The 53,003-nt window shown below is 37.3% G+C and overlaps 3 protein-coding genes across 9 annotated transcripts; 1 reads left to right on the forward strand and 2 right to left on the reverse strand.

Annotated features, from left to right (window-relative positions):
* Positions 1 to 2,450: 2,450 nt before the first annotated feature.
* fgf18b (fibroblast growth factor 18b) lies at positions 2,451 to 8,422 on the forward strand. The gene is made up of 5 exons (XM_077242832.1): positions 2,451 to 2,910; positions 4,789 to 4,828; positions 4,932 to 5,109; positions 6,521 to 6,631; positions 6,838 to 8,422. Exons 1-5 carry the CDS (start codon positions 2,879 to 2,881, stop codon positions 7,116 to 7,118), a joined length of 642 nt encoding a protein of 213 aa, XP_077098947.1. The 5' UTR covers positions 2,451 to 2,878; the 3' UTR covers positions 7,119 to 8,422.
* A 4,370-nt stretch (positions 8,423 to 12,792) lies between these two features.
* fbxw11b (F-box and WD repeat domain containing 11b) lies at positions 12,793 to 33,693 on the reverse strand. 2 transcript variants are annotated; one of them, XM_077242890.1, is made up of 13 exons: positions 33,590 to 33,693; positions 29,354 to 29,413; positions 27,399 to 27,618; positions 25,276 to 25,462; positions 24,966 to 25,056; positions 23,694 to 23,831; positions 22,127 to 22,245; positions 21,731 to 21,980; positions 18,359 to 18,477; positions 17,946 to 18,056; positions 17,244 to 17,322; positions 13,717 to 13,881; positions 12,793 to 13,629 (listed from the first exon to the last, which is right to left on the reverse strand). In XM_077242890.1, exons 1-12 carry the CDS (start codon positions 33,626 to 33,628, stop codon positions 13,720 to 13,722), a joined length of 1,575 nt encoding a protein of 524 aa, XP_077099005.1. In that variant the 5' UTR covers positions 33,629 to 33,693; the 3' UTR covers positions 12,793 to 13,629; positions 13,717 to 13,719. The 2 variants fall into 2 exon arrangements, with proteins under 2 accessions (XP_077099005.1, XP_077099004.1); XM_077242889.1 differs by having other exon boundaries at positions 27,399 to 27,639.
* A 430-nt stretch (positions 33,694 to 34,123) lies between these two features.
* On the reverse strand, positions 34,124 to 51,204 carry etf1b (eukaryotic translation termination factor 1b). 6 transcript variants are annotated; one of them, XM_077242891.1, is made up of 11 exons: positions 50,823 to 51,204; positions 50,393 to 50,501; positions 46,118 to 46,293; positions 45,742 to 45,881; positions 45,518 to 45,656; positions 44,014 to 44,204; positions 43,800 to 43,929; positions 43,483 to 43,653; positions 43,321 to 43,385; positions 35,649 to 35,796; positions 34,124 to 35,568 (listed from the first exon to the last, which is right to left on the reverse strand). In XM_077242891.1, the coding sequence occupies exons 2-11, from the start codon at positions 50,476 to 50,478 to the stop codon at positions 35,486 to 35,488; spliced, it is 1,329 nt and encodes a 442-aa protein (XP_077099006.1). In that variant the 5' UTR covers positions 50,479 to 50,501; positions 50,823 to 51,204; the 3' UTR covers positions 34,124 to 35,485. The 6 variants fall into 6 exon arrangements, with proteins under 6 accessions (XP_077099006.1, XP_077099007.1, XP_077099009.1 ...); XM_077242892.1 differs by having other exon boundaries at positions 50,393 to 50,498; positions 50,823 to 50,981; XM_077242894.1 differs by having other exon boundaries at positions 50,393 to 50,498; positions 50,610 to 50,837.
* Positions 51,205 to 53,003: the final 1,799 nt, after the last annotated feature.

A 53,003-nucleotide genomic window follows, 5' to 3' on the forward strand; every position in this document is an offset into this window, starting at 1 on the left:
CCCTCCTTTCCTAAAAAAATCAAAAACAAATCTGGGTTGAAACAATAACTTTTTTATGAGCTTTCATATTATTTGAATGAAAATGTACAATTTGTCCAAAAAAAAAAGTATTCATGAAGGTCCACCCCTTATGTGTATCATCAGTTGGGTGTAGTAGATTGTATGAATGAGATTGTACTAATTCATACGAATTTGCCAAAATTTAAAATAGTTATGAATTGCCATGAGAGTGTGGGCTAATTCATAAATGTTAAACTACTCACTGTTTCAATAGTATAGTCACCATTTGTGTGTTAATATAATAATATTAATACAATATTTAAATGGATAGGTCACTCAAAAATGAACATTCTGTCATCATTTACTCACCTTCAAGTTGTTCCAAAACCTGTATGAGTTTTATTCACAGAAGATATTTTAAAGAATATTGGTAAACAGACAGTTGATGGCAGTCATTGACTTCCATTGTATTTATTTTTCCTACTTTGGAAGTCAATGGCTACCGTCACCTGTCTGGTTACCAACATTCTTCAAAATATGTTAGGCAGAAGAAAGAAACTCATACAGGTTTGGAGGTGAGTAAATGATGGAAAATTTTTCATCTTTTGGGTGAAGTTAACTATCATTTTAAACTGTTCTTTGTAAAGTAAGTTATATATGCCTCTTTAGTTTTACAACTTTATAGCAATGACAATGCAACACCATAAACCACAAACCTTAAAACAAAAATGATTAAATAATTAGCTTTAAAGATCAAATAATGCACAATATTTAAAGAAAAAAAAAAACATCAATTGTATGTGCCTCTGAAAATAACTAAATAAGGCATATTTTTGAAGGATTTAGAACACTGTAACCTCAAATTTTCTTCAAAACAACAACAGATGAGTTATTTTGTGTGTGCGTCTGTGTGGCAATCAACAAAAATGTTCCTTTAAGAAAACCAAAACAGATTATTCTGAAATTCAAAGAACTCTGAGAGAAAGTGCATTTGATACCTTTCACATGAAGATCTCTGGACTTCATCTAAAAATTCAATCTGGGTGGAGGGCCTGAAGTCCAGACACTGAAAGACAAAGAGCAGAGAAATGCTGGAACAAAAGGGTTATACAATCACAAGTTCACAACGGTGAGTGTGATCCAGTCAACCAGGCTTCCTAATTCAGTCTAATATGGCTGTTCACACACCCGGGTGTGTATATGTTGAATATCAGGTCATTATGACCTGCTAATTGTTCAGTGGAGCTAAAATATCAAATCATTTCACTAATCAAAAATGTTTGTTTTCTCTGGAAATTATGGGATTTTTAAAGTGAGAGGAAATTGGTTATTGTATTTTGGAAATGTGACACGGCTCATTTAGGATGTTCAAAAAACTCCAAGCGGCCCATGATCTCTCTAGTTACCCGCTAATTTACATCTCTCTCCTTCGCTTGCACACGTCTGCTCCTCACGGATAGGGGCACAGGGGTGCTGGGGCGAGAAAAGGGGGGTTGAGGAACATGCAGCGCTGGTGCTTGTTGGCTGACCCTGGTGTCTGCGGTTCTGTCGTGGTCAGAGGAGGGGGGTGGGGGGGTCTGTGTTTCTGAAATCCCTGTGAAATGTTAATTTTGGAACGACTTGTTGCTTACATACCTCTCTCACACCCTCTCTTCTATTTTGAAGTGTTCAAATATGGCCTAATATTGCTCTGTAGGCTACTCCTTTTCGGCTGTACAGAAATCACATTTGTTAAGGATGCAAGTAAGTGTTTGTTTAGGTTTAGCTGCATTTGCCCCAACATTGTTTCTGGAATCTATAATTACTGACACCTGTTGGTGTGGATGCATGAGGTTTGTTTGGTAACGGCTGTTGCTTGTTTGTGTTTTTTTTTTTATCGTTACGTTCTTGCTCACTTATTTTCTCTCTATTTTACACTACACATGTCTATATAGTGGACATTAGATTTAATCACAACAGATTTTCATGATTGTATTTGCGGGCAATAGCCTAGAGTTGGTTTGTGCAGCATGACACGGCAATGTGATGTCAACATGGCCGCGACCATGAGGGGGCGCCCCGCTCCATGTATAATAAAAAAAAAAAAATTTCCCACATGACTGATAGGACTGGAGACTCTTTCACACATGATATTTCTCAAAACAAATTTAATTTCGTTTGATTAGCAAATAAATGACTGAATGCACATTTAAACGGGACGTCCATACTTTCACAAACATTTTCCGTTTAAGATTACTCTTAAAAGGTCATTTGGTTTATGTAAGCAGTTTTAGAGTTCTGAAAGTGTTCAGTTAGGTTATTACTGGACGGTCAAACCGCTTCTCTTGCATCGCCCCACCTTGGTGATGATAAGTGAGCTAGAAACATCGTCCCATCACCATCCCTGCCCCTGCGCGCCGCGCACCCCGCCCATCTCCGTTCCACTTCAGCTGCGCTTCCTTCTCATTCAGCAAACGCACTGTCCTGTGGCGAGAGAGGGGTCCTTTCCACCCCACAGCCAAACAAAAGAAGCCTGGAAAAGGAGAAAATCTAGCAAAGACTTCTTAAAGGGCAGGAGGACCCCTGAATTCTGCGTTTTTGTGTGAAGACAGCAGCGTTCTTAAGGATACTGCAAGAAGGAACACTAAGAAGCTTTTTAATATCCATCTATTGTAAGTGTGTCATGTGGAGTGTGGGGTCACACAGGAGGATGACCTGGTTTTCACCTGTCGTTCTCCAGTGTCCATCTGTACAGGTTTGCTCGCGAGAAGACTCTCTTTGAACAACCCACCAACGCGCGCTCAGATGCTCACCTGGGTCTGTGTCCGGTTTTGGCTCCAGTTTTTAAAACCATCGCCTCAAAGATCTCACTGTCCGGGGTGATTGAAGCGCTGGAGCGATGCAGTCCACCCTGTCCGCTGCTGTCCTGCTGTAAGTTTCACGTGTAAGATCATTTATTAGCCTATGAGTTGAAGGCTTTTTCTGGTTATCTTCATCTACTGATAGGTCCAGCCAGAGCATTTGTGTTACTCATCTCTGGCTCAGACGACATAGACTCAGCAGTTACTGTGTTCTCATAATAACACATCCCACCCAGTCTCCTCAGATAACAGCAAAGATGATGATGATGATGATGATGATGATACTTTCTATGTCTGAATCCTGCTTTCCCTGTTCTATAAAAGTCATGTGTCAGTCAGTTACAAATAAGGATGTCTTAAATTAATATATAACAAATGGAGAATTAATTATTGTACAACTTGCTACAAAATACTAACATTTTACATATATTATTTTTAAAGTAAAAAATAAATTAAAAAATAGTTATGAATATCACAAATATTGCTTACTACATTTGACCTGGAAAAAAAATGTCTTAAAATGTCAAAATAGATTTTTTTTAAAATGTAAAACAAATGTTAATCGTGGCACAGCATAAAGGGGTCTCTTCTGTTTTATGTTTTTCTTGACACATTGCAAAAAAATGTCTTCCTGCATGTCACAACAGTGACTTTAATTAAGTGGCCAATTTTCTTTTCAATATTTCAATAACAATTTAAAATAATTACTTTGGTATAAGATGATTTTTTTTAAAAGCAGCAAAATTCAAGTAAAAATACTTCAAAAAAATTTTCAAGTATTTCAGCTTTTTAAATCTCCAGTTACACCACTTAGACATTTACTGTAGGCGCCTATTTTCCATCATAGATTAGGTGTATTCAAGCCATTGCATATATGATTAGCTGTTATTTATTTTGCAATGCTCATATACTGTAAAAATGATTGCTGTGATTATATATCACAACTTAAAATTCAACATTAGAATAAGAAATAATGTGTTGTTTCAACTTAAAAAAATGTGTTTGTGCTTAACTTAAAATATTAAGTTTAGTTAACTTTAGTTAAGTTGGATATCTAAGTTATCTCAACAAATTTTTAGTTGTTATAACTAATTGCAGATTTTTTTGTATGTTTTTTGTTTACAGTGTAATAGATCCACACAAAAGTATCACATTTACCCATATATTCAAATCAGTAATAACACTTTGTTGAATAAGTGTTCATAAAATAGGAGAGACCTGAATTGGTTGGATCAGGGTTCATTGATGGGTCAATGAATTGATGTCACAAAATTGTGACCTTTGAGTGTTTAATCTACATTATAGATTACAAATTGTGAAGGTGAGGTCTTTTTAATGTCAACACAAAAAGCCTTTAACCCCATTCAGCTAAAACAAGGATTTAAAATAATTAGAGGAAGATAAAATATATGAATGTTGGCTAATAAAGATTGGAAGCAATTATATAGTATAAAATTTGAAGGCCTGTGATACATTATGATGCCTGGCTGACATCATTTAAGAAAAGAGAGGGAGTGAGCTTGGTTGGCATATGTACAAAGTATTATTAACAATTCATAGCAGACCTGAACATTGATCTTTAAATACACGCAGACACTCACATGTGGTGTTAGTTTGGGTTAAAATAAACATTTTTTACTTGTTGCCTCCCTCTTAAAACTGTAGTTTTTTAACACTGTGCTAACCAACCCTACAATAAAGTCATAGATTTATAAAAAGGGGGAAATATTTTGTTATACTAAATGTATAGATTATTTTTTACCTCAGGACTTAACCCTATAGATGCAAATGAAAGCTTATCTTAATGTTTGATTCACCAGAAATATTCAACAAAGAATGAAAAGTGTGCTAACCAAACTTATTCTCCCCTAAATAGGTTAGAAAAGCAACTCAAATGAATGCAAATGTCACACAATCACATGTGTCTTTTCTATTTCTCTTCGGCCAGATGCTTCCAGGTCGTGTTACTGTTCTACAGCCCATTACAGGTGCGTATAGTCTGCAATGTGTTACCGATAATAAAACCATATATCAATTGATAGTTCTTAAATCAATAAAAGTGATTTGTGGCCGACTCCTGTGTTTGTGCAGGTGTTAGCAGTGGAAAATGTTAACTTTGGAGTTCACGTAGAGAATCAGACAGGGGTGCGGGATGGCCTGAGCCGGAAGCACAATCGGGTTTACCAACTATACAGCCGGACCAGCGGGAAACACATCCAGGTGCTCGGCAAGAAAATCACTGCCATGGGAGAGGATGGGGACAAATATGGTAAGAAACAATCTGAATGTGTCAGCCTGTACATTTAGGAAGACATTAGATTAACACTCCTTAAATAACTGACACATTTTATTTTTAAATTATACATACACACGCACACACACGCACACACATACATATACAGTATATATATATATATATATATATATATATATATATATATATACAGACACACACACATATATATATATATATATATATATATATATACACACACACACATATATGCCTGTGTGTGATGCATATTATAATTATAATGTACATAATTAAATATATTTAATAATATTCTGAATTTATATAAAATGTTATTTATTTTTCTGTATATACTACTGTTCAAAAGTTTTAGATTGGTAAGATTTGTTTATGCTTTTAAAAGAAGTCTCTTCTGCTCACCAAGGCTGCATTCATTTGATCCAAAATACAGCAAAAACAGAATTATTGTGAAATATTTTTTACAATTTAAAGTGACTGTTTTCTATGTGAATATATTTTAAGATTTATTCCTAAGATCAAAGCTGAATTTTCAGCATCATTACTCCAGTCTTCAATCTCACATGAATCTTCAGAATTCATTCTGTAATATGATTTGCTGCTCAAGAAACATTTATTATTAAAAATTTAAACACAGTTGTGCTGCTTAATATTCCTTAAAGGATTCTTTGATGAAGTTCATTATCAATGTTGAAATGAAATGTTCAAAAGAACAGCATTTATCTGAAATAGAAAGCTTTTGCAACATTATACACTACAGTTCACAAGTTGAGTCAGTACGATTTTTTTTGTTTGGAAAGAAATTAATACTTTTATTCAGCAAGGATGCATTAAATTGATCAAAAGTGACAGTAAAGACACTTATAATGTTACAAAAATTATATTCCAGATAAATGCTGTTCTTTTGAACTCTATTCATCAACTGTTTTCTTGAGCAGCAAATCCACATATTAGACTTCTGAAGGATCATGTGACACTGAAGACTGGAGTAATGATACTGAAAATTCAGCTTTGCATCACAGGAATAAATTACATTTAAAAATAACTACAAATAGAAAACACATTTTAAAATTGTAAAAATATTTCACAATATTATTTTTGCTGTATTTTGGATCAAATAAATGCAGCCTTGGTCAGCAGAAGAGACTTTTAAAAACATTTTTAAAAAATCATACGAATTTAATAAACATGAATAAATGTATATTGAATAAATCTATAAACATAGTAAATGTTATACCATTATATCCACAACAATTAACACCTTTGTACTCGACCTGACAAAAAAAAATTCTCTGCCAGTTACAGCTGCCTTGCTAAACTCAGTTTTTAAGACAATACATCTATTGCTTGTAAATATAATTTACGTCTTGTTTATATTCCTGTCCGTCTGTCTTTTGTGTTTCTTCACAAGCCCAGCTCGTGGTGGAGGCCGACACCTTTGGTAGTCAAGTGAGGATACGAGGGAAAGAGACCAACTACTACTTGTGCATGAACCGTAAGGGGAAGCTTGTGGGGAAGGCAAGTCACTGAAAAATTACTGTACTTAATATTCTATCACCTAAATCCTATAAATCATTCCCATTCTGAAAAGGGTTCAGACTGAGTGATTTGAAACATTAACCAGAAGTAACTTATCAATGTGAAAGCCCAATGTGAAATCTGTTGTTGAAAAAGAAACAAGATAATTTCACAATGATTCCAGTGAGATTTTTCTTCCATTTCAGAAAGACAGCAGCGTAAACGGAGGCTGCGCTTTCATCGAGATAATGCTTGAGAATAACTACACTGCTTGGATGTCGGCGCGCTATGTGGGCTGGTACGTGGGCTTCACCAAAAAGGGCCGACCGCGCAGGGGCCCGAACACGTTACCCAACCAGCGAGACGTGCATTTCATGAAACGCTTCCCTCCAGGAGAGCAGCCCGACCTGCAGCCCTGCAGCTTTACAACGGTCAGCAAGAGAAGCAAGAGAGTCCAGCAGACCTCCACCGTTCCTCCACCACTCCCATAATACAACAAACACTTGTGCGCAAAGATCCCTTCTTAAAGAGGATCTAGAGACGCTCTTCTTTGAAACGCAAGTAGGTTAGACTTTTGGGCCGACCTCTTCACAGTCTCAGTCAAACGGGGTTTCTTAAACACTGTGTAATCATGCAAACATAACCAAAGACTTCTGGGCAAGTGTCCAGTCTCTAAACCCTGTCAATAAGGGGACCAAGCACTTCAGAGGCCAAAGAATTCCCCTCTAATGTCCTGTGCCACAGATTTGTCCCACCATGAAAGAGCAAAGCACTCTACTTGCGTGAAGTTGTACGGCTGGAAAACCGACAAGTGCACTTCATGATACGCATCAGCTGAGACTTGCCGACTTGGATGGTCATGACCAAAAGGACAGTTAAAGGACCTGCTGTGTACTCATCAAAATGTCAGCTTTGGGCCTGTAAGAGTTACGAGACTGTAACCAAGAACCAAAGTCTATCACAGTCAGGAAAAACTTGTTAGAGCCTCCTTTGGTTTCGCCTCAGATACCTTGCCTTTCACGTTTTACCAGGAGCATAGAGGGTCGTGCATCAGCGTTGAAGGAACCAGCAACCAACGAAATAAAGTGTAATTTAAAGAAAGCGAAATACACTTCCATTCAAAAGTTTGGGGTCAAGTTTGAGCGGCCATTCACACAACGCAGTTTTCAACTAAAAACATTTAGTGTTTTGGCCGTTCATTTACACGGCAACGGCATTCTGAAAACGCTAACTTTTGAAAACGATACCATTATAGTCTGTGTCAACTACAAAGTAGAGTAAAAACTGACGTCATGCACATTACGTGTTTAGTCTGCAGATCTTATTCAGAGCAGCGGCATTATATGTATGAAAGCGAGGCTGTGAGGGATAGAGTTAACATATTTTCAATGGCATCCGCTGTAAAAAGCTCCTAGATCACATTTAATTTTCTACAGCTCATATTGTCTGGGATTTTGCGTCTACTGAAGTTTGACAGAGGTATTTTTGCAGTGTTTCATCAGCAGAACAATCCAAAACGGATTAAATAACAGTAGAACCCACTGAAGAGATGCATGTCTATCCCTCACAGCCTCGCTTTCATCAATAATCCAAGCTGCTGTGAAGAAGGTATATTAACACCTAGTGTTTCTTTACACATTAACATCGATTCGCCAACTACTGGGCTGGCATAAATACAGCGTTTTTAGTCGTTTTCGCGGGTCCGTGTGAATGGGGATTGTTTTGACAATATTGTCGTCTGTGCACGAAAAGCAAAAAGAAAAAACGTTTCTGTTTTTAGTACATCGTTGTCGTTTAAACACACCTTGAAAGAAAACTAAATATAAATAAAAACTGTCATTCTGTTATAATGTAAGATATTACAAAATATTAAAATACTTTTCACAACTCAGAATAACCACTTACTATTTTAAAATGTAATGTAATCAAGCAAAGCTGACTTTTCAGCATCATTACTCCAGTCTTCAGTGTCACGATCCTTCAGAAATCATTCTAATATGCAAGAAAAATGTTAAACACAGCTGTGCTGCTTGATAATTTTTTTAGAAAACTGTGAATTTTTTTTTTCAGGATTCTTAGATGAAGTTCAAAAGAACAGCTTTTTATTTGAAATAGAAATATTTTGTTATATTAAAAATGTTATCGTCACGTTTGATCACTTCAATGCTTAATGGCTAAATGAAAGTTTAATATACAGTATATGTACATATATATACACAGGTGCATTTGATATAATTAGAATATCATCAAAAAGTTGATTTATTTCAGTAATTCCATTCAAAATGTGAAATTTGGATATTATATTAATTCATTACACACAAACTGATATATTTCAAATGTTTATTTCATTTAATGGTGATGATTAAAACTGACAACTAATGAAAATCCCAAATTCAGTATCTCCGAAAATTAGAATATTACTTAATACCAATACAAAAAAAAGTATTTTTAGAAATGTTGGCCAACTGAAAAGTATGAAGATGAAAAGTATGAGCATGTACAGCACTCAATACTTAGTTGGGGCTCCTTTTGCCTGAATTACTGCAGCAATGCGGCGTGGCATGGAGTCGATCAGTCTGTGGCACTGCTCAGGTGTTATGATAGCCCAGTTGCTCTGATAGTGGCCTTCAGCTCTTCTGCATTGTTGGGTCTGGCATATCACATCTTCCTCTTCACAATACTCCACAGATTTTCTATAGGGTTAAGGTCAGCGAGTTTGCTAGCCAATTAATAACAGGGATACCATGGTCCTTAAACCAGGTACTGGTAGCTTTGGCACTGTGTGCAGATGCCAAGTCCTGTTGGAAAATGAAATCTGCATCTCCATAAAGTTGGTCAGCAGCAGGAAGCTAGCCTAGAAATCTAGACGCACCCTAGCGGCAGCAAAAAATATTTTGCAGCCAGTGTGGCCTAGCAACTCTCCGTTGGCATTCAAGCTGGAAAAAACAAACTCTGGTCAGGCCAATCACATTGTGTGTAGAGTTGGTGGGCGGGCTTAACATAATGACGGCAGAGTTGTGACGGTTCCGCGTGATTTCCATAGGTGATCTGTTACTTGAAAACAAAGATACTGCTGGCGAACAGCGGTCTTTCGAATCGGCTTTGGCCGCGACTCTGGATGACTTGGAGTTAAGAGAACGTCACATAAGTCATTCTTAAAAAAAGGAAGATGTGTTCGGAGTTTTGACGACCGGATACGGCAAAAGTTTAATATTAGGCCTATCAACTAGCGCCGCTGGTGGGAAAACGCATGGGACTCACTCAGCCACAGCCGTCCGTTGCTCTGGTATGTTGTGGCGCTGTCCTATTGCGTGCAGAGGGAATTTGAAAGACAACCGTTTATCCCGCCCCTCGGATTGAGGTATGCATATTATGAGTTCCCAGACCTAACATCTTGATAGGTCTGGCTTGCCAGGCAAGCAGGAAGCATAAAGTGCTCTATAACTTCCTAGTAGATGGCTGCGTTGACCTTGGACCTCAGAAAACACAGTGAACCAACACAAGTAGATGACATGGCACCCCAAACCATCACTGACTGTGGAAACTTTACACTGGACTTCAAGCAACGTGGATTCTGTGCCTCTCCTCTCTTCCTCCAGACTCTGGGTTCTTGATTTTCAAAGGAAATGCAAAATTTACTTTCATCAGAGAACATAACTTTGGACCACTCAGCAGCAGTCCAGTCCTTTTGTCTTTAGCCCAGGCGAGACGCTTCTGACGCTGTGTCTTGTTCAAGAGTGGCTTGACACAAGGAATGCGACAGCTGAAACCCATGTCTTGCACACGTCTGTAGGTGGTGGCTCTTGAAGAACTGACTCCAGCTGCAGTCCACTCTTTGTGAATCTCCCCCACATTTTTGAATGAGTTTTGTTTCACAATCCTATCCATGGTGCGGTTATCCCTATTGCTTGTACACTTTTTTTCCACCACATATTTTCCTTCCCTTCACCTCTCTATTAATGTGCTTGGTAGTGATGTGTCCTCCCGTATCGAGACTTCGAAGTGTGTGTCGAGTAATCCGGGATGATTTCTGTGAAGCGCATATCGAGGCTTGTGTCTGTGACGAATGTGGTGACGTTTGAAGCCTCGCGAGCCGCCTGTACCACGTGACTGCTTCAGGAAGTGGTTCGCGGTTTGGCGGTCTATTTGAAATATAAGGGCCAGCAAAATGCAATGGATTCCCCCTCACATTTTGCGGACTTGGGACTTTGCGAGTTTGTTAGCGATCTATTCAAGCTTCTTTTTTTTGCGATGGAACCATGCGATGTCATTATAATCACACTGCACGTTTTACATTTATTGTCCACTTGATGGCACAATAGAGCAAATGAAGCACCATGAAGCTTCAGCACATGAGTGAACCAATTGGATGGAACGCTTCCCTGCTTTATGAAGCTTCATCTCGCCATCACTAGTGCTTGGACACAGAGCTCTGTGAACAGCCACCCTCTTTAGCAATGACCTTTTGTGTCTTGCCCTCCTTGTTCAAGATGTCAGTGGTCGTCTTTTGGACAGCTGTCAAGTCAGCAGTCTTCCCCATGATTGTGTAGCCTACAGAACTAGACTGAGGGACCATTTAATGGCCTTTGCAGGTGTTTTGAGTTAATTAGCTGATTAGAGTGTGACACCAGGTGTCTTCAATATTGAACCTTTTCACAATATTCTAATTTTCGGAGATACTTATTTTGAGGTTTTCATTAGTTGTCAATTATAATCATCCAAATTAAAAGGAATGAACACTTGAAATATATCATTATGTGTGTAATTAATGAACATATCCAAATTTCACTTTTTGAATGGAATTACTGAAATAAACTTTTTGATGATATTCTTATTATATGACCAGCACCAGTGTATGTATGCATGTATATATATATATATATATATATATATATATATATATATATATATATATACACACTCACACATATATGACCCCAAACTTTTGAACTGTAGTGTATTAGCAGCACAGAATGACAAATTAAATATTTTGACTACTAAAAAAAAAAAAAAAAAAAAAAAGAGTATAATATCCATTTGAGCTAAACGTATTGAAAGACAGCCTATAGATTTCATATTTGACCAATCGTTGATCTACACTGACACTCCTGGCTTTTTCAAAACAAAATATCCAATACAGGCCACAACGAGAGTTGATTTTCACTCTAGCTAGTTAAATATATCAGAGTTATTCAAACTGACCTCGGAGCTTCCAGCCCTGCAAGTGTTGTAATGCAAAACGTTGCTGTAACTGTTGCAAATTACTCTGTCCCTAAACCACTTGGGGCTGGTGAAATCTTTAGATATTTTGATACTATTCATGTTATTAAAATATTTATTTTGTGGATGCATTGATCAACGGGTGTTATCTTTTCATGACACGTTCACCACACCTTGTATTTTGGGGTCAAAACTCACTGCATCTCCAACACTGTTTTATTGCCACCTGGTGGACCCAGAAGGTATAAACTACAGCCCTAAAACTCACACACTAGCTTTGCATAGAAACGGACTATGCAAACCATCTCGTATACAAGAGCTAGGTTAACTAGTCATAAGAAAGCTGAACTCTCAACAGCAGAACTAAGTTAGTCAGAAGTTTCCTCAGTGAGCACGAGGGTTTGTCTGTCATCTAGCCGTCTGCTACATTCTTGATCACCCATATTGGGCAGCAGTCATCTCTCTCTCCCCCTCTGCAGAATGACTTGGATGGAGACATTATAAAGAGGGAGGACCAGTCTCACGTCCACCCTTGCGTCTCACACTCTGACAGTAGCCTGCCATCATTCATACTAATGCCTTATTACAATGGAATTCCATTCTGCAGTTAGCACAGGACAGAATGCAGCGATTCTTGAGATTTAAGACTTAAATATTGCTCTACACTCAAACATTTTTAAATCGGTACAGTGCTGAAATTATGTATTGTGGCTGTTGCCATGGTGGCGATCATAAGACGAAAATGACAGTACTGCCAATTTCCACATATTCCGAGCAGGAGGTAAACTTAAATATTTGAACAGCGGCCCTAAGCTTTTGGAAGGTCTTGGCAGCCATCAAGGCAGGTCACTGAAATTTGGGCCTGTTGGAAAGCCTTCCTCTCAAAGGGGCGAATCATGTGTACGAACACGCACACTAAAAACACGACGCGCTTGTGCAAGATTCTTAACACTCCTTCACAGTCAAGTACTTTATTCTTATTAATAACGCTTTTTTCTTTAAAAAAATCTTTTCAATATACAACACCATTTTAGACAAGACATTTCTGTTTACAACTAAATTCAGATCAGTTATGAGTCATTCAGAACCTAGACAAGCAGACAATGAAAAGGGGAACGAGACGGACAGCGCTAAAACGAGAAATGGAAGGACATATCAGAAGTCAAAAACTACAATTATTCATACGATTTCACAAGAAAAAAAATATATGAAGTCAATTTCCCAACTTAAAAAAAGGAAAAGCATTAAAAAAAAAAAAATAATTCAGAAACCGAGGAGTTGACCAGCACACATTATACGTCCCAACGCTCGCTCATTCATGCAGAACAGTCCTGAGGGAAGGAAGGCACTCAGACCTTGCCTTCTCCCTTTAGTTTTTCTTTTTTTAAATCAAAAACAAAAGATAGATACAGAGTTCATGGGCCCAGGGGGCGGAGCTGGGGCAGCCATCACCCTGTACGCAGTGGCGGGGGTGAGAGGGGGGCTCCACGCCCACCCTCAGGTTCTCTGCTTAATGGCATTGCTCTCTCCACTGTTTCTCCACCTCCTCCTCCGCAGAGAGGGAGAAAGAGAACTGACGCAGTTTGTGTTTTGTGGGGCGGCCCTCAGTATGACTGAAGAGGGGGAGAAATAAAACGGACAGATGGAGAGAGGAGGGTGAAGGGGAGGGGGGTGGTGGTGGCGTTCCTCGACCTTTGATCCTGGCACACTTCCATAGAGACTGGGTCACCCGAACAGTCCCCACACACACTCGCACACACTCCGCACGCCACCAGAGCTTCCCTGTCAAGAGATCACATGCATGCAAGTTAGCTTTAATTTTGACGTGTGTGAATTTGAACGAAATCGCACAAGTCAAATATGCGTTACCTGCTATCTGGATATGTAGGTATACGTGCGGGACGGCGATCGTCCTTCCGTCTGTCCGTTGGTTGAAACGTTGAGGAAGTCCCAGATAAGGATAGTGTCATCGTGAGAGCTGCTGATGATCTGGAACTCATCGAATTGGAGCCGGAACACTCGGCCAGAATGTTCCTATACGCAGACAGACTATTATTGAAGCGACATTGCTGCTGTGGATCAAAATCAGGCATAGACTGGGAGTGATGTGAAGCAGATCAGACCATCTATGGTGTTATAAATGCATCACCATGCAGAGGGACGGGACTACACATGACAGGGATGGGGATGAGTGACAGATCAGAGATTGTTAGGAATCAATAACAGAGTAGAGCAGGTAGTATAGGGCTGGGTGATATGGCCAATATAGTATCTCTTTATTTTTGGCTGAATGACAATATAGGGTATAGGTCCTTCTCAAATTAGCATATTGTGATAAAGTTCATTATTTTCCATAATGTAATGATAAAAAATTAAACTTTCATATATTTTAGATTCATTGCACACCAACTGAAATATTTCAGGTCTTTTATTGTTTTAATACTGATGATTTTGGCATACAGCTCATGAAATTCCTATCTCAAAAAATTAGCATATTTCATCCGACCATTAAAAGAAGTGTTTTTAATACAAAAAAAGTCAACCTTCAAATAATTATGTTCAGTTATGCACTCAATACTTGATCGGGAATCCTTTTGCAGAAATGACTGCTTCAATGCGGCGTGGCATGGAGGCAATCAGCCTGTGGCACTGCTGAGGTGTTATGGAGGCCCAGGATGCTTCGATAGCGGCCTTAAGCTCATCCAGAGTGTTGGGTCTTGCGTCTCTCTACTTTCTCTTCACAATATCCCACAGATTCTCTATGGGGTTCAGGTCAGGAGAGTTGGCAGGCCAATTGAGCACAGTAATACCATGGTCAGTAAACCATTTACCAGTGGTTTTGGCACTGTGAGCAGGTGCCAGGTTGTGCTGAAAAATGAAATCTTCATCTCCATAAAGCTTTTCAGCAGATGGAAGCATGAAGTGCTCCAAAATCTCCTGATAGCTAGCTGCATTGACCCTGCCCTTGATAAAACACAGTGGACCAACACCAGCAGCTGACTGTGGGTACTTGACACTTGACTTTAGGCATTTTGGAATTTCCTTCTCCCCAGTCTTCCTCCAGACTCTGGCACCTTGATTTCCGAATGACATGCAAAATTTGCTTTCATCCGAAAAAAATACTTTGGACCACTGAGCAACAGTCCAGTGCTGCTTCTCTGTAGCCCAGGTCAGGCGCTTCTGCCTCTGTTTCTGGTTCAAAAGTGGCTTGACCTGGGGAATGCGGCACCTCTAGCCCATTTCCTGCACACGCCTGTGTACGGTGGCTCTGGATGTTTCTACTCCAGACTCAGTCCACTGCTTCCGCAGGTCCCCCAAGGTCTGGAATCGGTCCTTCTCCACAATCTTCCTCAGGGTCCGGTCACCTCTTCTCGTTGTGCAGCGTTTTTTGCCACACTTTTTCCTTTCCACAGACTTCCCACTGAGGTGCCTTGATACAGCACTCTGGGAACAGCCTATTTGTACAGAAATTTCTTACCCTCTTGTTTGAGGGTGTCAATGATGGCCTTCTGGACAGCAGTCAGGTCGGCAGTCTTACCCATGATTGTGGTTTTGAGTAATGAAACAGGCTGGGAGTTTTTAAAAGCCTCAGGAATCTTTTGCAGGTGTTTAGAGTTAATTAGTTGATTCAGATGATTAGGTTAATAGCTCGCTTAGAGACCCTTTTCATGATATGCTAATTTTTTGAGATAGGAATTTTGGGTTTTCATGAGCTGTATGCCAAAATCACAGTATTAAAACAATAAAAGACCTGAAATATTTCAGTTGGTGTGCAATGAATCTAAAATATATGAAAGTTTAATTTTTACCATTACATTATGGAAAATAATGAACTTTTTCACAATAAGCTAATTCTTTGAGAAGGACCTGTACATCTCTGCATTTTCAACTTTTTTTCTATTTGGATTTTTTTTTTAAACTGCATTCAAAAAAAGGGATTCCTGCCCGATGTTGTACTACAAACAATGCTCATATTGAAGGCTATGAAAACAAATATAACCATGTTATACATTGGGCAAAAAAATTGTTAAAAATCACATTACATTCTAACACTAAAAGGGATAATTTTTGTTTTTAGATTTTGTTAAAGCAGAAGTTAGATTAAAAATGATATGAAAAGCACAGACTAAATGTTAATTGCTAAGAGGAACACATTGAGTCATCTGAGCTTTATCAAAGGTAGGCTAACTTAATTACCTAATTAACTTTACAGTTACCTCCATCATAAAAACACTTACATGTAGGTTTAAAATTCGACATATACATTTTGATAAAATATGTGTTGGACTTAAATCTGCCATATTTTTGTCAGAATTACTGTGCTCCTATTCTATTGCGCTTCATCTGTTCAATGAAGTCTGAAGTTTAGCAGAGGCTCGCTTGCATAATGTTCGTCCAGTCATGACAGCAAATAGAAACATTTCCAAGACTAGCATTTACAGAAGTAGAACATGCCTATAAAATGTAAGTAATGCCTGGAGGAAAACACCACGTCTCAAACGCATTAAACAGCACACGCATCTGTCAGAGCAGCTGACAGGGAAAGCTCCTTTAAATTATATGCACTAACAATATCTTACAAGTTATTTTGAAGCCCTTAATATAAAGCATGTCTCATGTGTAGGACAAATTGATAAACTCGATATACCAACATTCCATAGCACCAATTAATCAGATGATATTTGAGCATTTTGAGATTATCAGTGACAGTGTTATAGTGTGAACTTGGAATGGATGAAAAACAGCGCTGTGTGCATATTTAAAGACACAAAATATTTAAAAGATAAAAAATTGAGAACTTGAAAACACGGAAGGGCTTTGCATCAAAATGTTACACACTTTAGTCATGCAGTGTTTTAGATTCCGCGTGTTAATTTTGGTAAATTTGAAGATCACTGAAACAATGGAAAATATTTTACCAAGCTTTTAAAATTAAGTAAATATTTTCATAAGACAAGCGTTTATTCAACTTTAAGGTTTTGTTTTTTACATTTATTATAAAAAAATACTATATACACACACACTACTGTTTAAAAGTTTGGGGTCAATAAGTTTATTCCTCTTTTTTACTCTCTTATGCCTCTTTTTTACTCTCTTATGCCAACCAGATTACAATTTAAAATAAATGACGTTTTAAAATCTTTTTAAAAAGTTAACTATGGATTAAACTATGGAAAAAATAAATAAAAATAAATAATTCAGGATTCTTTGATGAAGAGAAAAATCAATGCTGAATATCAATTAAAATACAATATTAATTACTGACCTCTAACATATTGTGCGGAATTTACAGAGCACCCATTTCGCAGTTTTGTTTCGAGATAATGAATTGAGCCCATGTATGTTCTGAAGTGTTTTGTGTCAGGTGGCTGGGTTATGAGGGGCTGGGAACTCACCACTAGTGTACGTAGACACAGAGTGCTGGCTGGGGCTCGTGGATCGAGAGCAGCTTGTAGGTCCCATACTTTAATTTTACTGCGCACACACACACACACAAACATATTAAAGCACATTAGATAATGGACAAAAATATTACAATTATAAATCCACAATACATTGGTTAAAATATCCCTCATTCTTCTGTTGTAAAGCAGCTCCACAGACGCATTTCACACATAATCTACAGATAATCTGTGATTCAATTGTGGGCATTCTAGGATTAAAAGTGACTGCTCCCTCGGCTGTGTGGGTATAATGTACTGCTCGAGTATCAGATTAATGACTGGAGCACAGGGAGCAGACAAATGCAACTCCGCAATTAAAGATGTGAGAATAAAGATTATTCACATTAAAGCCAGAAATAAACCAGACATAATCCAGCCAAAAAAAAAAATCTGGCCGAAGTTAATCCTCCAGACTAGAGAGCATTTCAGCAAAAGCATCTTAATGTATCAAGGGTTCAATCTCCAACGCTACACATTTTGAAATACTGTTGTTTTTTTATTAACTTTTTACAGGAACTTTGTCTTTTTTGGCTGTTAGCAAACAGTTGCAAATAGTTTTTACACATTCTCTTATTCTTCAATGCACCAATGCAATGCAAAAAAAAAAGCCAATAAAACTCCTTTCAACTTTGAATAAATCAGACTTGGGCATACCCGTCATACGCTCCACTCACAATCCGCTTGTTATCAAACCGAATACAGCGAACAAGCTCCTCATGCCCTTCCAAAACCCGCAAACAGGCTCCACACTCAATATCCCATAGCCTGGAGAAAGATTAAAAAGATTTCAAGAGAAAATAAATCAAAATGCAAGAAATACTAACTGGGTGAACCCAGGTCACATTATACCCAAAAAAGAATTATACCAACAAGGAAAAGAAGAATTAAGAAAATAAAGTTTAATAACAAAACCCGTAACATTTTTTGGTAAAAAAATAAAAATAATTATTATTCACTTCAATTGTCCTAGGGTGAAATGTGACCTGGACATATTTATTTCCAAGTTTCTTGAGATTCACCCAATTATTTTTATATGTAAACTCAATTTATGATGTTTTGCCACAGACCTGATGGTGTTGTCTGAGGAGCCACTGACCACGAGTCTGTCTCTGTACTGTAGGCAGGCGATTCCTCGCTTATGACCGTTTAGTGTCCGAACAAACTCACAGGTGCTTGTACTCCACACCTGCAAAAAATTACATTAAACACTTTAAAACTTTGTGATCTAAATGTGTAATGTTTAAACCTTGTATGTATATTTTCTAACCAGTGCCATTTTTCCCTAAGAATAATCCATTGGCGTATTTAATAAAGCACCAGTACATTCAAACTCTGGAAGTTGTGTGTGCACATGTAAAAACACCCCTAGAAAACCCACACACACCAGCCCATACTGCCCTGCCTCATTATTTGGGGAATGTTTTCAGAGGGTGGGGGCTGCAGAATGACTTGGCACCCCTCCCAGAGCGATGGGTGTGCTGGCTCAGGGCTGTCTGTTCCTGGAATCCCGATTGCCCCGATTCCAGCATCTAGGAGAGAGCGGCTGGATAATACGAGTGCTGACGAAGTCTACAGAGAATTGAGAAGCCATTACACTACTGCCCTCTACTGGGTATTTCTGGCTTTGGACAGATCAAGCGGACACCTGAATAGTCCAAGCCTGGCTGCACGACAAATTAGTCTAGTCCATTGCAGCACTAAACCATTGAACTTTTATTTTGGAAGACCACTTCCCTGCAGAGTTTAGTTGCAAATCTAACCAAACACACCTGAACAAGCTAGTCGAGGTCTTCGAGTTACTAGAACACTGCAGGTAGGCGAGTTTGATCATAGTTTGAGCTAAACTCTATAGGACAGTGGCACTCCAGGGCTGGATTTGATTAACCCTGCCTTATCGCTTCTCTTTGTTGACAACAGATTTATAAACCATTCTCATGCGGATGTTGCACTCCCAAATGCAAATTATGAGTGACTCAAAACACACAGCACTTGCAGAGTAGAATTAACTGTGAAACGAAACTGAAAACAAAGTGCTGTTACAGTACTCTGAAATATGCAGCACGTCAGACTCAGGGTTTCCATTGGCCGGGAAAAAAAATGAAATGTCCGACAAAATTAAATCTCTCCAGTAAAATTGTCCGATTAAAATTGCCTAATAGTCCCACCCCCCTAACACAATTTGAATATGAGAATAAGCCTAAAATGTATAAAGGAAAAATACACCAACCTTTTGCTATGTTATAAAGGAACAGGCTCTACTGTTTGAAAGTTATTAAACATCGCATGCTGCATTTCAAATAAAGCGCACGCCTAAAACGGCTGTAATATAGACATAAACAATGAACGATTGAGTGAGACGTTTCAAATATGGCCAGGCCCAGGCAGACTAGCCTTAAAAGCATTTTTCAGAGGCCAGACGCGACGGACGATGGCGAATCAGGAACGCCTGAAGCCTCAGATGTCCAGAGCCAGACAGCTTCACCACCGCCGGACGTTCATGTTTTTTTCCGTCTATTTGAAAGTTCTAGTGGCAGCTCGTAAATAGAGGGCGCTGGGGCGCCGCCGTCCCTGATCACTGCGTCCCTGGCGAATCAGAATTTAATACATGTTATTTTATCCAATCTGATTGGTTCTCGTCACCTGTCATTCAACTTTACGCTCTTGGCCACTACTGCGAGTGCGCAGGCGACTTCGACAAAACCTTGCTAGGCTGATCACTTCCGTAGAGATAATGGCAGCAGTTAAACCAAATTTAACCTGTCACTGATTTACAAAAAAAAAACCTTTCACAAGGCGTTCACTGGAAGAAAAAAAAAAAAAAAGGATAAAGGATCTCGGACCGGACCAACCCGATTTACAAATCCGGCAGCAGCCAGTGACAGAGGACGAGCTTCACCTGGAGCTTGTCATAAGACACGTGTCGGCACTGAAGTTTTGTGGACAATAAAGGTCCCAAAAAAAAAATTATCACCAGCCGCCACTATAAACATGTTGCATTCTATATGGCCTGATTATGTCATTTTTTAAGTTACATAGCCTGCCTCCAGTTTTCATCAACTTGACTAATTAAGAGGCGATCTTTGACCGGCATATCAAAATGTCTGTAAAAAGAAACCTCTGCACTTTGACCGGCACCATTTTTTTCTAGCGGAAACTCTGGTCAGACTATATTTTTATAGAATTACATCACAACCACTGCAATCTGATGATCGCACTAAGACATATTGAATTCTCACAACCATGCATTGTCAAATCATAAGAAAGTTACCGGGCAACTGCCTATTGAGTTTCAACGTTGATTTTTACTTGCATTTGGCGCTTTGAACCCTGGCTAACATACTAATAGTGTCCTGCAGACGGCGGCGTGAGCTTGTGCAGTAGTTAAAAGCAATCTGAAATGTTTTCTAAAACCTTTATTTAATGCACAATGTTTTTAGGCCATTTCAAATCATCATACAGTAACACTAAGGTTGTCAAATTAAAAATCGAATACTCGCCAAAATTAAAAAAAAAAAATTTAAATATCTGCATTTGAATTTTAGGTATGCAAAAGGTAGTGGCGTACGGAATGTGATGATATCGTTGTTGCGTTTTAATGTTTTTGTTAGCCTATACAGTTGAACCCACTAGTTTCGGTGCTAGATGCAAAACATTGCAGAAATAGAGAAGCTCAATGCGGAGATCTTGGCTACGTCAAAACTGTAACAAAGTCGTTCACACAGAGAACACCTTCTGCATTTTTTCGTTTTTTCCATTGTTTTCCATGTAAACATGTGCTAGACAGACATCTGACCAGTGCACTCGTGTCTCGCACAAGAGAGCCGCATGTTTAGAAAGCCATGTAAAGGTAAAAAAAAAAAAAAAAAAATTAAAAAATATGTCTTGAGACTTTATGGGGGGGTTTTCCATTCCACTGCATGTCATGTTTTTAAACGCAAAAAAAGTACTGTGTGATTGGAGCTTCAAAGCTTTGCATTAAACTATGCATAAATACATGATGCTGTTATGTACATAATTGTTATGCAATTTAGGAAATAATATTTGATTTATAAATGGTAGTTTGAACTTTATGCACTACAAACTAATGTTATTTAATTGCCTTGAATAAACAATTTAATGCAGTGCATTAATATAGCACCCTCTTGTGGCATGAGACAGGCAAAAAGCTCTAACTGAAATTATGCCTTTTAAATTCAAATATTAGTAATAGGCAAGTATAAAATTCAAATTTAGTTTGAGCCATTTTGACAGCCCTAACCAGCACACCACCCAAAAACCATTTCATGGTCATACTTTTCAGGCCGTAACAGAAAAAAAAATTACTCCCATGTGATATGTATTGGGTGCAGATATATTTGAAATCAGATACAACTCTAAGAGCATTGTTTTGTGTTTTGATTGACAGCTGATAACAGTCATTCAGAGAGAAGAGCACTGACCTTTATGGTCCGATCACCAGAGGCAGAGACAATGTACTTGTCGTCAAAATCGACCACATTGACGGCGGCCCTGTGTCCGACGAGAACTCGGCGGAGACTGATGTCTGTGGGAGAGGCCATGTCCCACACGGCGATGGAGCGATCCTTTGAGCAGGTGACCATCAACCCGTTACAGAATCGCAGGTGGAGCACGGCCTCGTTGTGATGGATCAGAGTGTTCAAAACCTCCCCCGAGTTCACATCCCAAACTCTGGGTAAAAAGAGAAGGCAAAAGAAGTCAGCGCCGATATCATCAGTCCCTTACTCATTCCAGCTGAGCAGACATGTGGAGTGATGGGGGGGATGGAGAAATGAACAGAGGACTTATAGAAAGCGAGAGAACGATAGAAATCTGACCTGACAGTGGAATCAGAAGAGCCAGTAACAATGACTCTCTCATCATATTGCAGACACAGCACAGAGCCTGTGTGCCCTGTCAGGATCTTCAAACACTCCAGAGTCTGTTTATCCCATATCTGAATAAAAACACACATACATCTTTTCACATTTGCAAACACCATGCATTTCACAATCTCAAAAATACACTTTAAATGTGAACAGACTCAGTATTGGACAGTAATTTAAATTTTGCAAACATTTCACATTGCTAGTTGAGATACGCCAATATTTTGGCCAATGTTGTTTTCAGACAATAATTATTCATATTATGGCCAATATCAATTAGAATTTTTGATCTAATATATTTAATTAAATAAAAACTTAAAATACACTACTGTTCCACAGTTTGAGGTTGGTAAGATGTTTTAATGTTTAAAAAGCTCTTAAGCTCACAAAGGGCCAAGGCTGTATTTAATAAAAACAGAGTATAAACAGTAATACTGTGAAATATTACAATTTAAATGACCCGTTTTATATCTTAAATGCATTTTGAAATGTAACTCCAGTGAAGGAAAAGCTGAATTTTCAGCATCATTACTCCAGTCTTCAGTGCCACATGATCCTTCAGAAATCATTCTAATATGCTGATTTGATGTTCGAGAAACATTTATCAATGTTGAACACTGTATGCTTTTCTTATGAATTTTATCAGTTTAAGCAAAAATATACTTTTTAAATATAAATCTTCTCTAACATAAATGTCATTACTGCCACTTTTGATCAACTTAACACATCTTTGCTGAAAAGTATTAACCCCCCCCTCCCCCAAAAATGCTATTATACAATTATTATTCTATAATTAAAACCTGTTTAACTACAACAACCTTTTTAAAATACAATAACATTCATCATTAGTGCTATAGTCACCAATGACACATCCCTAGAGATACACAAGCTGAATTTCAACAACAAGATGAGTAAATCGGATGTAAGAGTGTATTTAAACAAACCCCTAACACTACATATGAGCAATATACAGCAGTCAACATTTGAAGTGGATCAAAAAAAGTTCAAAGTTGTCCTAAGACAAGAACGGGTATTGTTCAAAATTCATGTATAACTTTGATGAAAGGTTTTGATCCACTTCAAAGGTTGACTACTGCAATTAGTCATTCTTGCCTTAGATCCGAGTCACTTGAATCATCTTACTGGTTTCAATACACTCACTAGTTTTAGCACTATAATATATAAGGGGAGAGTTTCAATTGTGTAAATCTAAAACTCGGGTCGTGTTTCTGTTTTAAGAGTTTTAAAAGCATCCTCCATCTGAATGCAGACATCTTGCACCCCTTTGTTCGAGTAACATCAGTTCAGCAAACAATCACAAAATTGTGCATTTGCAAAATGTGATTAAACGTGACATCAGCATAATTCACGAGAACACGCTTGATGTCAAAAGTGGTTAGCATCTTTAAATGGCACCTGCCTAAGGAAGGATGCAGCCAGACTGTGGTTTTTACCAGTGATGACTACAGTAAACCCACACGAGGTTCAGGAGAAATACACAGGCAGAGCATGCTCACACCTTGATGGAGTTATCTCGTAGACCGCTGATGATCTTTTCATCGTCATACTGGAGGCAGTAAACACCTTTGCTGTTTTCCGACCTACACTGGATCCTTTGCAAGTTATGTCGGCCACACCTCCAGTTCGCCTCGATGGTCTGGTAACAGGAACAGAATTATTTTACTCGATTTGATCAAAATGATTACGCACTGACATCAGATAAAAAAAAAGCGGACCATTTGAAAATGTAATATTTACAGTGCCTAGCATAAGTGAACACACCCATGCTTAAGTTGACTAAAAAGAGGAATAAAAAAAATCTTTTGGAAATTGATCTTAATGCCTTAATTTAAAAAATGAGGAAAAATACAACCTTTAAGGACACCCATTTTCTTTGTGAATGAATAATGTATCATAAATAAATAAATGTTCTTCCTTAAAATACAGGTTGCATAAGTCAGGACACCCCTATGTTAAATTCCCAGAGAGGCAGGCAGATTTTTATTTTTAAAGGCCAGTTGTTTTATGGATCCAGGATACTATGCATCCTGATAAAGTTCCCTTGGCCGTTGGAATTAAAATATTCCCACATCATCACATTCCCTTCACCATACCTAGAGATTGGCATGGGGCACTTTCCAAAAGATCATCTCTCAATGCAAATCATACCAGCTATTAGCCTGACTGAAATAAAATTGTTATTATAGTGAAGGGTATGTGATGATGTGGGGATATTTTAATTCCAAAGGCCAAGGGAACTTTATCAGGATGCATAGTATCCTGGATCCATAATATAACTGGCCTTTAAAAAAAAAAAAATATCTGCCTGCCTCTTTTGGAATTTAACATAGGGGTGTCCTGACTTATGCAACCTGTATTCTAAGGAGGAACATTTATTTATTAATGATACATTATTAAATTGGTGTCCTTAAAGGTTGGATTTTTCACCAATTAAGGCATTAAGATCAATTTCCAAAAGAAGATTTTTTTTTAATTCCTTTTTTTAGTCAACTTTAGCATGGGTGTGTTCACTTATGCTAGGCACTGTAAATAGTTGATAGCTGCACAATCTGATTACTATGAAAAAGACAGAGCTAGGCTGCATGAGGCCTGCCGCCCACCCCTGAGGTTAAATCACTGCTTCTGCTTGCTCAAATGAACAAACAAACGCTCAGAGTTAGTACCTCCCTTTCCTTAAAAAACATTGGCTCGTTTCTGGCATGAGCAGACAAGAGCTAATCTCATATTACACCCATAAAAGATAGAAAGAAACAATGACTGATTTGCCCACCTCAATGTCCTGAATGATTTTCGGATAAAGAGAACGGTAGTATGAGTTTGGAGGAACTTCTGTTGTGCGGTTCTTGAACAGGTATTTTTCCCTGTGAATCAAACAGCAATAAACATCCCTGATAAGCTGACATAAACAAGCCTCTTTATAATTTAAGGCCAAATAAGACGTACAAGACTAAATGGAGGTTCCTAGCATGTCTGGTGGAGAATTACACCACTGAGAGATAATGACGAGGTGGTTGTTAAACCTCATGTATAAATGAGGGGGTTTGAGGGATGTAAACAGTCATATCAGCACCATGACTCACCACTGGTGTCTCTCTGAAAGGCCTTTCCACAGCGGGTCTGTCCGAACCATCCTCTCGATCAGCTTCTTCCACAACATGCCTTCAGAAATCACACGCTGCCACTCCTTACACACCAGCTCGGCCGAACACAGCGAGCGTGCGTCCAGGAAGGACAAGATATTCTCCGCTATATGATCCAGACCCTGAGCTGGATCACAAAAAGAACATTTTTGTTTTATTTAAAGGATGCAAGAGTTAAAAGCTATAAAAGCAGGATAAAGAATATTTAAGAACACCTTCAAAAGAATATTTGTTTAACGAAAAAAAAAAAAATTAACATTCACAACACATTTGACTTTTACAATCTGATGCATTTTCTAAAAGAAACAGGATAGGTAAAAAAAAAGAAAAGTGTAAAGATGCAAGATTTTAAATTTTTTTAATCAAGTTGTTTTTTAAAAGAAGTCTTTAATGCTTATTAAGACTGCCATTATTTGATCAAATGCAGATATATTGTGACAAATTACATTTTAAAATTACTTTTCTATTTCAAAACATGGTAATTTACATGTACATTCAGGGCTCCAGACTAACTTTTCCACTGGTTGCACTGGTGCTACCAACTTTCTCAGTTGGTCGCACCAGCATATGATTTGGCCGCACCTTTTTTTCTTTTTTTTTGCTACATGCCATAGGATTAATCAATGCATGCTGATGAATAGTGGTTTTGATGGACCAAGGCTAGCAAAGGCTTTCTGGGTTGCAGCAGAAATACCTGTAATATATTAATTATCATTGCCAAATTTCAGGATTTTCATGGATTTTGGACAGTAATTTTAATCTGTAATTTTAAGCATTTTACATTTGAATTATATAAAATCTATCTATTTACATCTGAATCATATTCTATCTATCCATCTATCTGTCTATTATCATCTTTCTATCTTTTAAAAATCATTAAACATTCAAATGTATGCATTACATTTTAAAAGATTAGCGTATTATAATAAACTGATACAGATTTTTCATTATCAAAGTTTATAGTTGTAACAAAAAGCAGAAATCTCACACTCCTTTCCTTCTGCATTTTATAATAATTTCCTTTTCCTCTGTCGAGCGATCATGAGAGTAATTGCTCGACAGAGGAAAATATAACCGCTGAAAAGATGTAGGACGTCTGTGTTTCGTGAGATTTTTATATGCCTTAATTCGTGAATTCGTAATTGGCGCGTTCTACCATCAGTGTGCAATGCGCATGACGTCTACGTTCGTCAATAATTAACTGCACGTGTCTTGCGGAAGAACATTGTAGACGGAACTTCTCTCCGTTAATGTCTATGGCGAGTCACGCAGGCACTGGGCTACTCCGCAGCCGAGACGACCCGGGATAAAATAGTCCGAATATAAACACTTCTTATAGGCGTACCGTAGTGATTCAGAATAAGTCAAAAACACGGTTTGGAAAATGGATTCATTATGTAGCCTACTCGTTCATTTTGAACATAAGTTACGGACTGCAGCAGCTGATACAATGGCGTTCTGTTGCTCAAGCGTCCACTCGCACAAATGCAACCACATAACATTTTAACTCGCACATTCTCAAAAAATGGTCGCAGTCTGGAACCCTGACATTCTTGAAATAGCAGAGCTGTATTTTCAGCATCATTAGTCCAGTCTTCAGTCACATGATCCTTCAGAAATCAGTCTAATATGCTGATTTGGTGCTAAAGAAATATTTCTTAATATTAGGTTGCGTACATTTTTTTTTTTTGAAATTATTTTTGGAATTATTTAATGTAAAAAAAAAAGGTCTAAAGTATTTAATTGATATTTATTTTTGGTGTAAATTTTTAAGTGTCTTTACATTTTAGTGTCACTTTTGATCAATTTAAAGCATCATTGCTGAAAAAAGTATTAATTTCTTAATAATCTTTGAATAACATGCAATGATGAATTATGAACAATAATACCAGGAACATGTCTGATTAATTTGATTGAAATTAAACTTTGATTTATATATAATATTAGAGATATACTAAAATAGGCTTATACAAACATGGTCCATCTTTAATATTAAGGCTAAATTTAATGCATGGACCCGCCATCAAAAACAGCACTTTCAGAATAAGGATTATATGTAATACCTGGCAGTGCCGTAATGAAGTCCCTTTGGAGCATGGGTTTGAGGTAGGAGTTTATGTGGCCGTGTTGGTAATGGCACATGCGTGAGATCAGGTGTTCCACAAACTCCACCTGGTCCGCTTCAGACCACTGATCAAAGAGTTGGATACACACATCCTTCTCCTTCTCGTAATTTCCTTCCGATGGCCGCTTTCTAGAGCCCGTCAAAGGTCCATTAGTCACCTGAGGACAGATAAAGATAGGCTGGGAGAATCGTACAAGGAAAAACAAATAAATAGATATGTTAGATGAGACCAAAACAAATCTGTATTGGAAAGGATTGGGCTGATAGAGAATGAAATCTATCATAGCATTTCAAAGCAGATGCATTTACTCAGAAAAGTGTTAAAGGGGAACTTGGCAACTATTTTAACTTAACAAAACCGTTTAGAAATCATTTGGATGGTTTAATAACCTGTTCCAGTGAAAATGGTGACTTTCCCCCAAGTTCCCCTTTAAACCATTAACTCATTAAGTACTGAAGGCATTTTTCGAGTGACAAATGTAAAAACTCATTTCACGTACAAAAACTTGCTCAAGTTTAGTCAAAGCCCAAAACAATAATGTTTGTTGTTTTCTACTCCGTGCATTACACTGTACTACTTAGGAGATAATCAATTTGGCTACATGCATTGTAAAGTTGAGACTAAGCTTTCAAATGCCACCCATTTTGTGTTGATCAAGCCAGTAGTTTTGAAAAATATGATTTTGTCGCTAAGTGGCGGCCGGCGGCGGTACAGTACGGTTTAGGGACAACTCAGCACTTGTAAGAGTTGATCAAAATGGTTACATGCATTAAAAATCTGAGTTTCTAAGCTTTAAAATTATACATAGTGTCATTCCATTCATTGGTTGTTTAGTAATTTGGTTAATTTTTTTCATTTGGGGTGTACCACCAGCAGAACACTTAGGGTTAAAAAAACAACTAAGGGGTTAAAAGAGCTGCATTCAGTTACTGACTTAAGATACAATGATAGTTTTAACATTACATTCTCCTGCTTTTAATCAAAAACAACATTTATGCCTAGTTTCCACCAAGCAGGGTTTCCCGTCCCGCATTTTACTGTACCGAGCCATTTAAAATGTCTCAGATAAGTGAAGTTGAGTGAGAAAAAGGTCTAGCATATGTTGGCAGATGCCACTTGTTTAAATATCAAATTCAGATAGTTTGTACTGTATTGTAATTTGCATCACCGTGCAAGTTTTTTTTTTTTTTTTAAGAAATTAATACTTTTATTCATTTATTTTATTCAATTAATACTATGCATTAAGGGTGCATTAAATTGATCAAAGCTTACAAAAGATTTCTGAATAAAAATGTTTCACGGTTTCCATTAAACACGAAGCATCACTGATTATAATTGATAAGAAATGTGCCTTGAGCACCAAATAAGCAAATTAGAATGATTTCGGATAGATCATAAGACACTAAAAACTGATGCTGAAAACTCAGCTTTGCCAGGAATACTTGCATCTTAATATAGATCCAAAATAGTCATTTTAAAATGTAATAATATTTCACAGGATTAGCCTACAGCTTTTACTGTATTTTCGATCAAATAAATGCAGTCTTGGTGAGAATAAGAGATTTTTATCTAAAACATTACAAAACCTTACGATAGTATAAGTGTCCAGATCATTTTGGGCACACTGGTACTACCCAGAACATCTCAAAAATGCAAGAGAGGACACATTGATCCTAAATACGGGTGCAATAAAGGCTTGCGGAAATGGACACAGAGGTTTTCCAGACACAGATTAGGCACTGCCCTACAACAAAACCCAAAGTCAACAGTACTTCAATATGGAAAATCCTTCATAGTCCAGGGAGAGGCTACTCAACTGGTCCTTATTGTAGTATACGTTTATTATTTTTTCTGGCTTTGACAAACACGGAGGTATGGCACATCCACCTCACCTTAAAAATTGTGATCTTTGGGGAGCGGTCTGCAGTCTGCGAGTCCATGACAGAGGTGTTCTGCAGGAGGAGGAAAAAAAAAAAACACCATTATTTCACATTGTCGTCTTTACATCAAATCGAACCAAAAATGCAAAAAGAGGACCACAATATAAACCGGAACCACTCCTATACGAGACCTATTGTCGCTGTCGGGCGGAAACCTTGTATCTCCATATTTCGTCTATTTTTTTTCTTCATAAATTATTACTATTGTTCAACCTTTACATCTATATGTGGGTTTTGCAAATATTAAACCAATGAAAATTATTAAAAAGCGCTTGTGACTGAAACTTGATCCTCAAACTGTCTTTAAAACATCATAACTCCACGTGGCTCTATCGTGAAATAAGTGCCGCACACAGTTTGGACCGTCTCTGCTTGTTTGCAATGCAAGGGTAAGTAAAGTACTATTAAAGGGACATTGTGTAGGAATTTCTCCCATCTAGCGGTGAAATTGTATTTTGCATTCAAACGAATTGTGCTCTCCAGCGACTCGCTTTTTCCAATGCGTGTTCCTAGGCCTGTCGCGATAATCAATAAATCAATCGCACGATAAAAAAATGAGCTCGATCATTTTTCCGGCTGCGATAATTTCCATTTGCATTCTCTCTCTCTCTCTCTCTCTCTCTCTCTCTCATTCACGCACACATACATGAAACACTTGTCTTGCATACACATATATTAACTAGTCAAACATACATGTACACAGCTGAATGCTCAAACAAATACATATGAAATGCACAACGACACACCTAAAGTCGCTCACGCACATACACGCAAACTCTACACACACGAGAACAAGATGCGCGCTCACACACACTCTCCACGCACATCATATGAGACACGCGTGCGCACAAAAACTCTCCACGCACATATTAGACGTGCGCACACATAGACATCATATGATGTCTATGCGCGCACACACACAAACTCGCGCACACTCATATGAGACGCGAGCGCGCACACACACACACACACACACACACACACACACACACAAACTCGCGCACAAACTCAATGAGACTGAGCACACACACACAAACTCTCCGCGCACATACTCATTTGAGACCCAAGCACACACACACAAACTAGTGCACATACTCATATGAGATGCATGCTCACACAGTAGGTACATGATGCACATGATTCTCAGTGTGAACGGAAGTCACACATTGGTAAGTGCATTTTTTTTAAACAGAGACAAAGTCCATTGCTTTTATTGTTTTTGGTTGTTTTGCTCATTTAAATAGTCTTTAGAAATAAAAGTTTATTGATCTTTGAAAAGGTGTACCTGCATTATTATGCCATTATCATTATTTTAGATGAAAATGGTCTCAGAACGACAATATTATCGTTTATTATCAATATCATCGTTTATCGCAATAATTTCTTGGACAATTTATCGTCCAGCAAAATTTGTTATCGTGACAGGCCTACGTGTTCCATCTACGGTAGCTGTTATGTACCAAAAAGCTATGACAGGATGTCTTCTAATAGCACTTCGTCGAGTTTTCCTTCGGGTGAACAGGTTTGTTATTTCAAACAAACTTCAACTTGACAAGGAACACACGAATGTTACAGTATGAATAATAACAGTGCAATGCAGCCTTTTAAACTTGCCGGGGCAGTGACAAGCGCCTCTCACTGCTCTGCTCCTCCGTTTCTGCTGCTTTCAGATATACGTGACGCTGGCTCTGACCCTCTCTGCTATTATAGTTTTTCAAGATGGCGGAACGACGTGGAAGCCTCCTTGGACCTACCAGTCACATGTATATAAAGATAATAAATTCTTCGTTTACGAGGATAAATCAGATAATTGGCAGAGGTACTTGTACACCATTGAGGACATATTTATGAATACAAATATTGATTTTAAATAATAAAATACCTAAAAAACTACACATAGTCCCTTTAAGTTCTATTAAAAAGTAGCATTTTCTTTACTATATATAAAAATGGTGGAGAAAAGTGTCTTAGTCTAGCATTTGTCATCGAGTCATAGCCAATACGGACTTAAAAAGCCAGTGCATAGCACTTCATCTTTCATAATATGAGATTTCGGCCAAAAGACAGAAAGAAGTCAGCTCAGCCGCCCACATAGCTACAGTAAACTTCATAACCTGCAAGTAGACAAACACGTAATGCGATGCACTTATTTGTGCTCTAATGATGGACAAAACAAGAAATTCTCCAATCAAAAACCTTGTAACTCAATTGAGCTTGATTTTGGTAAAATGTTAATAATATAATGACACATGCATTGCAAGCGTATCAACACAATATCAACTTTGACAACGCAGTGTAGTGTTTGTTTTCCATTTCCTGAAAAGCAGTTTTTGGAGACACAAAGTTTCCGCTTGACATCGACGCTAAACGTCACCCTTTCATCATCTGCTCGCATGCATTCATAATTCCATCGTATTGTTTGTTGGAAAGCAGATGAAAGGACTGAGCACCAGCCTACGATCTCTGTGTGCTGAATAATTGGACAGATTCTCCATCAGCATGCTGTTAAGATGTGGGATGGGGCAGGGTGTGTAGGCGTTTGGGTATCCTGTCAACAGCTGTCCCCTAGCCAAGGCCACCACAAGGATATGCTTACAACCCAAACACAGGCAACACAGAGATGATGCCCTTAATATACACGACTCAGCACCTGCTTTAATCTATAATCACCATTTGAATATCCCGGGAATATCTTTATAAACTTGGGCAAAAGCTCTCTGGACTGAAAGGGGTGTTATATCAAAGCTAGACACCAGTGTTGTTTTACCATCACTGAGATTTTAGTATTATAGTTTTATAAATATATTAAATTAGTCTGTTTTTATGGTTCCATTTTAATTTTAGTATTTTGCGTTTTTGACATTTGCATGATTTTGTTTCATTATGAGTCCTGTGCTGTCTATACACAAATGCACATGGCTTGTTATCTTCAACCAAAAACCATCTTAATTTCTCAAGCTTCACAATACAAAGTGGAAACTCAAGAGCATTCACTCCTTCCATTACAGTGTATCCATAGCAACAAGCATCAAGTCCAATCTGTAAAACTGATTCTATAATGATATTGTATTGGCAAGATTATATTGATTCAGAGACAGCCTAATTAATAAAGGACATATTTAAATAAGTCAATAAACTTAAAGGCACTATGAAAATGTTTTAGATTAACAGAAATGGTTTATTTAATTAAAATTGATAATGAGTCAACACAGATTTAAATCATGTAAAATGTGATGTTTAACTAGTGAAGGACAAACTTGGAGGAATTCAGTTTATTTTTATTGTGAGTCTTATAAAATTTCTATTCATAAAAGTCTAAAACAAAAATCAATGAGTTTAATGAGAAAATATCCTAATTAGTTGGCGTAGGCTAATGGTTTGATGCGGTTAGCCACCTAGCCGCTTGCTATTACTTCCTTCACATCAACAATGAAGATTTGCATTTCCCCAAAAAGATGCGTGGATAGCAAAACACGACTATTCTTTCACATTAAACCATGATTCTAGTAAAAGTTACAATATTTGTATATTTTCTCATTGTTTGGCTCAAAAATGTCATTTGCAATTGACAGCACGGTTACTTCCTATTACGCAGCTTTAAACTCCAGTTAAAATATGTCGTGTCACGTATATTAGACGTTTTTGTGCTAGAGAAATTGTTGTTTTAAAAACTTTAATACATAGTGAAGGATTCTAAGACTCCATATGAACCACAACTCGTCTATACTAGCAGATTATAGGCGGGAGTGAGTGGCGCAGAGGCGCCGCAGTGAAGCTCAAGTCGCCGGCTAAAGTCGACGAGCCTCGGACTCACCACGATGCCGCGGCAGCTATCCTCCCTCCATATTCGCCACTAGCTCAAATATCCTCAACCACCACCAATGACACCTGCTGGTCTTGTCTACTAACGTATCACCTTTTGTATAAAATGGAAAACAAGGGGGAGAGACGTGAAAACCACCAAGTGAGACAGCGATACATAGCAGGGCCCTCCCTGTCAGCCGAGCCAGCCATTTCTCACTCTCGCTCCTCACCCCTCCTTCCCCCTAAACTCAACCGATCCCTACCCACTCCACAAGCTGGTTATGTTCAACCAGGCTGTGTTTGTAACCGGTAATATGAATGTATAAACGCGAAAGTCTTTAGAACATACCAAAAATCTTTCTCGAAGCACAACCGAGTACTCACCATTAGCTCTAAGGTTTTGTCCTCCATCTCCGGCTCCATGTTTGTTCCCCGAAACTCGCAGTGAAAATGGAAACCCCGCCCTGCGACACAAGAACGTCACGAAAAGGAGGCGGAGATAGAATTCTTGATTCGAACTCTCCGATTGGCTGTCAAATAACCAACGCTGACCAAATGGGCGTTGTCTGCGTCGTGATTGGATAATTCCTGCTGCTAAGGTACAAAGCGGTACAGACGGACTACGTCATGATCATAATCTACCAACATTCGTGGTTGGTCGCCGATTGACAAAAGGGTTTTGTCCGTTTTGTAAAATGTATAGCTATTGGCTACCTACCGTCTGGTACTAGGTTAAAAAATGGGGTTATCCCCAATGATTCACATATTATTAAGAATATTGCTGATTGTATGCTGGTGACAACTATGCCAGAAGCATCAAGTAGATCTAAACAATTTTTAATTGAAAAATTATCAGAAAAATATCTACCTTCAATTAAGATAAAATAGCTTTGCAAAATAAACAAACTTTAAGTGCAATTTGCAAACAATGAGAACGTTTAATGTCTGTGTCCAGATGTAACAAATGATTTATACAAAATAGTGACGATTCAAAGAAAATGAGAAAATGTACAACATAATATTTGCTAAAATATTTTGGGCCCGTTATTTGGATATTTATCTCCTTTTTCAATATTGGGTTATCTGTTCGTTTTAGTAGGCTTCAGAACACCAACCATGCCATAATTGTTAAAGGTCCAAAATATCACTGATTTGCAGATTGTCTTTCTAAAAAACAATCTGCTAATAAAATATGACAGGACAAAATGGATAGGAATTAGAGGCTTGTAGTCTGTGGCAGGTCTTTTAAAAGGGAATGAAACAGCCAAACTGACATATACCCACTCACACATCACAGTTAACACAGTAACCCCCCACCCCCACCCCATAATCGGTCCCAAAGGACATTCCCAGGCATGTGTTCTGCCGGTAAAGCCGTCATATACCAATGAGTGCTGAAGGCTCGAGCTAAGATTTTTTTTGTTCAGAAACAGCAGGAGGCTGAAGTTACGGTCCAGACGCTGGTACACTGTGCTCACATCTCACAAACTGCAAAATTCAGGCACTCATATAGTTTATTTCGAGAAGTAGGATCTCCTGGGGGCTGAGGAAAACAAGCGAGGGAAATGTTCTGTAAAAGACGGTTCTCGGTCTTCATGGAGGGATGGGTCCAGTTACTAATATGGTCCATTTGAGAGCACGACACACCTCAAAGTGGGCACAATGCGTTGGGAGGAGTAGGGTGTACCGCTGGCTCAGAGTGCACCACCACCACACTGGTTTACAGCAGAAACAAGGCAACAAATCAAGTCTGGACTAACCAGGAAATTAAAACGCAGGCCTGGCAATGGGCTTGAGGTGTCTGGGTAAGCAGCACTGGTCTAATAGTTTGCTACTACTTTCTTCATACACTGAATAAGAGAAAATATAATACATTTGAATAAAATACAACAGCAGCAGATGCCATCATAAAATGAGAGGCAAAAGTAAGAAAGGAATGAGATTAAAAGGGAAGAAAAAGTAGATCTGAAAGCCTAGAGTGTTTTGTGTAGAGCTGAGGCAGGACAGGCAGACGGGCCACGGCCATGTTGTGATGACCTGCTAATTAGTGGAGGAGAAAACTCCACTTCTTCCAGTCCTGAGATGGAGTCACTTTATTCTAAAGCCAGGGACACGCAGACCATCCGCCGCCATCTCAAATTCTTATGCTCCCTCCTGCTGATTCCATCTCCTTCGTTCCCCTGCTGTTTGCGGGGTAGGTGAAGGGGGGGGGGGGGGGGGGGGTGGGGTGGTACGACAGGGGGAGATCTTGTATTTGAATTTTATGTCAGTCCCGACTACCTAGTAGTCATCTAAATCAAAGAACTCGTCATCATCTCCCTGGTACTCCATGCCTTGGAAATCCACCCGGTACCTCAAGATTCCTGGGGAAGGGGGGGGAGTTTATATTGATAAAACAATATTTTTCCATTTTCTAACAAATCAAAATCTGTGGAGTACTTACCACCGATGCCTCCGAAGCCTTTCACAAACTGCGAGCCCTCCTGACTTTTGTCTGTAACTATTTCCAGCGTGGCCCCAAACTTCTTATAGTTATTGGCGAACCACTCAAGCAGTGGCATGCTCTCGATCAGCTCATGCTCCTGACCCGTCTATAACAAACATGTATGGTACCGTTAACATTATACATCGTTTAGGGCTGGGTATTGTTCAAAATCTTTCGATCCGGTGCCAATTTCGATACCTCAGTTTCGATACCGGTTCCTAACGATTCTTTTTCCGATACCAATTTTATAAAATCCATTTGAACAAGATTACATAACACATTACCTCAGAAAAACAAATAAAGAGCTCATGCTCACCAAAGCTGATTTTTTTTTAAAATAAAAAATACAGTAAAACTTGTAATATTGTAAAATAGTATTACAATTTAAAATCTTATTTGAATATATTTTAAAATGTAATTTATTGAAATGAATTGAATTCAAAGCTGAATTTTCAAAATCATTACTTCAGTGTCACATGACCCTTCAGAAATATGAAAACAGTTTGCTGCTTAATATTTTGGAAACTATGATACATTTTTCAGGATTCTTTGATGAATAAAAGATTCAAAAGAACAGCATTTATTTAAAAAACGAAATATTTTTCGAACATTACACATGTTTTAATGTCACCTTTGATAACTTTAATGCATCCTATTCCTAACTGAAATAAATAATCTGACTAACACATTTTTGAACGGCAGTGTACATTCAGTAGGTTATTATGTCTGTCAGAGTGATCAACAAGGTATCTCTTTTTTTACCAGTCGAAGACGGAGCAACTTTTATGTTTACTCCGTGCACTGTCAAGGTCTTCATCATAATGTCGTGGTACCGGTCTTTGGAGCAATTATTTTACCACAAATACTGCATCGCGCACTGTTGGCATCGAGCCTGGAGAAATGTACCCACACTTTTGATCGACTTTTCCACATCTTTAAGGTATTATGTGTGTGTGCTCGCGTCTCATATGAATATGCGCGCGGAGAGTTTGTGTGTGTCTGTGTGTGTGTCTGTGTGTGTGTCTGTGTGTGTGTCTGTGTGTGTGTCTGTGTGTGTGTCTGTGTGTGTGTCTGTGTGTGTGTCTGTGTGTGTGTCTGTGTGTGTGTCTGTGTGTGTGTCTGTGTGTGTGTCTGTGTGTGTGTCTGTGTGTGTGTCTGTGTGTGTGTCTGTGTGTGTGTCTGTGTGTGTGTCTGTGTGTGTGTCTGTGTGTGTGTCTGTGTGTGTGTCTGTGTGTGTGTCTGTGTGTGTGTCTGTGTGTGTGCGCGCTCGCGTGTCATAAGAATGAGCGTGGAGAGTTTGTGCGTGCACGCGCGAGTCTCATATGAGTTTGTGCGCAACGTCTTGTGTGTAGAGTTTGTGTGTATGTGCATTTCATATGTATTTGTTTGAGCACTGACGTTGAAGAGTTAACTCCTTAGGTATCGAAATCTGGAACCGAACAACATGTCATTTTTCGATACTCGATAGTATCGAGGCAATTTGGTCGGTACCTAAAAAGTATCGAACTCTGTACCCAGCCCTAACATCGGCACGCATTGGTTCTAGTGCAAAGCAAATATTACTCGATAAGGATAAGCAATCAGTGCAGCCAAGTGTGCATGTGGTGATGGCATGGATCCAATACTGATACACGTTATCTTTCTCAGCTGTTTACATATACTTAAGACATAACCGACCAAAGGGTTACTTCACACAAAAATGGAAAATTCTGTCATTAATTTCTCCTCGTGTCGTTCCAAACCACTAAGACTTTTGTTTATCTTCGGAACAAAAATGAAGATCTTTTTAAAGAAATCTGAGAGCTTTCTGTCCCTCCATAGATAGCTAAGCAAATGAAATTTTAATGCTTCAAAACGTTTATAAAGAGATCATAAAACTAATCCATATGAATTAAGCGGATGAGTCAAAACTCGATCGCTTTATATGATGAACAGATTGAATTTAGGCTTTTATTCATATATAAACATTGATCAGCAAACATAAACAGAAGCTCAACCGTACCTGCTTGACGCACAAGAAAAAACCTCTTGCTTAAACTTGTATGTGTTGCGAAAAACCGCAATACACCACCCAAGGTACATATCACGGTACTCTCATGGCGTACAGAACGCTGCCCGGCCCGGCCCATTTTTGAGGTTGACCACATTACCTTGTCACAAAACAAATTTTTCTTCCTTGACATTTAATTTATTTTCGTGTCTTGTGTACAAGACGAATACAAGACCAACCGCCCAATAACCACCAATAATCGCAATAAGCTAATAATAATCACTAACTTATTAACAACACCTAATTTCACAGGGAAAAATGTCAATATTCTATTCTTATAAAAGGAGTGCTCTTTACTTGCTTTCTGTGCGATTCAGTCACAATTTGACGAAAAGTTTTTTGTTTTCATGAGACTTTGTTGACTTTTCCATATATTAGGGAGTGGAAATGAAAATAGTCATTGAGTGCTCCTCTGCTGCCATCTACTGGTTATAGTGGTATTTTCATGTTTTTTTTTAAATAAAAGTGTTTGTTTGCAACAAAGTGTTAGTTCTCCATCTTTAAACTTCTAGTTTTACAAATCATCACATTAAAAAACATTAAAATTGATTATTATTTAGAGCCTTAGTGCTGGAAAAAATGTAAAGCACTTGAAAGTCAATAAAAATGGCTTGAATTTCACTCTCAAAAGGTTGTACGAAGCCTGAGATGAATAATGTAAAAACATTTGACTATTTCTGCCACAATACCATAGTTACAGTTAGTGTTACAACATTGAATCCATGGTGAATATTGTAGATTGAAAAGCCCTCTATAACTTCTTCGTTAATGGCACAATCTTTCTCTTGGTTTCCACATCAGCTCTGTCTGATCTATTATCTGTGGTTTATAACAGAATTTTTCTCCTCTCTGAATTTCCCAGCACTGTGTAGTAACTGTGTGGTGTGATCTAGCTCGCGCCGTGTTGTCTAATATTGGTCAGAGCTGATAAACAGTCAGCGCGCGTAATTCTGATAAATCAGAAAAAAAACAGAACTGCAATGAGCTTGGTACTGATTGGAAGATATAATCCTAAAGATTTTTAACTAAAAGGGTTTTAACTCAAAGGCTGCTGGTCTCATTTCAGGCCATGAGATCATCAATGTTTGCTTGAGTATGGCCCTTAACCTGTTAACCGTTGCCAGAGCGCCGGTGCACTGAACCATTTTTTTGTTTAAATAGTTCAAAGTTACTATCAGATTTAAAGTTATTACCTTGAAAAAACTATACATCATTAAAAAGATAAAAGACTCACGTTTCAGTATTTGACCACTATTGTATTCTAAGAAACTTATAGTGACAGTTATGTCTTAATTTGTGTCAGGAGTTATGTAATCAAAAAATGAGTCGATACCTTTAATATGAATTATGAGCGTCGGACGGTCTCATTCAGAAAAAAACTCCTGTGAGGACGTCATGACAGCGCTTGACAAAACAACGTCTCTCAGGGCTTTTAGCTCAAAAATGTGCAGATTTGGAGAAATATTGATAGATTCTCATAGGTTTACATTAGTTTTATATATACAGTAATAATATTTATTGAATTTATACCCAAATGGGCCGTTGGAATTAGAGATGCACCGATTGATCGGCTGGTGACCGGAATTGGTCAGTCTGACATATTCCGATTTTATGCTGGTCAAACGTGCACACGGAAGGCACATGTAGGAAACCTTGTGCTTCAATTATGTCTGTTTCACACTGCAAGCGTGAGCAGCGTGTTTTTTTGTTTGTTTTTTTTCTGCCGTGCATGTTAATCAATGAGTGCATTCACACCGAGAGCAGGAGCAGCGCGTGAGCGTCGAGCAGGAGTGTCGCGTGAGCAGCAGTGATGCAGGGTTTCGGCGCAGTCTATTTTTGCTGCGCTGCTCACCTCAATTTAAGTGAAAGCATTTTGTTGAACAAAAAAAATATGATTTCACCCAAAAAGTGCCCAAAATGCACAGAATTTGCATGTCTGGTGTGTTTTAACAAGAACTGGAGTAGGCTATGTCAGAAAAGAAAATGAAGACTCAAAAATATTTATAGAAAATTTACCCATTTAAACTTGTTTTTATTATTTCCCAATCGTGTCCTTGCACTTGCTCCACTTGCCCGAGCTTAGCGCTTGTTTAGCCTGGCTGGACATGTAGCAGATGAGAGAAGAACTGTTAGCAAAATAAAACTTGCTATTGATGTACAAGTGATTGCAAAAGGCCTGTGTGTGTGTTTGTGTGTGTGTGTTTTGAGAAACATCTTTATATTCAAGGCTATATGTATTTGTATTTGCTATTTATATATTATTTATTGCCATTACCTGTTTTCATACAGAAGTTTAGTTTCCTAAATAAGTAAATATTGGCTATCATATTTTTTGTTGAATACTGTAAGTGAAAATGGTTCTTCCATACCATAACACTGCATTTACATGTGTGAATTTCCCACACCAGGAGTAGTCATTTATATAGTTCTATTTTATTTAATTTGTTCAAAAAATGTTCTATTTTCTATGTAAAATGTTCTATTAAAGAAAAGATAGAAAATAAATATTTGTGTTTGCTGTAAAGTGGTTAGAAAAAATGAAATCGGAATCGGCTAAAATCGGTATCAGCAGGCCAAACTCATGAAAAATAGGAATCGGCCTAGAAAATTGTAATCGGTGCATCTCTAGTTGTAATCATTATGAGCTCTGGATACTCTGATGTACTGTGTTTTCAATCCATACTGGCAGCCTGAGGGCATCCTGTGCATATGCAGTCCATATATGGAACACATGAAGAAGTGCCATAATCATGTGACATCCCAGGAACTCCCAACACAAACAAAGCTTCCAGAGATCGCTGTAACTTGCAGATAACAACGTTTTGAAGACAATAAACATGACTGCAATGATATTTGATTTACCTGTGTTCTTCGAGCCATGTTAGGTATTTTCATAATAATAGATTATAATTATAATGTAATGCTAATCGATATAGACTTTATCATTGTGCAGAATACTATACAATAATATATTTTCTGTCCGAATTTTTATCTGAAGCCAAATCAGATCACAGAATGTTATTTAAAACGCTCAACTTGTGTTATAAAGTAAGGTTGGAGAACAAACATGGTTTTAATCTCATAAATTGCCGTGTATTGATGGTGTGCTAGGCTAACATGGTAGCTAGCCCTCAGATGCACCTGCCACCTAGCGGTTATCTTTATGAATTTTTTAAATAGGAATCTTAGTGAAATGTTTATTTTTTCAAGAAGGACATTTGATACAGTTTCAAAAAACTTTGAAAAAATAAATTAGGGATTGAAACAGTGTGAATAGCCAGTCCTTAGTAATTATAATGAAGACAAAAGAAAAATATATTTAGAGCCATAAACAGGCCGGAGAGGTGTGAATGTGTGCAGGGGAGACTGAGACTGGATGGGGCTCGTTTGCACCACAAACGATGGATACAATAGACTGAATAGATGCTTAGAAGACGACAAACATCAGTTTGCATTTTAGAGTCTAATCAAAATAAAGTCATATGACATGATCTTGAAAAACATTTAACTACAGTCAGGGTTACTGCACACTTTTTAAAGTCAAATTTAAGGCTTTTCAAGACCTTTTTAAGACTTGAAGAAATCAAAATTAAGACCGTACATTAGGGGTGTGCAATATTGACAAAAATATATCTCGATATTTTAAACATTTTGTTGATAATAATTAGATGATATTTTACTGATTGTGTTTTTGTGCTGGTGCAATGGCTGGTTTAGGCCTGTTGTTGACAGCAGACTCACGAAGATATTCATATTTTTCATATTCTATGCAGTGGTCAGTTCACAGCAGTGACAGAAATGATTAATTAACGTGCAATATTTGCCACCTTAAATTGATTTCCAGGGGCATTTTCACCTATATATGGACATTTTTTCTAAACTTATTTAGAGTTCTGCATCACCTTTTATGTCAAATACTAACATTCAAATTATTCAAATTAAATTATACAGTAATTATACTTATTTATACAATAATACTTATTTACACAATAATTATACAGTACCACCGTTACCAGTCAAATTAAATCATTCAATCAAAATCCATCTTTGCAGTTCAGAGGTGACACAAAAGCAGCATCAGAAGAGGCATTAATATTTACACTCCATTTACAATTGCATAAATAAAGCTATGAGATAGTTTTAAAAAAAATCCATATTCAATATTTAAATATGAAATGATTTCTAATTTTAACGTTTTAATTAAAGGGTACTTTAAATATGAAACTAAAACCGCCAGTAGGCGGCAGCAAGTCACTGTCTTAATACCGTAAGCGAGTTGAGGGAGTCATTCATTCATTCAACCGATTTGTTCAAACGGCTTATTCATTCGGGAAAGAAACAAGTGATTGTTCATTGAATCGTTAAAATGACTCGTTTAAAACGTGGATTTCAGTCAAGAAATCATCGGTGTCTGTTGCATTAGACTCTGCTACGGTTTCATTTTGAAATTCTCGTCAGCGAAATAAAGGGAAAACAAATAATATTGTCAATATGGTGTCTAAAAAGTAACTCACAATGTTAATTTATTTTTAATTTAACTATTGTATAACAAAATATCACACTTGTGCACGGGAAGACGGCACTCTTACTGATGTGATATTCTAATATAAGAACATAATATAAATATAAGACAAAAACTAATTTGGGGACATAGGCCTACCTATAACTGCACTGACACATCGCGCAGTGAAAGCACGAGAGACAAATGCGATGTCAGCTCACAGTGCCTCCTACATCGTTAAAACAATGTCATAGTTGACAATACACATCGCACACCCCTACGCACAAAGAATGAACTTACTACTGAACTGACATTTGCCAACTTTCTTCTTCTCTCCTCTCTCGCGTGCAGGAGACAGACGTTATTCTGCCGGCCGCGAATGTGATGCGAATTGTCACGTGAACAAGCAAATCCACAAAGATAGAATAATATAAAATAATACTACGCTAATTAGATAGTTTTAATTTGGAAAACATTTAGATATGTCTAAGTCGAAGTGTCATCTAAAATTTAAGACCTTTCATAAGTAAAAATAAGACTTTATAAGACTTTTTATGGCCTTAAATTTTAAAAATCTAATTTAAGACTTTTTAAGGATCCGCGGGAACCCTGACAGTTTTAGACTTGTCATCTTCAGATTTTAAATATAACATGGTCAGACATGTGGCTTTAGCTGCAGTGCATTCATAGATTGATACAATGCCAACTTCAATATTATTTTTATGAAGGTATTTCATAAAAAATAAATTTATAATAACTTTACAAAAATTTGAAGCTATTTATAACAATTTTTTCAATATGAGAATAATTAATTCTACATTTACAATACACTGCCAGGTGTCAGCTTTCAAATGAGATCATACTTGTGCTTTTAGTACAAAGGGTCCATGAACTGTATCTGTTTTAGTTTGGGTATGTCATTTCTGGGGATTTTTCAAAAGTGGTGTTGCAGGTTAACAGGTTAAACTCAAGTCATTCAAGGGAAAGATTTTTAGACTTGAGCATCTGTACTACTTATAATAAAATCTGCTGAATAACATACAAATAATAATCTGAATTTAGTTGACAGTTTTACATACCTCTTTGTCAGTGAAATGAGACTTGTCCTTCTCCTGTTCTGGTGTCAGATAGAGAGTCTTTTCATCTGATAAAAAAAACAATGAAATTAAACCGAGAAAGGAATCATTTTATATTTTGCAAATATTAAGCAATTGCACGTACAAGAATGAGGGTGTGCATACCATTTTCTGGTGTAGTATTTTCTCCATGACAACGTAGGACGTAACGCATAGTGTCCAGGTTCTCGTAAACTATAAGAATCTCCACCGCTCCCATTTCCAGCGCTTTGAGCGTATCTTCAACTCCAAAACAATACTTCCCTGTGTCCTGACTGATCTCATCAAAATATCGTCCTGAAATCAGAGACACAAGTCACTACACAAGAAAAAAAAAACACACCATAAAAATTACTGAAAGCCCAGTGTTTTAGGCCACAAAAAAAATTCCCAGCATGTCTATCACCTTTATCAAGCCTGTAAATGCTTCTTGGATTAACTACCTATTAGTTTCTTTTCTTGGATGAACTTGACATTGGAGAGCACTTCCGCTGAGAGCTCAATGGCCTGGTTGAAACCGTTTTCTCCTCCATATGATATGTCAACCAGCTTGAGAACCTTTGCTTGTAACCTCTACATGTGCAGAAGAACCAAAGTCAGAAAAGAACCAAAACCCTGAATTAAGTTTGCAAATCATTTGATGCTAAGAGAACATACTGGATCAAACATGTCTGACTGGCTGAGCTCCGTCTTGAAGTCGGCCGATCCGGCAAGAACCAGTCCTGCCACGTTGACCTTGTCATTGGACACGAAGAGTTGCACAGCAGTCTCCGCTACCTTACGCACATAGTTATGTCTCTTCTCCATCCTCAAACGTGCAAATCGAAGAGCTGACTGTCCTCCTCTACCTAAAAGAAGGTTAAAGGAAACAAGTGGGTGAATTCAAAATCCTATAAAAGAACAAGAGTCACAGCAAGTAGGGCTGGGACGGTTACCGCATTACCGCAATACCGCGGTCACGTGACTCCAACCGCGGGTCTGAGCTCGTCACCGTCATCACCGAGAAAAAAAACAAAAACAAAACATCGGCCTGCACATGTGTGCACGTTGTGTCTAATGACATGGATTCATTGATTCTAATGACATGGATTATGTCAAATGATATATTGGCTTACATGGATTCAATGTTTTCTAAACAAAACTTATCAAAAGATGGAGCAAATCCGATCTTTAGCGAGTTGAGGAGCGCAATGTTTCATGATGACACATAATAACATTCCATTCGTATTAGAGATGCGCGGATGGGCTATTATTATTTCATCCGCAAGTTTTTTGATCAATTTTAGAAACCGCATCCGCGGCGTTGACTGTTTTAAGGTCTATGAGCAATGCAAGGCGCTGCTGCCGCGAGGCTAGAAAGCTCTTGGCTGTTCTAGAAAGAACACTGATCCAATGCAGCAAAGATATTTAAAGGCTAAAGTCCCTAGTATATTGGCTATGTTGTATCCCCAGAATATCAGCAGTGAACTCTGTCTCCGATCGGCGCACAGGGATAAATATAAATAAGTAAATAGCCTATAACGCACATCGGCAAACCTGACCTTACCTGACTAGGCTACTGTAAACAAAAATTTTATCATTTCGTTTTGAATTTTGTTTAAAAGTAGACATTTAGGCCTAGCCTACGCCGAGTTTCGGTTCATTTGAGACGAGCTCCAGTTCACGCGCAAGAGATCGCACCCCCACTTCCACGTCCTCCTGATTATATGTCTGCTATATTTGCTTCTTATTTATTAATTCCAGGCAATTCGTTAATGAAACAGTGATTAAAATTAAGGTACAATTTATACACAACGAAATTAAATTTAAAGAAAGGCTTTCTACAAAACAAAACCTAATAAAGTGGTCAAAATCTTGTCTGACCCATCTTATGATCTTATCTTACTCATGCGGTTCACTTTTCATATAATCGACATAGTTTAAATAAAAAATAACACTTTATTAAGGAGTGTATTATGGATTTATTAACATAAATATGGAGTATAATATTTGTAATTAAGACATGTTGCAATAGGTGTTCTTTCATTTCCAATGTAAAATGTGGGGTGGTATTTAAAGCGGTTTACCGCCATACCGCGGGAAAATCTTGCTTTTCAACCGAAGTTACAAAAAATCCATACTACCCCAGCCCTAACAGCGAGTGATTTGAAGACACTTTTACCATGTTTTTTGGGAAGGTCCACGGTAAATTTGTGCAGCACCTCCCTTGTGTTGCCTTGTAAAGTCCCAAACAGGGCACCACTACCATCAATCACAATGAAGCCAAACTTGCTGTCGTCTGACAGCAGAGCTGTTAGAGCCTGTGAACAAAAAATTATAATAGTTGTTACGATAGATAGGATAGAAGGATAAATAGTTAGATAAATAGACAGATAGATAATTTACCTCAGTATGGAACTTGTTGTCACATAAATACAAGGATGTGTTGATTGGTTTAAAAGGCTCAAAATCAATGTTTACTTTCTTCTCTTTGCCTTCCTCAGTCACAATGGTGCCACAATACACCACCAGGCCATTAGGAGGCACTGCAAGATAAACAGCAGACTCGTGTGAGGGGATCAGGAGAGACCACACCTAATGAAAAGATTAAATCAGGCGCCACTCTCTATCATACCCACACATACACAGCAAATGTATATCAACTGCCAGTTTAATATTTGAACAGCATCACTTTGGAAAAGTTAAACATACCAAGCACAATGAAATTCCATCATCTGAGAAGTTAAATGGCTCTTAGATTAAACTAAACCCACATATTTACCTTTGTTGTAGAGTTTGAGTCTCTGCTGTACGGAGGTAATGGCTCCTAGAACAGACAGTCTGTTGACTCTGCTCTTGATGTTCGAAGCCGTGCCAAACTCATCGGCCAACATCTTAGCAACACGCGAAATCTGATCCTTGGGTGGGATGATGAGGGATATCATACTGGTGCCATTTCTGAGGAAGAAGAGAATAGAACAGTCTGAGAATTTTTCATGAACATACAGTACCGTTCAAAAGTTTGGGGTCAGTAAGATTTGTTTTTATGATCATATTGTGAAATATTAAAATTTAAAATAAGTGTTTTATTATGTAAATATACTTATAAATGTAATTTATTCCTGTGATGGCAAAGCTGAATTTTCAGCATCATTATTCCAGTCCTCAGTCACATGATCCTTCAGAAATCATTCTAATATGTTGATTTGCTGCTGAAGAAACATTTCTTATTATTGTCATCAATGCTGAAAACAGTTGTGCTGCATATTTGTGGAAACAATGCATTTTTTTCATGATTCTTTGAATAGAAAGTTATAAATAACAGCATTTAAAAAAGAAATCTTCTGTAACATTGAATGTCTTTACTGTCACTTTTGATCAATTTAACCCTTGTGCATCCTTATGGACATTTTTGTCCTTTTCAGTTTTGTTTTTTTGATAACTTTGTCTGTGTTAATGCTAACTGCATGAAATTTGCTACAGGTGTGTATTTTTATTGGAATTTTAATATTTCACCTTCATTTCCTTTAAAAAATCTATTTTGCACTAGGTACAAAAAATACTCCCACTCAGCGCCTTTTGGACAAAAATGTCCCCATTGAAACCCATTAAAACTGCGATTTTTAATCCCAGTGCCATTCAACTATAAAATGATGCAATCTTTCTTAACAGGCTTTCATTCTGTTGGCAAGGCTTCAAAATTTACATTTTTACTATTTTTTATCAGATTGTGCCATTTTTTCAGGTTTGGCATATAAAGCAAATGATCACTTTATTGTTGTTTTCTGCTGTTTTCGGCTTATGCATATTATAGAGCCAATTAGATAAATTATGAAGCTATAATTGTGTGGGTGTGTTGGTATGGATGTCAGAGTGTGGTTTGTATGTGTGTACTGAAAGTTTTAGGTGTGTGTGTGGGTTTTCTTTCTTTCAGTTTGAAAGAAAGAAATTATATTGTACTGGAAATCACAAATCCCACCACATGTAAATGAGTCATACCCTTGGCAGAGTCACAGATCCTGCCATGTGAAAACTGAAAAGGTCAAAAAGTTACTGAGCTTTGAGGATTTTTTTCATTCAAACACATTTCTTATTACTTGCTTGCACCTTTTCATTTGTTATTGTTTTTTTACAAAGATAAAAGGTGAGCTTGACTTTGATGTAGAAGTTTAGAAGCTCCACAACACATTGTTTTTGTTTTCACAGAAAATGGTGATTGTTTTGTCTGGAAGATTTTCGTTGACAAGTGCTCTCACAGCCAAACCTATAACATATCCAAGGTTGTAATATTTAAAGAAAAAAAAATCTGCTTAGCATTTAGTATATGGAATATTTTTGTTATTATTATAATTTTTATAAAAAAAACAAGTGGCATTATGTAAAGAAACCAGCGTTTAAAGGGTTAAAATTCTGAAAATTAATGACTGTTTGGTCATTATGATTAGAACTGATGCTAGTAAAAAATCTAAGTCAGTGAAAGTGGAAAAAAATATTTATCTATAATATTTTTATGACACTTTTTTGACATGGAAATTTTTGTCCTTTATGGGCCTGAGTGGTAGTTTTGTTTTTTATCTGATACTGCATAAAAAATATGATTGCATCAAAATTAATATTGTTGTTAATTATTGACATATCCAAGGCTGTAATATTTAAAGAAAAAAAATCCTGCTTAGAATTTAGTATATAGAAAATTATTATTATTATTCTAATTTTTATAAACATCAACAGTGGCATTATGTAAAGAAGCCGACGTTTAAAGGGTTAAAATTCTGAAAATTAATGACTGTTTGGTAATTATGATTAGAACTGATGCTAGTAAAAAATCTAAGCCAGTGAAAGTGTAAAAAAATATTAATCTATAATATTTTTATGACACTTTTTTGACATGGACATTTTTGTCCTTTATGGGCCTGAGTGGTAGTTTTGTTTTTTATCTGATACTGCATAAAAAATATGATTGCATCAAAATTAATATTGTTGTTAATTATTGACATATCCAAGGCTGTAATATTTAAAGAAAAAAAATCCTGCTTAGAATTTAGTATATAGAAAATTATTATTATTATTCTAATTTTTATAAACTTCAACAGTGGCATTATGTAAAGAAACCGACGTTTAAAGGGTTAAAATTCTGAAAATTAATGACTGTTTGGTAATTATGATTAGAACTGATGCTAGTAAAAAATCTAAGCCAGTGAAAGTGTAAAAAAATATTAATCTATAATATTTTTATGACACTTTTTTGACATGGACATTTTTGTCCTTTATGGGCCTGAGTGGTAGTTTTGTTTTTTATCTGATACTGCATAAAAAATATGATTGCATCAAAATTAATATTGTTGTTAATTATTGACATATCCAAGGCTGTAATATTTAAAGAAAAAAAATCCTGCTTAGAATTTAGTATATAGAAAATTATTATTATTATTCTAATTTTTATAAACATCAACAGTGGCATTATGTAAAGAAACCGACGTTAAAAGGGTTAAAATTCTGAAAATTAATGACTGTTTGGTAATTATGATTAGAACTGATGCTAGTAAAAAATCTAAGCCAGTGAAAGTGTAAAAAAATATTAATCTATAATATTTTTATGACACTTTTTTGACATGGACATTTTTGTCCTTTATGGGCCTGAGTGGTAGTTTTATTTTTTATCTGATACTGCATAAAAAATATGATTGCATCAAAATTAATATCGTTGTTAATTATTGACATATCCAAGGCTGTAATATTTAAAGTAAAAAAATCCTGCTTAGAATTTAGTATATAGAAAATTATTATTATTATTCTAATTTTTATAAACATCAACAGTGGCATTATGTAAAGAAACCGACGTTAAAAGGGTTAAAATTCTGAAAATTAATGACTGTTTGGTAATTATGATTAGAACTGATGCTAGTAAAAAATCTAAGTCAGTGAAAGTGTAAAAAAATATTAATCTATAATATTTTTATGACACTTTTTTGACATGGACATTTTTGTCCTTTATGGGCCTGAGTGGTAGCTTTTTTTTAAATCTGATACTGCATAAAAAATATTAATGCATCAAAATTAATGTTGTTTTTAATGATTGACATATCCAAGGCTGTAATAATCAAAGAAAAAAAATTCTGCTTAGCATTTAGTAAATTGAAAATAATTACTATTTTTCTTTTTTTCATAAAAAAACAACAGTGGCATTATGTAAACAAACCCACATTTTAAGGGTTAAAATTCTGAAAATTAATGAATGTTTGGTCATTATGATTAGAGCTGATGCTGGTTAAAAAATTGATGTCAGTGAAAGTGGAAAAAAATATAAATCTATAATATTTTTATGACAGTTTTTGGATACGGACATTTTTGTCCTCTATGTACCTATGAGTAACTTTTTTTAATTGATGCACAAGGGTTAACTTACTGTTCCCTTGAACAGTACTGAATGAGCATCATGCTAACTTGACATCTAAACTGTTTATGAGTAAATTTGTCAAGGTATATTCAGTACATTTGAGTCAACACTGCTTGCTAGTTCATCACTTAAAAAAGAGAAGATAACTGAGGCTGTCATTATGTTTCACATTCACTTTCAATGTGAAAACGATGTAACAAAGCATACATACGTCCTCAAGGCGACTGGTTGAATAGCCATAGTACACGAAGACAACTACAACAAAGATGTTATCAAATCATAATGATAAAATCTGACATTTAAAAAAAATACTAATCTTTTAACAAAAAAAAAAAACATATTTAGCGGTCTCTCCCAAACGTCACCTCCACCAGCCCGTTTTAAAGCGTCATCCCGAAGATGCTCGACATTTCAAACGACACCACATATAACATTCCCCGCTCTTTATCCCACAACACAATATTTTGGAAATAAAGAGCTGTACAATGAGCGGTCTCGTTCTCCGTCCACCATGCTTCTCTCTACAACAGCTGTTAGCAAGCTGGTTAGCATGTGGTCCCTCCCCCCCAAAGAACGAATCAAATCGCACACTAGATGTGTTATTATTTGTCATTCAACACCTGTATACAAATATAGAGGATCTGACAGAGCGAGCCTCACCCTCTGGCCGCCTCGAGGCTTTTGATCAACTTCTTAATCTTCCAAATTTCCACGTTCCTGTCCGCTGCGCTGGGGTCGTCCGCCATCTTCCTCGCGCTGTCTGGACCTGCTGAAAAAGATAACTTTAGCTTGCTAGCGCGAAGTGCTTGAACTGCCAGAGATTTTAAAGGCGGATCATTCACTATAGAAATCGGAATGGATCGGACAGAATTGTTACTTGATTAAAAGAAGGCTTGTTGTGGGTGGAAGAGACAAGAGCGACTCAAGTTTGATGCGCTAAGCCCTGCGCGCGGGCCTCTCGCGCGCGAAAACATCCCTGCTGCCACGCGCCGCTCGTGCAAAACCACCCTTTTGCATTTATTTTATCCTCAACACGTGATCAAAATAACCGAAGCGATTTTAATAGCAGACATTATTGCAGCGTACTCACAGACTAGAATGATCTGCTCCGCCGCGTCCGTACGGCAGGTATTTTGTGGTCCAGAACTCGCTCGCCGCTGTTTCCCAGTGACGTGATATACTTATCGTTAGCAGCCGGTTTGGTCTTGCTGCGCGTGGTGCTTCGATGGAGGCTCACGTGGGGAAAGGCAGAAATTCCATTTAGTATCACTTCCTGAAAACGCCGCGCGTGGGGGCGCAGTTGGAGATGCGTTATTGGAGGATTTTGCTGTCAAACAGAAAGGGTGGAACTGGGTCTTTTTGGACTTTTGGGTCTCATCAGAAGGTCTTTTTTACGACTTTTGGGTCTTATCAGAAACCGGCGAGCCTGCGAGGAGGTGTTTGTGGGTGATTCGTACGAAAACGTTCAGGGCAGGGCTGCGTTTCTCGAATGCATCGTAAAAAAAACAGAATTTGGCACCAGTGGATCAACTTAGATCACGATTTTGAGAAACGCAGCACAAGCCACGTTTCGCCCTTGATATGTTGTTTTTGCATCTTTTTGCATCATTCTTTTCTTTAACATACATTTCCCCTCTTTTATTTGGCCACTGTAGTGCATTTTGTTAAGTTTTCCTAAATGTTTGTCATGATAATAATGCCAAAACAATTAGAAGAATGGGTTTAATTTTCTTTATAAACAAGATATTACTGCCAATTTCTTTAGAAGTATCTGAAACGACTGGCCCTTGACAGGTTTTTAGGATGCAGTCTTTGTGGGAATGACATAAATTGTTGTCGTTTTTTTAAATTTGTTTCAAGAAAACGTGACATTATTTTACAAATATTAAATTAGAATTTCTTTAATTATTGTATCAGAAAATTAGGCACAACCAGGAACTTTCGATATAATTTATTTTCATATTTAAAATACATTATAATGTTCAGCACTACCACACACAGACCTGTTGTTTTCATGTTCTATTTGACATAAAAACCAAGCCTACCGTTAAGATAATTTTGCATTGTGAAATTATTTTTCTAAAGGACTTAAAGTCACAATGAAATCAACATTTACATTTTTTATATTTAATAAATATTAATATATTTTTTTAAATTTAATAAATATTGCATTATTTATTATAAATTATTTATCTGGGCACCATCATTTATAATTAGTATTACTCATTTGCCCTCGTAATCTGTAATTAAAATAACTTCCTTGCAGTGACATCCCTTCTCTTCTCTGATGACATGTTTAGTGGTGCAAGGTCAGGACAACCTGTCATTCACATCATATCAATAGCAAACCCAGGACGACCTGCAGGGGGCATTCATAGTGGGCCATCACAATCTGGGGATGGGGGGATTTGGTGATGAATTAGGGTATATCCCATCATATCCTGAGCAAACCAAAACCATCCACTCAATTCCCCATGGACAAAATCAAGTCCCTATATATATATATATTATTTTTTTCAGTTTGAGAACCTGTTTCACTCAGATATACATAACAATAGGGAAGAAAAGACTATCACAACTTCAGTTTCGTGCCAACTTTAACAGTCCTTTAAAAAAAAGGCTTAATTTTCTTCAAGCAAAATGTAATTATGTATTTTTTTCTAATGAGTTTGGGGTGAAATATGACTTGGGCAACTTCTTGACAGGTTTTGTGAGATTAAGGCTTGTGCATTATGCATTCTATTTTTGTACATTGCAATGCAGTAGTCATCATATATGATTTAAATAATAATAAAAAAAAAATAGAAAAATGCTATTGCATCTCTTGAGTTCCCCATGCACGTTTCTGATGTCTTTGTCACACCTTTATTTATATCATAATCTCATAAGTCAAGCATCCAAGACCATAATGTGCAGCACTGGGATACTCCAGCACCAGGACTAATGTCATAATATTCAAAACTCATGTTGATACACTGTACTTAGAAATTTAAAGCTGTAATTAAAAAAAAAAACATTTACAATCATCTTGGATGTTTAAGTCATTTCAACTTAAATTACATTAAACTGACTTAAAAAAAATGAGTTGAATCTTGTATAGCTTGTAAAAAAAAGTTGAAAATTGCTTAAAATATTTGGTGATTTAAAGCTATGTAAAAACATTCGTTGTCATAAATATTAAACTTTTTTTCTACAGTGTAGTATAGGTATTGTGGTAATACATTCACCTGAATTTATTGGTATTATTATAGCATTGCATCTCTCCCGTACT

This window comes from Siphateles boraxobius, unplaced genomic scaffold, assembly GCF_051911475.1.
Source record: "Siphateles boraxobius isolate OS27281-9 unplaced genomic scaffold, OSU_SipBor_1 25, whole genome shotgun sequence".
Lineage (NCBI taxonomy): Eukaryota > Metazoa > Chordata > Actinopteri > Cypriniformes > Leuciscidae > Siphateles > Siphateles boraxobius.

Bases quoted from the DNA above. Each gene is read 5' to 3' on its own strand.
- fbxw11b (XM_077242889.1), bottom strand. From the start codon at position 33,628: ATGGAGCCGGAGATGGAGGACAAAACCTTAGAGCTAATG. The intron at 22,246-23,693 runs GTGTGAGCATGC...GTTTTTATTCAG, and splicing joins TACGAGATAACTCCATCAAG to ATATGGGATAAACAGACTCT. The intron at 13,882-17,243 runs GTGAGTTCCCAG...GTCTGCGTATAG, and splicing joins TGTGTCTACGTACACTAGTG to GAACATTCTGGCCGAGTGTT.
- fgf18b (XM_077242832.1), top strand. From the start codon at position 2,879: ATGCAGTCCACCCTGTCCGCTGCTGTCCTGCT. The intron at 2,911-4,788 runs GTAAGTTTCACG...CTCTTCGGCCAG, and splicing joins CTGTCCGCTGCTGTCCTGCT to ATGCTTCCAGGTCGTGTTAC. The intron at 6,632-6,837 runs GTCACTGAAAAA...CATTTCAGAAAG, and splicing joins GAAGCTTGTGGGGAAGGCAA to ACAGCAGCGTAAACGGAGGC.
- etf1b (XM_077242891.1), bottom strand. From the start codon at position 50,478: ATGGCGGACGACCCCAGCGCAGCGGACAGGAACGTGGAAATTTGGAAG. The intron at 45,882-46,117 runs GTAAATATGTGG...TTTATCTTGCAG, and splicing joins ACTCAAACTCTACAACAAAG to TGCCTCCTAATGGCCTGGTG. The intron at 44,205-45,517 runs GTAAAAGTGTCT...ACCTTCTTTTAG, and splicing joins GGACCTTCCCAAAAAACATG to GTAGAGGAGGACAGTCAGCT.